The 71,710-nt window shown below is 39.2% G+C and overlaps 2 protein-coding genes across 3 annotated transcripts; both read right to left on the reverse strand.

The window, feature by feature from the left end:
* Positions 1-363: 363 nt before the first annotated feature.
* On the reverse strand, positions 364-13,319 carry tmem229b (transmembrane protein 229B). The gene is made up of 2 exons (XM_053510138.1): positions 13,044-13,319; positions 364-1,681 (listed from the first exon to the last, which is right to left on the reverse strand). The coding sequence occupies exon 2, from the start codon at positions 1,636-1,638 to the stop codon at positions 1,075-1,077; it is 564 nt and encodes a 187-aa protein (XP_053366113.1). The 5' UTR covers positions 1,639-1,681; positions 13,044-13,319; the 3' UTR covers positions 364-1,074.
* A 1,859-nt stretch (positions 13,320-15,178) lies between these two features.
* On the reverse strand, positions 15,179-59,084 carry mta1 (metastasis associated 1). 2 transcript variants are annotated; one of them, XM_053509690.1, is made up of 18 exons: positions 58,898-59,084; positions 43,305-43,372; positions 42,891-42,984; positions 32,216-32,342; positions 28,981-29,044; positions 28,531-28,648; positions 26,900-27,002; positions 26,529-26,628; positions 22,384-22,572; positions 21,290-21,364; positions 21,133-21,191; positions 20,859-20,998; positions 20,559-20,710; positions 18,567-18,756; positions 18,254-18,343; positions 17,258-17,419; positions 16,208-16,354; positions 15,179-16,116 (listed from the first exon to the last, which is right to left on the reverse strand). In XM_053509690.1, the coding sequence occupies exons 1-17, from the start codon at positions 58,923-58,925 to the stop codon at positions 16,242-16,244; spliced, it is 1,872 nt and encodes a 623-aa protein (XP_053365665.1). In that variant the 5' UTR covers positions 58,926-59,084; the 3' UTR covers positions 15,179-16,116; positions 16,208-16,241. The 2 variants fall into 2 exon arrangements, with proteins under 2 accessions (XP_053365665.1, XP_053365666.1); XM_053509691.1 differs by having other exon boundaries at positions 17,267-17,419; positions 58,898-59,079.
* Between the last annotated feature and the right edge of the window lie 12,626 nt (positions 59,085-71,710).

A 71,710-nucleotide genomic window follows, 5' to 3' on the forward strand; every position in this document is an offset into this window, starting at 1 on the left:
TCGTTTGTTTGCTTTTTTGTTTTTATCATGTTTAGAATTTTAATTCATTAGCCTAGAATTTTTTTTAATTGTCTTCAGGGGCTGCAGTGCACAAGGCCTGGTCACTTTTAATTAATACAGTAATTTTGGACAACGAGGCAACATAGCAGCAGATCAGGTACCCCCCCAACACACACACACACAGTTTTCTCAACAGTCTTTTCAGTATGTTCCCACAATATTTGAAGACATCCCATATATAAATCCTAACTATAATCAGTACAAGGCATTACAGTACAGTACTCATTTCTGTCTCAATTCATATGGTTAAAAATATTCACAGTTCTTTTTACGGAATACATTTCAGATTTGCCCTTTTGTTAAAAAAAATCTGGAAGACACTATTCTCATGCATGTTCAAGCATTCTTTTTTCAGTATAAAAACACTAGATTCAAGTTCAATGCATTACTTTCGGGCACAATATACAACATAGTGTAAGCCTACAATAAGTTACTTAACTACCTATAGATAAATATTAATAAATAACACAAACTTCAACAGTTAAATTTTTTTTATCCTAACAGTTATTTGCTTTTGCTACTACACACTTAACTTTAATATGCTAAAAATAGTGAGTTTTATAGCATTGGTTATTTTCTGGTCCATTGTTTTATACTTCAAGATGGTATCAATCAGTTCTCGGGTTCTTTTCCTGCTTCTTATCAGTCCTAGTGTTTCTCCACTGGATGGACTGGCCTTGGAGGTACAGTATGGTACAGATGGGCAAATGATACAAGCAACAGAATTAAATCCTCTGTATTTTCTCTGGGCTAATAGACGGCAGGGGAATGCCTGATGAGGCATATGAGAATTTGGGCATTAGTATAGAGACTGCAGTTCTCCTCTGAGTGGCACTAAAACCACAAACCTGATTCTCGCTGTGGTTTTCATGCTTGTTTTTTGTAGCTCTTTCTTTTTTTCCCCACTCAGCCACGCCAACTAAATCCTAACATCTCTCTCCCAGGAAAAAGCTGGAGAAGAATAGACTGGGCAAATACATATTTAAAGATGGAGGGGGACATGACACCTCTCACTCAGTCCACTTTGACATAGCCATTGGCATTGGTGACTACTCCTCTACCTCCTCTTCCTCTCCTTCCTCCTCCTCTTTCACCTCCACCACTTCCTCCAACCGGGCCAGGCTCGGCCAACTCATCAAAGCGTAGCCGCAATGTGTTGCGGATGACCAGACGCTCCACAATGAACGATGCGCAGAACCAGGGGACGGCGTATTCGGCTGTAATCAGGCCCATGAAGTTGTACTTGAACTGTGAATAGTCCCAAGGGCAGGCGTCGAACTGCCTCAGCAGCAGCCCTGTGCCGAACTCCCACATGTATGTCCATAGGGTGTAGATGAGGCAGCGAAGCAAGACATTACAGCGATCACGCAGACGCAGGTACATGCGCTCAACGATCAGGATGCAGGTTCCATAGATAAAAAGTGCCCACACACTCGTCACACCAGGGAACTTCCAGTTGCAGTTGACTACGAACTCCCATGCTGCTGTGAACATGACTTCGCAGAAGTAGCCATGGATGGCGTATAGGTACCACCGTGAAAGCGGCGTCAAGGGCTCAGGGGTCATTGTTGTTGCCATGGTAACAGGGCTGCTTGCTCCGTTTAGAAGTCTGGCTGTCGTACTAAAAGATGGAAAACGATAAAAACAAAACTGTAAGTATATACTATACATAAAAACTCGAATGCGTTAAACGATGTCAATTTTCAACTTTCACATCCTACTCTCAGAGTTAACTCCCAAACTGAATGCTCTTTAAAGTAGATATAATGCAATGGATATAAGATGATGAAAATGGAAAACTTTAAATATTTAATTGAGTACATAATATACAGAGTCATATAAATTATTCAGTGATAGAACACTAATTTTTTATTTGGCATTGCAGTCAAACAACACACACATACTGTATATGCACGCACACACACAGAGCTCCACCAGAGGGCCCTGTGGGCCCTTTTTAAATGATACCTGTTTTTTTTACAGTCAGTCCATGTAAATTTAATTTAAAACAACAATTAACTGTTGTTAACCATCATGACTGAACTGCACTTCACACCAGCAGGTTCACTTAGAAGTTGAACTTTGCTTTTCTTATGTTTTTACTCATTCACTCACTCATCTTCTATACCACTTTATCCTGTATTTAGGGTCACGGGGGCCTAGAGCCTATCCCAGGAGGCTTAGGGCATGAGGCAGGGTACACCCTGGACAGGTTGCCATTCCATCGGAAGGCACATACAAATAAACTCACTCCTTCTCTTCATGTTTTTAAGGACCACAAAAAAAAACTTCAATTTATTATGCAAGTCAATAAGGCAACCAGACCACTAAACTAAACTGAGCTCGCTTCTCCAAACAGACCGAACGTTTCCTGCAAATAACCACCGAATCGAGACTATGCGCCCTGATGCTCAGATCATAAATCCAACCTTAAATCCACCCACATACTCCCCCGGTTCAGCCTGACCCAGGCCTACAGTGGAGGTGTGTGAGTTGTGCAACATCCAAGGCTGAGAACCAGAGACTTGCTGCTGATGTAAGATGAGTACTTAAACTAACATGCAAAAAAGTATGAACATAGCTGTAGCTAGCTGTAAAATCATCCAGGCCTGGACCCTGGTCTTTAGTTATTTATTTTTACTGTCCATATAGTTTTTTTTTTTTTTTTTTAACTTCTTTTCATGTAGTTTCTTATTATAAATAAATAATTAATTAATTAACTCAGATATAATGAGTTAACAAATAACAAAAATATGATTACATTTCATTTATTCAGAATTACGTTTCTGTCACAGAATCTGTCTGTCTGTATGTCTGTATGTCTGTCAAAACGATTTTGTCACAGCATCACGCAAAACTGGTTCGAAAGAATTTAATGAACCTTGGCCATTCCTTCTGTATTCGCCTGACATTAAATCTGCAGCAAAAATTTAATCAAAATACTGAGTAGAAGAGATGCTATGAACAGTTTTGTTTCGTGCCAGATTACGTAGAGAGCCATATATCACTCAACAGAGCCAATCAACCAAATAGTTTACCGTAAATACACAGAGTATGCGGAACACACAGAAATGACCGTGATGCCCCTACAAAGTGCCAAATCCTCACCAAACACAATCAAATCCGCGACACAGCATGGCTTACTCTAAAAAATATACATAATTTTTTAAAAACTAATTCTTTAAAGATGTGTGAACTGATCAATGTACGTTTATTCTTCCTGCGGGAAGATTAAAAGCAGTTTGTTTAAAATTTTCCGAAACCATTGTGCTAATTAAAGCAGTAATGTGGAACGCCATTATGATATAAAACAAATGTTGAGTAAGTCACGTTATGAACAGTCATGTCCCGGATGTAATAATCTACTTTTAATAATCTACATTAAACGGTGTGTGTGTTCCCCTGATGACGAAAGAAGTACAACTTAGCATTAACAAGGCGCCAGATACTCAACCTTTCGAAATTTTATTTTTTTATATTAATAAGTTAGGCAGAGAGTTCTGACGTACAAAATATTATAAACAGTCAAAACATGTTATTAACGCCTTTTGATTCTGTAACACTGCTTTGTGACAATGATCATTCTTAAAACATACAAATCGAATTAAATTAAAGAATCACTGCATGATATAGCAGAGATTAGACGTAGTAACTGTTGAATACTGCACATGTGGCATTGTGGTGAAGTGATTATGAAGAATTTTATATTTCTCCATTGTGGACCTCACTAAATTTTTTATCCTGGTATAAGTGCAATACAGTACATTTACATTTAGGCTTTTGGCAGACGCTCTTATCCAGAGCGACTTACACAAAGTGCTTTAAAGTTTACATCATTGGATACATACTTACACTGGGTTAACTAGGTTAATAACTAAGTACATAGAGTAGTACTTAATAATCGCCTGTGAAAATGTAATCTGTATTTTATACACACTTACACTATTCTGTAGAGTTGTCATGTTTACGTCCATCACTGTTATGCTATACCCAGTATACATTATAAAAAAATACTACACATCTACCACAAGCACATAATCCAGCCTGCTAGCTAGGAACAGGTTTGACAAAAAAATGGCATACACGTCACATTGTTACTGGTATTGTAGATACAACTACTGTATATCTAAAAAAAAATGAATTCAATACAGCACAATTTTTTTTTTGCATACTGTAATGTGCAGGCAGAACCTCACACTTCGCAATTCTATGTAAATTCAATGCTAATTAGAGAAACAATCGGAATATCAGATTTCCTGATAAGATGTATGCCATATCTGCTCTACATAGTATTGATTGTATCTGCTCTATTAACATAACATTAGGATAGAAGATATACCTAGCTCTACATTTTTCACCCCAGAGTCGTTCGACATTTTATGGCATTTAAATATGCGTCATTAGGAGGTGGGCTCCCAGCAATCACACTAGAGGAATCATGCTTTAGAGACGACTGTGTCTCTGCTGCAAGTGGGAACATTTACAACAGACATGACCAGTGGTCATTTATGAGAGATAACAATGTGTGAAATGGTGTAGGAGTCATATCCATTTCAAAAGTATATGCCGATTAAATAATTCAGGATTAAATAAATAAGATAAAATTGCATAAATATAATCCTCATAGCCATTTGATTCTTTTTTTTTTTAATGTTTTAGGAAATGCGGAACATTTTGCTAGATTAAATGAGAGAACGAAATTAATTAAGCATTGTTAATATAATGGCCAGGTCAATGCCAGAATCAGAATCAAACTTCACGTCCCAGGACACCACACGGTTTACAAACATGGCCACCACGTTCCATCGAGCCCAAATTCATGGTTATTGACTTTTTTACAAATTGCCTTCCCAAATCCATGTTGTTTGTTCATCGCCTGACCGTTACCTGCATAACAAATCTGATTTTGATACTTCTATCTGCCAAGATGTTTTTTTCAACTGAACTGGACAGTAAAACTGCTCTTTCCTGGCAATTATTATTTTGGGAACTCTTTCAAAAGATATTTAGAATCTAGAATTTTTTTGAAGTTAGGATTTTAATAAAAAAAATTTTTAACAACATTAAATTAAGGTGGTACAATGGCTTAGGAGTGCATGTTCTCCACGTGCTTGGAGGCTTTCCTCCAGGTACTCAGCTTTCCTCCCACAGTCCAAAGACATGCAGATTAGTAGTGTGTATATGAATGTGTGTGTGTATGTGCGCCCTGTGAAAGAGTGGCACCCTGTCCAAGGTGTACCTCGCCTCAAACCGCAAATCTGCTTGGATAGGCTAAAGCCCCCTGGCGACCCTGTGTACAAGATAAAGCGGTACAGATGATAAGTAAGTAGGTGAATATAAAATTATGAAAGTGATGCAGTCACTTTTTGACATTTACACCAACTGTTTTGAATTCCTCAAGATTCAAATAATTAATTCTGCAGCATGCCACTGAGAAAATACAAATAAATTTAAAAAAGCAGTGATAAAATACTATCCTTGACATTTTTATTCTTTGTTTAAAACATTCTTTCTTGGTAATATTTGTAAAAGGTTTTAAATAGGAAAGTTGGTGCTCAAAAATGGTCTATCTAGTGATGAGACACAAAAGCTAGCATGGGTAACTTTCTTTTTCTACCTGATGTACAGTACATCTGCATGATGTTTGCCTTTTGTTAGTTGTTTTCCAATTCCATCCCCCAGCTGTTGACTTTTCTGTCAGCCCTGATACTGACTGTCACCCAGCGAAGCTTTTTATTGACACACCCAGGAACAGAGAAAAAAAATTCATGTTACAGTTTAAGATTTAAAAGATTTCTGCATGAATGCTTAATAATAATAATAATAATAATAATGCTATATAACATTATTTATTGATTTAATAAGGATGGAATTGCATACATTTGTTTGCTTGAAATAACTCGAAATCTAGCCGTTCGTGGGCATCTGTGAGCTCTTGTGTGCAAAAAGGAGTAGATAACGTTTTCCTCTGCCCTGTGATGGAGTCTGAGCGAAACGTAAAGTGCATTTGGATAGCATCACCATGTAAAGATTTTTACGAAAAAAAAAAAAAAAAAACAATGGAGAAATGAAATAACACTCACTTAAATCATTAAGCCCCACTTGGACATGAACACCCACATACTGTACATATATTTTAATATAGATTATAAATTAAAATTTTAGGTGAACCACCATGCTCTTTTATGACCTCTTAAATAATTTACAACATAACTCTGCTTTACTATTTAAAAGAGATTTTAAAAGAGCCCTGTTAAAACTGTTGAAACTCATAAGACTTGAAACTTAACCCAGTGTAAGTATGTATCCAATGATGTAAACATTAAAGCACGTTTTGTAAGTCGCTCTGGATAAGAGCATCTGCCAAATGCCTAAATGTTGAAAGAGTTACAGAAGGAATGCTTAAGACTTCTCAGCCCTCCGCCCTGACAATTACAAACAGAAGAAATTTATAAGCATGGCTCCTCTCCACTGGAGATGGCATGCTACAAAGTACAGTGCAAGAGCATCTATATACAGTATATTCATAAAATATAAAATAAATATTGAAAAAGAGGCCTAGCATCTAAATTTATTTGCATCTCTTGCAAAATATAATCGATAAAGATCTAGGTTTATGAGTGCATCATATCAGAAAAAAAAAACACTTTACCAGTATAAGGGTTCAAGGAGGTGACATGGAAAAACACCATTGTCCATAAAGACTCTCCTGTCTATCCCTAGTTTGTCCAAGAGCCCCTGCATGTTCCACAGCACTGTTAGAACAACATCCTGTGCTCTGATGAGAAGTTTATACCAAATGTATACAACGTCATGCTTGGGGAAACAAAAGCTTCCACAGCAAAGAGAAAGCACGCTGGAGGACTTAAAATGTTGCAGGAATGTTTTGTTCCCACGGGGCCCGGACAGCTTGACTTCATTGAAGATTAAGCCATGCAACATGCCTGATATTATGCCTCAAAAGTAAATATCCAAGTGGCTAAAACTAAAATCCATAGAGTATTTACTATATAATCTGACTTGCAAGCTATTTTTCCATTCGTGAACCTTGTTTTTTAACTGACGAGTTCTTTGGTCAACATAACCCACCTAAAAAACTTTATTTTTACATTTAAAAAGATTCCTTCATTAGATTAATCAGAAAATATTCTATTCTATTAATACATTTTAATAATACATTCAAATGACTAAAATAATACTTTTTTTCCCCTCGCAATAAAAGCAGCATCTGGAGTATCAATTTCAATACTATGATATTTGCAATAAAACAGTGGGTAAACAGCAGTACATTAATTGACCCTGTTGTCATGCTGTACATGGTAATAAAAGAGTATATGCATCCTTTGATAAATGCTGGCTTTCATGTTGTGTGTAAACAAACCTGTGCGCTCAGAGTTTCCGACTACAAGAATAGCTCCTTCCAACTTATTCAGAATGGGTGCATTAATACTGTATGACATAATAGTTGTGTATACATTTCAGCAACATGATCTCCAGGCAAGAAATACAATACTAAAGTGTTTTGTTGTGGAAAAAACAATTATTTAAGAATATTGTCATGAATATACATACACTGGTCGGCTAAAAAAAAAAAAAAAAGTCAACATTTCAGAAGGGTCAAATTATTGGGTCACATCAAGTAAATTTAAAATGACTGGAACTGGGTTAAGAAGCTACTAACACACTACTTTTGTTAAATTTTTTCACACATGAACGGCCCACCGCTTGTGTGCTGTAATCAACCAATAAGTTGACTGAATGAAATCTTAGAGTGTGTGACCTTTTTTTTGGCAGTGTATTTGAAAAGAGAGGATGAAATTAATTATGTTAGTTGAGATCAATCATTAGATTCCACAGTCCATATTAAGTTATTGGTATTTTAGCTGTCTATAACAGTATATTGTGGTGAAATTCAATAATTAATTAAAGCTTTAATTTGAAGGTATTTACATGCAAATCAAGTAAATAGTATAGAAAGACTATATAAGTGATATATATATATATATATATATATATATATATATATATATATATATATATATATGAATTATATAATTTAATTATCCAAATAAATTTTAATTATAATTTAAGTGTTACAATAAATAAACAACCAAAATTCAGTTCTTCTCATCACCAGCAAGGCTGTAGGGAAGGTTTCAGCTCACTAACTGCAGATTATTTTAATGTTATTTTAAATTAGCTGTAAATTTTTTTCCTTATTTCACCAGATTTCAGTGGATCGCGCTCAAATAACACCATTCATCATAAACAATTCAAAAGGACAAATTTCTATTTCTAAATGTGTCTATGAGCACATTTTACACGAACTATATAAATTAAATGTATTACTACAGTGGGCCTGTGGTTATGAAAACAGACATTTTGTACTTATGTAGTCACTGGAGAACTCAAGGTGATATCAAGATAAGGAAAGACCACCTTCAGGCTGGCGGACAGATGTTCTACACAAGATATCATCCAGATCACTTTGTCCTTTGCCACAAGAGAGCTACAGGCAAGACTTTAGAGAAGCGTTACCTGTTCTTTCACCTTGTGATAAACACTTTGAGTATGATTCCTGAAAGCTTTCCTCAGTATTTTTTCATGACAGGAAATGCTGAAGTGCCCTGTTTACTACTTTATGACATTGCAAGTATTGACTACAGTGCATTCTTACTCTCTCAATGTGTAGAGGTTGCTGATGGGGACTTTGGGTCATTGCCATGATTTCACTCCACTCTGCACAAAATAAATGGCAGTAGATCAATAGCAGAGGCAGCTCAGTTACTTCAGGGCAGCATGTCGGCTCCTGAGTGCAAAGAGCATTCATTCGTCTTATCAGATATAATTTTCACTGATAGGATTCTAAAGCACAGGGCCAGTATCTGATACTCGTATTTCAAATAAGAAAAGAAATTCTGTCTTTTCACACATAAACACCAGCATCGTGTGTGCACAGTTTTGCATTATAAGTGTGCCGAATTTCATTTAAATGGAAACGCCTTTGTTTTCCCAAAAATGTATCAGTTTACACAAGATGAAAGAGTTCTTTAAATTGTTTTGTAACGAAATGTTTACCACCTGCTTTCTTTTAAATCATTTCAAAGTTCGAAATAAAAACACTTTTTCAATGGCCAGGCATGCAGTATACAGGACTCAAAAGTGAAATTATTTTTAATGCCATCCTAATACCATATCGCATATAAAAGGACTTTTTATGAGATTTATGGTGCTGTTACGAAAAGTATAAAACAGTCCTGTGGAATTTCTCATGCAAAGTCGATTCATAAGATTAAGAACAGAAAGGATGTTCGTTCAAAAGGCAGGAAGGGATCAGCATGCATGAGACCACTACAACAATCCTGCAACCATTCTCCATTCAAAAGCTCTGCAATTGGTTCTGCCAAAGTTGTGGGGGTGGGATTTTCCATTAAAAGAGTCTCGCTCTCTCTCTTTTGTTCAGGAGAGCACAAATTTCACCTCATAACCTTAGGACAACAAAGCTTTCATAGAATAAAAAACGAATGCCATAAACTATGCCATAGTTTAGTCTTTCTTCAATATTTTCATTGTATTAATTGAAGTGCTGCCAGTTAAAACTTGTAAAATTCAATGGAAAACTCAAAGACGTCTAACAGCTGCTGTTTTTTGTCTAGGCCTGAATTAAAGACCCTGAGAATACCCTAAGCCCTCCAGACGGTATAATATTGGTCATAATGAGGGGATTAGGACCTTCTGAGGCTGGAAAAAAAGCAAGATTTAGCGACATGGAAGTGGAAACTGGCAAGCTACATAATTAACAAAGCAGCATGATGTAGCACGCTTTGCTCGGGTTCATAAGAATTCACGCAGAGTTGGAGATCAGTTGCCTTTCTGCTATAATGAACTACTCTAACTGCATGACTACTACAGCCCCAATCAAGATGGATTGGTTTCTTTCAGGGAGGTGCTTTAGTTTAAGAGATTTATGGCTGGGTAGCCATAAATTAATGTGGTAGTTTTTACTTACTTAGTAAATAAATAAATAAATAAATAAATAAATATTATGATAATGATTATTATTATTATTAAATAATAATAAAAAAATTATAGTATTTTTGAAAAAAAAAAACTTATCAGGAAAGAAAATATTATTTTTTTTATTCTTTTAAAATAAATAAGTACAAAATCATTCTTCTTATCAGATACAATTTCCACGGATAGGATTCTAGAGAAGAGGACCCGCATCTTATGCTCATAACTTGAAAATGAATTAGTTTCAAACGTAAAGACTAGCAAGTGTCTTTCATTGTTTGCTTGTAAAATAATATTTTTTGTTTCACTTTTTGTTCTGCTTCACAATTTTGAAATACAATCTTGCAAACTTGAACTTCTCAGTTTTTGATATGTCACCTCTTTTGCAAATCCATTCGAGTGGCGTCTGAACATGTGCTTCAATAGAAGGGAGAAAAATCAAGGGAAATCTGACTTTTTGCGCCAAAAAGCTAACATGGTCAGTATGAGCCAGTTCTGTAAACTTAGAGTAAGCTAGACATCTTCACTATTACAGATAATGAAAATAGTGAATATTTCTTCTATTGTTAATAATTTAAAAGTCTCTTTCCTTCTCGATTATTTCCTTAGAACCCTAAATTTTGAATGTGCTCCCAATTTGGACCCAACTGTCTAAGTCTTTGTAGTTTGATTGGTCTCTTGCTAAAATATGTTTTATGCGATTTATTTTCTGCTAACCGAGAACACATTTATTTTATATACACACATTCCTGTATACCAAGCACTTATGCTGCCAAAATAGAGAGGCTGTTCGCACTGACCTTAATTTATGTCACCGCAGCCAGACCTGCACCCAGCTCCAGCAGCTGAGGGGAAAAGTGAACTCAACACAAGTGGTACAGCTTGGGTGTAGCTCTTGGGTTGTTTGTTAAAAGTGATTAAGTGACTAATAAATTACATGACGTACATTCCACAACCTCAACAGGTAAAAAAAAAAAAAACTTAATTAGACTCAGGAAGATGGATGAAAAAGGATATAAAGCCAGTATGATTAGCAAAGACAAAGATTTAGATGTGGAGCGTTAAAACTGCCAGAGGAACTCATTTCACGCAAGCCAAATCCTCATTTAATCAGTTGTGCTCTGAGGATCACAGGACTTTGAATCAGACACTCAGGGTAGTGTATGTCACTTTAAGCTGAAGCGCAGGTTAAATGACTTATGCATCATATCTGCTTTACTACAGTATGGGTCTGATCTGGTTTGAGTGCAAATAAGGCATGGGGGTAATGTAACAGCGTAACTTCACCTATTTCATGACCATAACATGCTACAGTATGAGAACAACAAGCTTAGAGCAATTTTTTCTCCTGTTTCTTTAAAATGTGGTGTCTAATGGTAACCACAAAGCACTTGGGGGGGGGAACAAGCCTCTCATCAGTCTTTGGTAAGATATAGACTCTTAAAAAGTTTGCTTGCTCCTGTTCTTTTTAACTACTTAATTATGTCTTTCCCTTTAACACAAGGAAAATTTGCATAAATTTTCTAAAGAAAAAATACAGTTTATTTTGTACAAAAGCTAATCCAAATTACAGATAAACATGTTGAAATTTATACTGATAAAAAAATTTATTAATTGGAAAAATATATTATATATGCTCATAACTGCTAAAACTTTAGAACAAAATTCTTTGTTCATATGAATCCAGTTTACTATAATAATTGCAAGGAAAAGATTAGTAATATGTATTAAGTTTTGTTGCTACTGAAATATATATTTCGTTAAGTAATTTAACATATTGCGACAGATTCTTTAATACGAAATCAGTTCATTGTGTTGTCTTTAAGAAATATGAATGCACTCCTCAAAAAAAGTTTAGATATTGTAACATTTCCTATTTTCGATGGCCAACATCAGTTATAAAAGGTAACTATTAGCCTGTTCTGTCAAGCCAAAATAACTCACTAAATGAAGTAAAACATAATGTAAAAAGAAGGATAACATATCAAAGATTAACAAGTAACATGTGAATTAGTGCATATTTGTGATCACTGCAATTATCTTTTTATGGCCCTAACATATTTGTTTAAATATTTCACAACTTTTATTTATTTATAATTTTTTTTGTTGTCTGGTTTATGACATAAAAAGAACATAATGTGTGTAAAACTCGTATAAACATGAATGCCGGGTAGATCTAAAGCAGATGCACCACAGCAGATGTCCTTCTTCCTGTTCAGTGAAGAAAATGAGTCAAGCACATAAAGTTTCATGTTTAACCAGCTCCGAGTTCCTCATCAAGTCCAATTCGTAGCGGAACAGATCAGAGCACAAGGCTGCGAAACCTAGAAGCGTGAAAAGCTGCAGAGTGAAGACGTGCTCCTCTGTCAGGGGGTTTCCTTTTACAGTAATTCACCTGAACCTGGAGGGGCTTCGGTTTGAGACCAGACAGCATCGCCGTGACAACAAGCCTGCATGAAACCCTAACTGTATAATGTGTGAAAACTGTTTGCCACCATGTGTGTGTGTTTGTGTTAGAGGCTGGGAGAGAGAGAAAAGACAGAGAGACAGAGAGAGAGAGAGTGTGTGTGTGTGTGTGAGTGTGTGTGTGTAACCACCAGCATTTCTCCAAGCAACCTCTGAACAATGACTCTGATCAGAATGAGAGATGAGAACAGTTCAGCATCATGTATACAGCTGGGGTGTTCTTAAACACTTAGGGGGGAAACTAATGGTTTATTGCTGATGCAGCACACAGGTCACCTGGAGCAGGACGAGATCAGGTGCGTGACAATAAATAAATAAATAAATAATGGATGCCTGATTACTGATGCAACCTTAGGATCCCAGGACAAGCAAAAGCTCAGGGAATCCCTATAATAATAATAATAATAATAATAGAGACAGGCCTGTGAGTGAAGTAAAGTCTCCCCTGATGAGTAACAAGTCGAAGTCTGTGTGTGTGTGTGTGTGTGTGTGTGAAGTCTTACCGGGTTTTATTGTGAAGCCGCAGCGCGCGCGGGATCGCCCCTGTGCCAGATCATCGCACTCATGCAGAGGACAGGGGACAAAACGCGGACAGCGCCGCATCGGTTCCTTCTCGTCGTGTGTTTGCCCCGGCTAACCTCGCTCTCCCTCTCTCCTCCCTCATGCTCCTCTCCAATGCTAACTGACACATTTTCCTTCACTGCAGCAGGAACAGCACATGCTCAGAGCCGCGCTCCGGCCGCCGACTCCACAGCGCTGCGCTCGCCTCACAGGTTAACTGCTTCAGTGCTGGAGCTCTGCGCCGCTCTCTACTGCACTGCACTGCACGCGCGGCACATGCACGCGCAGGCGCGCGCACCATCAGGCTCAATGTTAAAGTGCTTTTTTTTTTTTTTTAAAGAACATGCTGATGTCCCACAGTTAACAATATGGTTACATTGTTTTAATTATTATTGCTTTTAATTGCTAAGACATCATAAATGTACCTTAATCCTGTCATAAGGAGACTTATTGATCTTCTACTGTATACCAGGTTTCCAGGTGAGACTTTGGACACAGGACAGGGTACCAATCCATCGCAGGACACACAAACACACTACAGGCAATTTGGGAACACAAAGTAACCTAATCTGGTGGTTGAGTGGTTAGCACTGTCGACCTTGCACCTCCAGGTCCTGGGTTCCGGTCGATTCCTAGGTCAGGTCTGTGTGCATTTTCTTCGTGCTTTGTAGGTTTTCTCCCTCCGGGTTCTCCGGTTTCATCCCACAGTCCAAAGACATGCAGTTCAGGCTACTTGGCTTTCCCAAATTGCCCATAGTGTGCGATTGTGCGTGTGCATGTTGACCGGATCTCCTACTATGGTTGTAGAAAAATGGGAATAAATACAATAGTCACCGTACAGAGGTTCAGTTAGGTTCTAGATCGATGGATGTAACCTAATCTGCATGTTTTTGCACCGTGGGAGAAAACCGGAGTACCCAGAACAGGCAACATAAACTCCACGCACAAAAACCCAAAATTGGAATTGAACAACCCGGAGGGTGCAATGCCACACTGCTAATGCCGTCTAAGGGCTAGGGTTAGGGTTATTTGGACTAAAGTGTCTTTAAAATCTTACATCCTAAATAAATAAAAGTCCCAAATGTTTTCTTGTGCACACCATAAAAGAAAGTTGCAGTCTATGATTCTCCCAATTAAAGTCTAATTAATAACAAGAAAAAATTATTCATTCTTGTTTTATCTTCAGTAACTAATCCATCCTGGTCAGGGATGTGTTGGCTCCAAAGATTAACAGATAAATAGTTTAGGGTTACCAATGCACCCACTCTCCTCATCTTTTTGAGAGGTGAGAGGAAATCTGAGGAGCAAAAGGAAATGACACAAGGACATGACACTCACACAGTGAGACTACGTATGTGAAACTTGTTTTGACCTCTTTCATTAATAATGTTAAATTAATGTAACCAATTTAATAAATCTTTCTATTTAAGGTCAATAAAGAACCGTTACCATCCAAGATTCAGTAATCCATCACTCAATTCCTTGTAGAATGTTTGCTGATTAATGACATTTTAAAGTGAATACTTTCTAAGTAATTCTTCTTAAAACCTTGTTGTAGGGTCCCTCACAAGCATCCAAGGTTCAAAATGAAGAATACTTCAGAATACTAAATGGAATTATTATTCCACGTTTATGTGATAAGGACAGCTTAAACTACAGTGCAACTACACCACATGCTTTTATGAAGGAGAAACCTTCTGTTAAAGGTTCTATATAAAGAGTATAATGGTTGCCTCCGAGGGACAAACTGAAGAGAAAACCAGCATTTAGTTTTAACTTTTTACTAAGACTGTTGCATGATGGACACCATCTGCCTCATGCTGTGGCAGTTATTCAAAACAATTTTTAGAGATTAGTGTTGAGCATGTTCACCAGTATACCGTAGTTTACTTTGTTGTCTGGCAATGTAAGTAGGTAAAATGTTGGTTCATTTTTTAATTTGATCCCCCCTTCTCATAAACAATCAGATGAACTGTCTTTGTGCAGCATCGGAGATTACAAGTAAATATAAAGAGAACCGTAAGGCCTTTAGCTCACATGTGATGAACACAAGGGGAAGAGTTCTACTGACACATGCTCTCTCGAAGTATCAATGTTTAATGAGCCAACTGTGGTGTAAACTTCAATGTATCACATATCACCAGGTGACAAGCAGCCTGGTTCAGAATGCTGTTCTTGGCAGGATATGTGCGAGAGTGGAAGAAAGAAGAAAAAAAAAAGAATCTGCACAACATGTACAACACATATATGGTATCATTCTTAAGAAGGTGCACTGTATTCATGGAGCAGTATCGTTTGACTTCCAAGAGAGGTTCCTTACAAAAAGAATATGCTGTACATGGCAAATTCCTTATAACAAGCCTTGATAAACACTGGAGGCGCAAAATGCACCACTGTACAATAATGCCTCCATACTGTTGTCATTTACATATTCACAAAAGAGAAACTTTTTTTTTAATTACACCATAGAAGCATAGATGCAATACTTGTGAAAAAGGTAGAAAAAGAACACATTCAGTCATCTTAATCAATAAGTTAATCGCCTGTGGCGTCAGGGCAGGGCGGACTGAAGAAACCGAATAATACGAGCATTGAAAAAAGACAAGCAGAAATGAAAATGGTAGTTTAAAAAAAAATGCCTGTCTCTTCTTTTTCTGACATGATCAGGAAATACAAATTTGCAAGAGTCCAATAAGACAGTCCAAGTTTCCCCCCGCAAATTGAACAAGCTGTTTCAAGAAACTATTTTTATCATTTAACTAAAAACAAAACGATTACATTTGGTTAAAAAAAGAACAATAACAAGACTTGTAATAATAATAATAATAATAATAATAAACAGAATTAGCAATATAATCATAAAGATAGAATGCAGTCCTATACAGTCAGGTCAGAGCCCGTTCTAGCTCGTACACCTGAACAAAAACACTGGCTCTAATATAGCGCAATGTTGACCACAGATCCTCTCGGAGATCCTTCCACCACTGAGAATTAGGAAAACGCCTCTCCATACGCCTGCAGATGAACAACAATGGAGAATCAATCATTTTCAACAGGCCCAGGACAGTGTTTACACAAATCCAAGAACATGACAACAAAAGCTTACCAGAAACCTGATGTCCGTGAGGTCACAGAAAGGGTCAGTCGAGTTCATGTACTTCATTGTCCTGCATGGAAGGGGGAGGGCGTCCCTGCTCGGACATTCGCTTGGACATGATGTCCCACTGGGGACCCAGCACTTTGGATTTGGACCCTATGTGGTGAGACAGATGTGCAATAAAGAAATGAATAAGGAGAAGCAAGTGATTAAGTCACACGTCCCCACAGACCACAAAGCACTTGATGTTCATTACGGAATAACCATCACCATAGTGACAGGCTCTATCAACTTCGAATCTGTATCTGACACAACATTATGTACATCATCACTTCCTAATAATGTTCCTTCTCATTTTCCAAGCTGCACACAAACAGCCAAGCGTGATCAACTGTGTAAAGGAAGTGCAGAAGAATATATGTAACCAACAAAAACAAGGTGATGAATAAAAGTAGATGAAGTAAGTGCGCTGTTCAAGGCAGAATAGTGACAAATCCATCAGGGAATTATATAACCACTGAACATTGGTTTCTTTCCAGACCCCTGGCTAGAGTATTAACACAAAATGACGGTGAGTAAACGCGAGGATTCCTCACAGAAGGGTGACACATTTGTGTATGATGAGGTCATAAATAATCAGCGTGTTGCATTTGCAATCATTCATGTGTGTCGCTCAGTGCCTCTGATCGTGCGGTTGATCAGTGTGCATGCTTTTTGCATCTGATCCTGCTGGAGATTCATGTGAGTCACTGCCGATCTGTTACCATGACAACACTGTCAGCCATTGTAGAGAGTTGAAATGAGAGAGAAAGAGAGAGAGAGAAGGGAAAAAGAAAAAAAAAAGAAAAAAGAGTGACCTAAAGTTAGACACACGGTAAGAGAGAGAACATTGGAAAACAATTACACAATAAATGATCTCAAGCTTCATTTACACGTGGCTTAAAGTGCAAGAAAGCTTTTATGCGGTTATGGAAAGTCGATCGAAAAATAAAGGAGACCTGCTTATTATGGTTCATGAGCAATGTGCACACACCACCGGATCTGACAACAGACACCTGCCTCGCTCACCGTCTAGTCCGTTGTGCTGCTCGTAGGTGCGTTTGCCGAGGATGGTGGGTGAACCGTTGTTCAGGATTGGGGAGGACTTAATGGGAGTCAAGCTGCCTGTGGATATGGAGGCTCCTCTTGGGGGCTCCGCTTTAGGTGGGCATGGGTGGGCCTCTACAGTGAGGCAACAGAGAAAAAAAAGATAGTAGTAAGTTTAAGTGACATTGATTGGTCAGAATATAACATTCCCTTCAAATCTAATTATAATGGATTTTTTTTTTTTTAATAAGAACCTTTAAATGTGCACTGGAACCCTTCCTCCTCCCCTAAAAGTGTCCATACAGTGTAGTCTCCAGAGAAACATTTTTAGTTCATTCTAAATTAGATGGTGTCAAATATATGGCCGGAGGATCCCACGGGTAACAAGTGGTAACCTGACCCTCCAAATTAATTAAGAATGCATCTTGGAAATTAAAATTGTGTTGTGGACTGATTTAAAATATTTTTTAAATGTTACTCCACTAGGGGGCAAAATAATCTAGGCTAGATAGGCAAAATGTGTTGACAAACGCATACATTTTAACCTTTTCCTTTACTAATTTAGGGGTTTTCCCAGCACCAGCAATATAAACTAATGGACACACAGCTTTACTTGTAGGCAATAAGCATCTCAATCCCAATTAAATACATTTAGATTACAGGACAGAACAATACCCTACAGCAGTTAAAGCAAAAGTATGCTTGTCCGGTTATGTTAATGAAGTCCAGATTGGTTCTGTATTTAATGATAAATACCCATACCAAGTTAACAAGGTATAATTTTCTACCAAATAAGATTTTTTATTATTATTTCACTTGACACTGGATGTGCATATGTGGCCTGTTACCTAAAAAGATACTGCTGCACTAAATTTTCCTTAAACCTCCTCCACTGTGTCTTGGCACTTGTATATGTTAAATGAGAGAGAAAGAAAACAGAACAAGAGTGCAGATGTCATATCCACCCACCCAGATATCTAACCACAGACTCCAGAGGCTTCCGGGCGGCATGCCTTGAAGACATGGGCTTTTTGGTCATGTCTGGCAACCGTACTGCACCTACACACAAATAAATATAGTATATATTTGCCTGCATTTAAACTTAACAGTGCAAAGATGTGAGGTGTGCATGGTAATATACATACTGTATTATTGTATAAGTGTTAGAATTCTACTTGAAAGTTTTAAGTCCTTGTATAAAATGTACATGTAAAAGGTGGCATACAGTTTTTGAATCTGTCCCTAGGTAGGCAAGTAATAAAGCAGCAGGGACTTCACTCACACTCGGCTTTGATGGCTGCTGTGTTGACAGGTGTGTAGGGGTGACGGGCCAGAAAGCGGGACTTAAACAGATCCTGGCAGATACGCCTTGCTGTCCGCGTTAGCTGAGTGGTCTGCAGGTAGAACGCTTGTCTGGTCTTCACTGCAAACTTCGGACTCCCGCCGTGTCTCACTGGTCCACCGTGAGGACTCTACCAACCAAAAAGACATTAGAGTGAGTGTTTCAGCATCTGTGATAACACACCCCTCAACCACAGGGTGCTTAGCTCAGAAATAAACGAAGCCTGTACTCCTGTACTGTGGAGGCAAAACTTTCAGGTCCCATGACACAAAGCTGTCCTGTTCTAGAAAGGAACGTGTTCTGCTGTCTAAAACAAGATGATTTACAAATAAAATGTTGCAGGTAATCAGTTACTACTTTTAGTCTGTAAGGTAGAGCACGGAAATCGAAACAGTCCCAGAGTTTCTAAGCGCAGTGTGAAAACAGAGGAATGAGAACAGAAGACAGGAGGAAGGTAATCTTAAACAGGTACTGCATCATCAAAGTGCACAAAATGCTGTTTGGGTTTCATGGGGGGGGATTTCTGAAACCACATTAGAACTAAAGATGGTTTTAGGCAAAAATGATACTTTTCGCATGTTTTGGAGACTAATTTCGAAACAGAGAAAGCCAGAGTCTTATTTATATTGCTGTGCACAGAGAGAATAGAACTTTACAACCCTCGATTATTTCAGGTTGAAATATGATGCTTGACGTTTCCTAATTTGCATGTGCGCACACAGACACACTCACACACCATATATTTATTCCCTTTAAATGACTAAATATGTAAAGGCTATGACATTGATAAAAAAAAAATTTAAAAAGTGTAAAAAGCCATTGGTTCTTTGGTCTTAATGATATGATCTGGAGTTCAACACTTGAGTTGTTTATAATGTGTGAATTTAAACATGAATAAGTAAAAGAAATGCTTGTGAAAATAACTTAACTTTTATAGCATCTTAATTTAGGCTGCACGTTCTTATTTTTAAAATAATACAGGTAAAATGCATACGGATGAGCATTAACAATATGACAACCCACCCAATATTGAGCAGGTCCCCCATTTTTCCACCAAAATAGTGATAAACTGTCTGCATCTTTCTATGAGATAGATTAGCTCTTCTATTGGATCGGACCAAACAGGCCAGCCCTCGCTCCCCACACGTATCAGTAAGCCTTGACAGCCCATGACCCTGTCGCCAGTCCAATTCAATTCCATTTGTATAGCGTTTTAAACAATTAACATTGTCGCAAAAAAGCTTTACACAATCAAAAAAATTATTTAAGTTTGTTTGTTTGAAATGTGAATGCGTATGAATCAAAATGATCAGATTGTCTCTGATAAGCAAGCCGAGGACGACGGCGACAGTGGCAAGGAAAAACTCCGAGATAGCAGTAGGAAGAAACCTTGAGAGGAACCGGATAAGAGAAGCCATGTCACTAATTTTACTTTCTTGGGCTACTTTTGGTATGTCCTGACCACTTCAGGCCAGAAACATCCCATCCCACAAGAGCTGCAGTTTTTGAGTTGCTCTGACCCAGTCTTCCAGCCATCATGACCTACCAAAAAGTAGTCCAAGAAAGGAAAAGCAGTTAACCAGTGACAAGGTCATGGGCGACCAATGCCCTCTTGTTTTCATAGGGAGCAAAGGCTGAACCGTGTAGTCCGATCCAATAGGAGAGCCACTGTAGAGGTCAGATGGATAAAATGGTTAGTGCTGGTTCCCATCCCAAACAGGAGGAACTACTCAACATCAGGCAGGTGGTCATTACATAATGGCTGATCGGCGTATGTTACATTACATTTATTACCTCGGGAACTAGTAATCTATTCTGAATTTCTGAAAATCTATTCTGTGTTGTCTGTTTTTTGGTTTCGTGCTCTTCCTGATTTCCTACAGTTTCCTACAATGTATGGTAAGAGGTCCTCCTGCTGAAAGTCATGCCCACCATGTTGTTACGATTGGGTCCAGGCCGTTCTCCATCCAGTCTCGTGGGCATCTTCAGGCCACCGTACTTCTTCCAGTAGGTCCAGCAGGAGGCGCACAGTCTGCACTGCATGTTCGCAGGTCCCCAGGAGTACCACTGATATGAGGTGGTGGCTACACACACACACAGACGCATACAAAGTGAGAGAATGAAAGCTAAGCAAGGGTTTTTTCCCCCCTTTACATATTGTGTATGTATTAACATAATTTACAGGCAGTTTTGGAGAACTTATCAAATGCAAGGTACGAGTGCGAGACTTACTATAGCAACTCTCGCATGCACGGCCCAGTCCTGCTGGCTGACTTACTGCCCCAGGTATTGCCCCAGGTATTGCCCCAGCTCCATTCACCAGCCCTGGCTTCACGCTGTTCACACTCAGCTGGTTTGGATTGGGCTTGTTGCTGCAGAGTCAAAGCATCCAGTCACACACACACACACAAATTAAGGTTTCACATAATAAAGGAGAAAATTTACTTAGAAGTAAGTATTTGCATATCCGCGGTCTACCCTCTGACCTCTCGGCTAAAGTACTCACTAGTTAGGGATATAGACCTGCTTGAGCTTGCTCTCTGCTTCTGCTGCTTTTAACCTTTTCTGTAGAAAGCAGAGTTTGAAGAAAAAAAGGAATAACTTGCATGTGTTTTTTTTATCCCCAGAAACATAAATATTTTGTCAACCACCTTCTGTCGTACCTGCTGAACGTATCTGTCTGTGGTTTTCCACATGTAGTAATACTCAATTATGCTGGTCAGAGATTTCCAAGGGAGCTGAAAGAAACGGAAGATTTATTTAGTTGTGTTCAATAAGAATTTTACCATCTCCCATCACCTTAAAAAACAAGGATGACATTTAATGCAAATCTGATTTTTACAACTCTCATATATAACAAAAATTGGTGAAGACGTGTTAAAATATTTACAGTCAAAACAACATTTTTGAACATAGCCTTTTTCCTTTTGTCCCTAAAGACATTTTCATGTCTCCTGCTCTTTATTTTGAATTTTTTAAAATCTCTTTGGCATTTTTCCCCCAGTAACTCCTTCACTTCTTATTCACATCTTTGTCTCTTTGTCTGTCTTTCATTTCTGAATTATGAATTTTAGTTTTGCCCACAGAATCCCTAAACACCTCTGATGTTTCTTCATACCCTTCACCAGCTATGTAAAAGGTTAAGATTTCTGTTTCAGGTTTTAGATGAAAGCAGCTGTTGTGATCCTACTGCAAAACTTTACAGCAACCTGACAGCAAGTTTCTTGGGAATTCATTCTTTAAAGAGAACTTAAAAAGCAGAAGGTGTTAGCTGTTTTATGTCCTGAAATAGTTTATTGAGCACCTTCAAATACAGAAACGAGACAATGCTCTAATGTTCTGTTGGCATGTTTTCAGATTTTTAAACACAGAAAAAAGTGGGATGCAACTTTTTTGCACTCATTTGTATCTACACTGTTGAGCGGAGACCTAAATGCAGGAACACAAGGAAAAATCCAAAACCAAAAAAACGCATCTCGTCTTCCTTTGTCTGCTTATATGGTTTGAGTTTTCGTGAAAAAAATAAAAAGAAATGGGTGGGTACATTTCCCCCAAAAGTGGCTCCTCCTTGTCACAAGAGTTCAGTCCCTAAACTAAAGAGTCACAACAGACACTAAATCACCAGCAGGTGGCAGAGTTGGAAGACACTCTACCACAAAACACACGGACCATGGAGCTGATGCTCTGTATTTTATGCATAAACCCTGTATCTCTTTTACTGGTTCTCTATGTAAATGCTTTATTCCTGTAAACCTACAAAATCCTGCTGGATATCAGTAAAGTCTTTGCCATATTTCTCCAGAGCCTCCTCGAACAAGTTGGCCTCCGAGGCGCTCCATTCTTCCATCTCATCTCGACAGAGTACAGGGCCACCCTGAGGCACCAGAGCAGCGATCGCTCGCGTCATGTCATAGCCGTTATTATGCAGAGTGTCCATCGCGTGGAACTGAGGAGCAAAAGAAGACGTGAATAAAGTGAGGGAAACATAATGGAAATTAATTATGAGCAGAACATCTGCATCTGAAATTTGACATCTCATCCCAGGAAGTGTTACCTTTCACAGGTAGATAAATTCCACATGCTCTGTGCTATTTTTAAATCAGTCCAAAAATGTGTCAGACCAGACTTTTCAGAACAGTTCAGACCAGTTAAAAGGAGACGTTCTACATATTAATGACGAGCCACGCAATTAAATAATCTGTAAACAAACAAATATCGCCTGTGCTTGATTGATTCTGGGAATTTTCAGAAGACTCGTGTGGGACCAGAAGCTGAACACAAAGAGAGAAGCGCAGGAGTTGGCAGGAGGTTTAGAGGACTCATCACCAAGCGGTTTCGCAGTCAGAGGAAAGCTGTGTTTTTTTCCCTTCTGATTAGCCACGTTTTAAAATATTCATTATTTACATGTGGGGAAAGCCAAGACTCTACGATTTTGTTGTCCTCATGTTATAAACAAGAGCATGAACCGGAAATGACAATGACGCTTACTGGCAAAGCTTCCAAACACAGATATTTAAAAAAATAAAACCAACAACATAAAACCTAGAGTCATAAAAGAGTAAATGCTTTCAGTCAGAATGTCAGAATGAGTAAACCTGCAGCGGGGCCCAAGAACACAGTGCAAGCAGAGAAAAATTTAAGGTGATAAACTCTAAAACTATTCCTTTTATCATAATTATCATAATACTAATAATAATAATAATACACTTGTAGAAAAAAAATTTATATTCCAGTATGGGTTCATGAGAAAGAGAAAGTACTAATTCTCTTTTAAAATGCACTGCAGGAAACGGCTCCTTAAGATTATGTTTGGTTCATTATAAATCTGTTTATCCTCATATCAGTTTTTGTTAACATACCACATTGATACTGCTTTGTTAGTATATGCTAAAATGTCTTGTTCATTACTTATGAAGTTGCTTCTTTCTAAAAATCTGGATGGGTTCAGGTCACTCTTTCAACACCAGCTTCATTACTCTTAGTGTACTGTTAGTGTCTTAACGATGCGCTGATAATGACTCGATTTGCAAAAGATGCTATTTTTAACATTATGGGGAGAAAAAAAACTTAAATATAAATATATATAAATATACACATATATATATATATATATATATATATAAAAATATACACACACACATATATAAATATACACATATACATATATAAATATTGCTTTAAGCAACACCAAAACATCTAGATGTCTCTTGTAGCAAGCAAAGAAAAAACTAAATCACTATTTGTTTCCCATTTGCACAAATAGCACAATGAGTCACAGTCAAATTGCAGGAAACTATTTGCGAATAGTCTTTTCAGAAAGAAAAAAGTTATTTAATCGTATATACATGTGCATATATACACATTTAAACATTGAGTGTGTTTCTCATGTTCAGAGTGCTCAGATGTTTTTGCTTGTATTTATACCTACAGGCTATTGCATTGCAATAATAAATGAGTGGCATCTAGTGGTAGCTGAGTGTGGATATGTATCCAAAGAGCTGGAACATAACCCATGGGTGGCTTTGTTTCAATCCAGAACACAATCCAAGTTAGCTCAGTTGTCTGTCTGAATCAAAATTGAAGTGTCTTCTTTTTTTCTTTTTTTTTTTCTTTGAAGTGGCTTTGAAACCAAAATAAAACCATGTTTTTTTTATCACCAGCCAAGGTACGAACCTCCATAATAACATTAAACGATTATTTAACATAACAAGATTACTATTAAAAGGAAAGTAAAAAAAACAACAAAAAAAACAGCTCTTCTTTTAAATATCCACTGATGTTATTACCTGTAGTTGATGGGGGAAAAGTTTTTAGTAACTAGTAAAAGGTGAAAGCTTCGTCGGCATTTTAGGGCACAACACTGCGCACTCAGTTCGTGTATTTTACACGCCATGCCATCGGACAGCTGCGGATATGTTTGCTTCAAAAATTTGTGTTTTATCTTATAGTGGCGTTCCACATTACTGCTTTTTATCAGCCTGACAGTTTCGGATTGTATGATACAACGGGTTTGGACTTTCCCGCAGGAATTCATTGATCTGTGTAATCATCTTGAAAGTTGGGCTGGGCGATAAAACGATAACGATATGTATCGCAATAGATACGTGATCGATATGAATAAAAAATGTGTTCGATAAAAAGTTCTATAATTTTTATTGTTTGTCGGAAGAAAACAGAGGTCGCGAAGCTAGTTTGGTTGCTGTCATGCACACTCGCTCAGCGACCGGCACTAGGACCCTGAAGTAGTACAGTGGTCACGATTCAGGAAGTATAAAAGGAGACAAGATGGCGCTTCACATCGCTCAGTTATTAAGTCTGCCTATGTCGTTTCCGACGCTTCGTCGGATCTTGTGTGATTTTGGGTCCAATTCCTTATTGAGAACGCGGTGTTAGCTTCTCCGCTTTATTTTGTTGTTTCTTGCGGCAGCGCAACAGCCTGTTAATTCATGCCCATGCAGTGATGAGAAAGACAAACGAGTCGATGCATGTCCATTCTTTTATTTTCTGCGTTGTCAGGCGATATTACGAACTTGCGGGTGGATTCCGTACCTAAATCAAACCAAAAACTACTAAAAGAAAACAGGTTCAGGCTCTATATTCCAGCTCATCTCACATTTCCGCGTTCACGCACATTGGACTGCATTACCCACAAAGCATTGCCCGCACTGGACTACACTTTCGTAAACAGCTGCTTTAAAATCAACCTCTCTCCCGCAACAGCGGGTATAAATGTGTAAACTCTTGCTCTCGGCGTGAGAGAGTTCTTACAATGACTCGTGTGGTTATCCTGCCTGTTCGCGCTATTTCCGCATTCGGATTTACCGTCCATGCTACAAGGGCTAACTGCTAGTCTTCTGGTCCGCTTCCGGTTGCCCCTGACAGTTTCATTAGCAAAGGCACTCGCTCTCCGGTAACCTAGCAACGTAGGGAGTGATACACTAACGTCAATCATGTAACAGTATCACGTTTGGTTGCGCCATGTCGTTGTCTCGTGCTGGTCTGCTGGATTCCTTTTCAAAAGCAGAAAATGCACTTTGCACTATTTTATTACACTTTATTAAGCATTTCTTACATTTTCTTTCATTTTGCACCTTAAATGTTAAGAGATAATTGTTAAGTGTTCATTGTGACTTTAGACTTATGTTCACATTTTAATTATTTGAGTTTTCCATGGTTATTCACATTTCTGTAACTGAGAGGACTATGATCCGAAGAAGGTTAAGTTTAAAATAAAAATGTTTAAATGTAATATATTTTTCTCCTGGTCCTTATTTTAAATGGGTCATAAAAATATCAATAATTATAAATATCGACCGATATAAAACACTGATATCGTGATACAGTTTTCAGCCATATCACCCAGCCCTACTTGAAAGGTTCTGTTTTCATAGTCTACTTTCCTTGTTTTCTTCCCTGTTTCTTAAGGATCGGTCATTTCTGTTTTCCGCATACTGGTAAACTATCTATGTGCGCTATGTAATCTGGCTCATAACTTCTTGTCAACATTCGATTTCATTTATGAGGCAAAAAAAGTACTATCAAAGTTACATTAAAATCTAAATTTGGCTGGACAGACATACATATAAAAAGAAAATTTTCTTACACCAGCTTCTGGTCCAATGTCTGAGACGTAAATACGTACATCATTGAAAGAGCAACTTCTGACCAATACACAGACAGGACCTGTCTTTTATTTATATAGATACTGCTTTATACTGAACTGATTAAATCTGCGCGTGTAATCATGATGCTCTACTCCATTCTGAGTAATTCTGCACGGACAATTGGCAAAGCACAGATGACATAAGAACGCATTTCATGTGCCAGACCAAAGTGTGAAGTACTGCGGAAGCAGGATGTAGCGTGCAGTGAGTGAGCGAGCGAGTGTAGGTGGTGGCGTACCAGTGTGATGTCTCTGGAGGCAGCTGCAGCGCTCATGTGTAGACTGGGCTGCCGAACTGAACTGCTGCAGTCCAAAGCCCGCGCAAACGTACCCACAGACCTGTGGGAGGCAAGGAGAAAGAAAGAAGAAGAAAAAAAAAACAAGGCCAGAAGAGCGATAGCAAGAGATGGAAAGAGATTGAGCAGAGCAGAGATAAGAATGAATGAGCACGGCAAGTGTCTTCCTGTAAAACGGCATCTCACTGTTCAGATAGAAATCAATAATTCCACAGGAAATGTAGCTCTTTTCAAAGCCCCTGTCACTCTGGTGCTGATTCCAGACAAATATCAATAAAGAAAAAAAAAAATCCAACAGCATTTCAGGTACTTACCGAGCCACTACGAGAAACTGGTCGATCTGTTTCTCTGTAAGAGGACTGTTGGGATCCCAGACTTTCTCCTCCAGTTTGGCCAGCTCCCTGCCATCCTCCTCTCCTAATGAACCAAGAAGCACAAATACAGCAGTCATCTAAAAAAACAGCTGGATATCAAGATTAGACTGCCACTCTGTTACAGCTCTGCATGGTTTTCCATTCTGCAAGCTCTTCACCCGTGTCTATTGGAGTGTTCGGTGAGACGCCGTCGACAATAGAGTTAGCTGCAGAAATATTTAGGTTCATGAACAGACAGGTCCTGGTAGCACGTTCACATCACAGGGTTTGTAGAGTGTTCCTAAAATTATATTGCAATACTTACGAAATTATTTGACCTTGGGACTTAAGTAGTAGTCAAGGTCAGCAGTTCTCTAACTGGATGCTGTGGGTGGAGTAAATTCCACAGAAGTTGTATTTCTACGTATTAATCAATCATATTAATTAAAAGTCAATATGTTAACAGTATTATCCTTATTAACTCTTATTAATAAACCTGGTATGGTAGTGTAATTTGTCACTACTGCGTTTGGGTTACCATGAGGAGGTCTGTAGGTTCTACTGTAGGGCTGAACTATTTTATATTATTAAATAAAAGAAAAAAAAAAAAGAAAAAGGGGGGTAATTATTACACCACATATTGCCATTTAAACTGTGATATTTAGGTATTAAATACAATATTTTGTTTTTAAACCTATTTATCTTTGGGCTAACCACAAATAATCTCATTAAGAGGATGTTTGCCAATATTTATCACCTTTTATTATTTACAAAAAACACAAACTTCTATTTATTCAGTCAGTCAACATCTTTGCTGTATAGGTTGTCCTGTATAGGGACACGGGGCCTGGAGCCTATCCTACGAGACTTTGGGCAGGAGGCAGGGTACAGTAGTAAATTACTTGTAATAAATTGCAGCCTTTTGCGATTAAATAATTCCACATGTCCATATTGTGCTTTTGATTTTCATGCCATTTCTGCATGACTATTCTACTGTATCTCTGAAAAACATCTCATTGGCAACTCTAAATTGCCCCAACGTGTAAATGTGTGTGTGCCTTGTTGCGTCTTTACTCCCGCCTTGCTCAGGGTCCCCATAAAAGGCTCTGGATCCACCACAAGCGTAACCAGGATGGAGTAAAGATCATTAAATAAATGCTGTGCGATCGGGCACCAGAAAAGTATATATATTAGATTTTTGCATTAACCAGAACAGAACAACATGATGTCTTTTGTTTTATCTGGTAAAAGTACTGTCTTTTCTCCAGCAAATTCTGGTTGAATTTATATCTCATCTAATCAATTAATCACCTGATCAACTTAAATTCTATGACCACATAAATAAATCAAATGTACTTGTATATAAAACACTTGAGGCTCTTATTTCACAAAGTAGAAATTCAGAGACTATTGTGAGAGACCTGCAGTCACCCTGTGATCAAAGAGTGTTACAGTGAGATACAGCAAGGGATATGAATCATAGACAGGAAGTGCAAGACACGTAGCATGTGTTTAAGCCTTCGAGTGTTCAGAGTCTACACCAGGTATAAAAATCTGAAGTTTCCCAGGGTTGCGCCCAAAAGCAGACGTACCCTCGTTCAGGAGGTCGGTGATTTCTGCCTGGTACTTATTCCCCACTCTGATCTCTCCTTTATCAGCCAGGAGTGTTTTCTGCTGAGGGTCGTACACTAGAGAGTAGAAGAACGCATCCTGCAGACAAAACACAAAGTAGACAAAGACGGAGTCAGAGACCCAGACGCAAACAAAGCCGGCCTCTTGTACTGATAGAGGGGCTTTGTGGTGTTTGTGTGTATTTGGCCTGACAGTGAGTAGAGTCTCCAGTCTCCTCATTACTAAATGCGAGGAGAACATTTTGGGTCAACACGCTGAATTATTCATTAGGAAGCATGCTCTAAAACTAGAGCTCATATATACACACACACACACACACACCCAATAAGAGGATGCATATCTCTCTCCCTCTCTGTACTATGGGTTAAATTCACACTCTAAGCACCTCAGTACCAACGTACTGTACTCACCTCTCGGTCTAGGTAGGACTTCAGGGTTTCCGTTTCATTGAGAAGAGTCACGCAGCATTTTCCTCTGAACACAGTTACACACACGTTAAAATGGCTTGAGGCACATAACCACAAACAAGTCAGGTCAAAGGTTAAGGAGAAATACAAATTTTGTTTTGACAGTCAAATCATAGCAAAATGGACAAGAAAGACCTGGGACCTTGAGGGTATACTCTAAACAGATTTAGCATGCGACTTGTGTCTGAAACAGATGCTCAGGCTGCAGGAGATTATCAGTCCTAAAAGTATCAAAGCTCCTAATTACTGCAAATTAGGAAAGGACTGATCCTATTTTTGATATGATAATATCATTACAGCATTCTTCTACAGGCTGTTCTGTAAGCAATACCAGAGCTCTGAGTAACCACAGATACCTGATACTGCAAATTGAGCTGCCTCGCAACATACTCTAAATAAGGTGAAGCGTGTCGCTCAAACACTAAAAAAGGTTTCTGAATGCATAAGGTGTCCTTCCATTAAAATCACAGAGTATTGTAAGTGCAGAAATTCTTCATTCTTCATACATATTCAAGCAGTCAAGAAATTATCTGCTCGGAGGACAAACTCGAGTTTCTGTGTGGTTATGTCAACAGTCGTGTTGCCAGTTAATTCAAAAAGAGTGCAGCATTCCTCAGCAGGTATTACCGGAATCATGTTACCATGTTATCGGATTAACATCAGTTAGTAATGGATCGCAGTTGATCCGTGATCTGTACGGATTGCTCCCTTTAGCACATACTGTACGTGAACCAATAACTAACTGCAAAGTTTAATCATGATAAAAGTTTTACAGGCACTGCGTGGTGTTATATCTTGGCACATTCTTAAGCAAAAAAAAACCAAACCTTAAACACGTGATCTTTTTGTTTACTCATTCTCTCATGGACACTAATAAATTTGTATTATTTGTAGGTTCTCTTATTCAGGACAGAGTTGCCAGATTGCATCCGCAATATCCCCCCATGCAGTACTGAAAACCCATCCATTCAGATTTAAAAAACAAATAAAAAAACAAGTCAACAAATACATCTGCACTAGAACTTGTATTGTAGCCATGCACATAATTTGCTCCTAAAATAAACCAAATTTTCAACATCATGATACTAAAAAGTAGGGATGCACCGAAATGAAATTTCTGGGCCGAAAACGAAACCGAAATTTTTGGATGCACTTGGCCGAAAACCGATACCGAAACCGAAAATGGCTTCATTAAAAAACATGTTTAAAATATTTTCTTTTTGTTTGTATTAAAAGAACTACAAATTAATTAAAATTATTGCAACTTTGCTGTCCTCATCTGAAACTTTGAAGTGCTTCCAAACCGCCGACATACTCCGTGTTTGATGCGTAATGACAGCGCGAACGAGACGGGAGGATGGGAGAGGCGTCGCGACAATTTCGGCTTTTATTTTCGGCGCTTTCTTACGTTTCGGCCTAAACCAATAATGCTATTTCGGCCGAAAATTTTCGGCGGCCGAAATTTCGGTGCATCCCTACTAAAAAGTATGTTGAATTGTTACATAAATTGATAATTTTTTCATTTACTATTGCTCAAATGAAGGTGACCCTTCACATCCAGATTTTATTTAAATGTTGTTTTTATTTAGATTTCTGTGCTTTACTTTTTTAGTCTGCAAAATAAATTAATTAATTAAAAAAATTAATAAACAAACCAACGTATGGACCAAATGGATACGATTTTATTTTATTTAGTCGTAGCCAATTCCTCCCCGTCACTAGGGGGCTCCCACTTTAAGGCTACTACTACCATTCAGCCAGGAGGGCCGAAGACCATCACGTGTTTCCTCTGAACCGCGTGACGCCAGCCGACCGCATCTTTTTGAACTGCTTGCTCACGCATTGTTAGGGGCTGAGTTACACACTCGGAGGAAGGCGCTAGCTGCTCCCTCCGCGTGCGCGATCTCACAGACGCCCCGGATTGGCTGTAGAGCCGTGATTAATGTGGGAGCACAAAGTACCTCTCATCCCTCCCCCCCTGAGAGAGCTCGGCCAATCAGCTCTCTCTAGGCCTCCGGCTGTGAGAGGTAACAGCATCACCAGGGGATCGAACCAGCGATCCCCGGATGATAGGGCGAGCACTTTCGCGCAGTGCAGTTGACAAAAGGATTATATATAATACTACACACAGCATCATGTAGCAAAAGCAACTAGGTTTTTTTTTTATTATTTATTTATTTATTTGTTATTGTGTCATGGAAAACCTAAAATTTGGAAGTGTCATAGTGTCATATCATTAAAAAAAAACGGTGTCAGATCATTAAAATTATTTTATAAAATGTATTAAATTTGTGGGCTGAAAAGAAGCGTAGTGACTTCAAACAAGATGATACTAGATGAGTAACACTTTTGGTAATTTTGTCAATTCCAGAAAACACATACACAGCAGTCAAGCCTACTCATATTCATCCTTCTGGTGATTCCTTCGGTGAGATTACATAAAGTAATTAATAACACAAAACACTACCACAATTTCTACATATTCATATTATTCCATTATTTTTATTATTTCTTTTACCAATATAATGTTCATTCATGCTCTTCCCATGGAAGCTGTGTTTTATTGTTAGCTAATCCTGTAAAACAGACGTCCAGATGCTGTGCATGTTTCAATTACTTTTTCCTCTCATTACACACAGCAAGTTATACTCGAGTACCTTCACTGCAGTACTTAAAATAGGACTGGTATTGATAAACAGCCAGGAGCGAATCCAAGGCCTGGAGACTTTCCAGTTAGCGCACATTCCTCAGCTGTAGAGAAGTGAGAGGGATTCAAATCATGCCTACCAGGTCTACAGCGTGAAGACACACATTTATAAGATCCTGAGAACATCTTTATGCATTCAGCGTTTCAGCACTTTAATTCCAGGATCGTACTACCAGGCCGAGTTTTCTCCAGAGCCCTGATTCAATCAGCGCCGGTAATGTCATCTCCACTCAAACACTGTTTACACTCGAGGATTCCTCATACAGCTTTTGACGGGTCACAAAATAATGATGCGTCTCAGACACACAATGTCGGCCAAACGGCCATCCTTAGAGTATTCCACTTACATCACAGTTCAAGCCAAGAGATGCGACAGTGGTCAAATTGTTTCACCCTATACTTATGGAAAAGTTGTCCGAGATGGTGCACAGAAACACACACACAAACAAAAACCAGGGTTTTTTTTTTTACCTGATGTGTGTAGCAGGCAGAGACTCCAGTTGTCTGGAGAGGAAGAGCTCTCTGTGTCTCAGCTGGTGCTTCTGTTTCTCTGGCAGGTCCAGCATCTCAGAATTCTCCATTTCTTCCTCCAGCTCTCCTGTGGGTCAAAGGTCAAAATACGTTCCATCAGCCATCAGAAAAAGTGAATAAATTGTGGCTGAATTGTGACTACAGGTTTGTGAAATAAAGTAGGCTGAATATTTTGCAAGGTGTGAAACATGTCGTCCATTTCTAAATGAAGCGTCCTGGAAATCAGATTGCTAAAGCGTACTTGTACATCTCACAGCCACATCAACAAGTCAGAGTTGAAATGCTGACCCACTCTGGTATACATTTCTGCATAGCACAAGAGATCCTAACTAAAATACGTTGGGATTTATTTATCGGATTTATTTTAAATATTTATAAACCAACATAGCCCTGAGCAAACTCTACATTCTTAAGAAATTCACAGACTTGCCGGACTCACAAATCCAACTGCATACGATACGCTTCACCTGTACTACCAAACCTTGTGTGTGTACGAATTAAGGAGTAGCTCACCAGTACTTTAGTTTATACGGACAATCATTCTTAGAGATTCCAAGCTAATTGTTTCCTTGGACGTCAATCTGATAAGATGTGTGTTTACATCCACGTGGCCTTTAATCAGAATATAACTGACGTGTAAAGAGCTTCTGCCCTGCAAAAAGCGTTTGAGCTGAACAGAAATAATAGAAGTAGAAGTTCTGCGTTCTGATTGGCTTAAAGCTCCCTGCAAAGTATACTTCAAAGGGGATTCAGCCATGTTAAGTGTGAGTCCAAACGACAGGGAGTTGGGCCGGGAATCAACAGGGGCCACCCGAATCCATATTATTACCTTATCTAGGTCCAGATTTGATTTGCAATATGGTTGTACAAGTATCACGGTTTTAAAAACATCCAACTCAATGTTAAATTTTTCCCCCTCCAATTTCGTTAAGATCCTAAAGAAAGCAAATAATTTGCTCCAATCACACAAAAGAATCTTAATACATTACTGAATCGAGTTTCTCTATTCTCTAGTAGGGAGCAAAAGGGAACTGTAAACGGTGTAGAAAACAAGTAAACAATGGGGCATCACTTCGCTAGAAATCCCATCAGAGCAACAGGCAGGCCCTCCGAGTGGCGCAGTGGTAATCATCCGCAGATCGCTGGTTCGAACCCCGGAGGCACAGAGAGAGCAGATTGGCTGAGCTCTCTCAGGGGGGAGGGATGAGAGGTACTCGCGCTCCCACATTAATTACGGCTCTACAACCAATCAGGAGCGTCTGTGAGCTCAAGCACGCGGAAGGAGCAGCTAGGGCTGAGTGTGTTACTCCGCCCCCCTGATGGTGCATGAGCAAGCAGTTCGAAAAAGTGTGGTCGGCTGACGTCACGTGGTTTGGAGGAAACATATGATAGTTTTCGGCTCTACCGGCTGAGTGGTAGTGGTAGCAGCCTTAATGTGGGAGCCCCCTAGTGAAGGGGAGGAATTGGCTACAACTAAATTAGGGGAGAAAATTGAAAGAAAAAAAAAAAAAAAAAAAAAAAAGAGCAACAGGCAGGCGAGGTGCGTATGTTACCAGGGTAACTCATGGGGGAAGTGACATCTACGCTTGTGACGTTGCACTGTTTTTCGAATGGTGGTATTCTGTCGAGAGAAATTCCCTTAACCGAGATTCCCTGCACAGCGAGCACCCTTTAAAGTACACTGTGGAATAGAACACAGCCTCCTTTTCAACTTTAAGCTTCTCGTTTTGCCTTTCTGATCAATCCTGTGTTCTGCGTTAACTGGTTACAAGAATTCAGTCTCTTCAATGATTGGAGAGATGTTTTACTAGGTATGAGATGGTGAACCAATCAGTGCTTTAGGATTGCCGCTGCTTCTTGTTTTGAGTTGTAACTTTGCCCCCTGCGGAATTCCCCGCTCAGAGTTGGCTGAGGATAAGCGGTTGAAGATGGATGGATGGATAGATGAATGGATGGTCTGAGAGGACCTCAGACAGTCAATATTAGCTTCACTGAATAGAAATAAACCATGCAATGCCCAAGAAAAGAAATTCTACTTAAACTCAATATGATTTAAATCTCTAGCCGTCATCATACCAAAAATGATAATTTTCCCTTAACAGCACATCCCTAAATGTTTCATTCCCCTTATTTCATAGTTATTTGAGAGTGAACAATTTTACACTCAGTCCCAAAGTTAGTTTTAGTTATCCCATACATTAGAGCAGTTATAAACATGTGCTTCCTCTCCAGTCTGTCTTTACAGCTCTCTTGAAGTTAAGAGTCATCTCACTGACATATTGAAAATCCCTCAGTGCTTAAGACTTTCCCATGGAAGATGAGGTAAAGGTACAGCCTTTACCAATCTCCGACACTGTTTACCAGAACCATAGACAGTCTGACTGACGTGTTTTGTTCAGACCAATGAGGCATCTAGGTTGCTTAGATCTATGCTTGCGAAAAGAAAATACCTTAAATCAAATCAGTTCAACATAAAAAAGGATGGGGAATAAGAAAGTAAAAAATTGTAGCATGAAAAAGGAAACGAAATGAAATCAGAGTGTGTTAATAAAGTCCCGCCCCCTCACATAATTCACATCGGGGTACTTAATCTCTGTTCCCCAGTAATCCATTTTTAGAGGAGCAGAAAGGAAATTCTCTCTCTCAAAAAAAATTCTACATGTATGTGGTAAATGGACTGATGGGGCTGAGTGGAAAGGAGGGGAGGCAGAGTGAGAATGAGGAGGAGGAGGAGGAAGAGGAGCCAGTGAGTGTGCTCCAATTCATCTAAAGTTTCATTAGAGAGACAGACAGAGAGCAAGAGAAAGACAGAAAGACAGACGGGATGAATGAGCTAGGAGAGAAGAACAAAAGCAATCAAGGGATTTTCAAGAAGACGACGAAGGGGGGAAAAAGCGCCGAAATCAATACACATTCCCTCCTCTTCCTCAGCCACACTAGTATTCCGAGCACACACACTCACCATGCTGTTTGTATCTCACACCTTCAGTTTCATCTTCATTTGCACAACACACAAAATGCATACACTCGACACAGAAATAGACGGGTTGCTGTTCTGGTTCTAATGTTGTTATAATAGAGACTGGAGTTCTGATGTGAACTATAGAGAAGCAGGGGTTAAAAAAAGAGAAAAAGGAAAACCATGAGAGCCACATGGCTATGAACAGCCCTCTGCATTCTCGAGAGAGCCAGCATGATGAGAGGAACTCACTACAGCCTCGATCCTAAGAGAGGGGGAGAAAGAGAGAGAGGCATATAGCAAGAGAAAACCGAGAGCAAAATACCCCAAAAAGAAAAAAGAGAGAGAGAGAGAGAGAGAGAGAAAACGAGAGATACAGAGAACGAGGAACCTGAAAAGGCAGCAAGAATGAAAGCAAGATAGAGAGAAAGAAGCAGCATGAGGAGGGCATATAGCAAGAGAGACAGACAGCAAGAGAAAAAGAGAGATGTACAAAAAAAAGGAGAGACTGAAAAAAGCACAATTGAGAGGAAGATAGAGAGAAAGACAGGTTTGGAGTGAGAGCAAGAGAGACAGTGTGTGTATGTGTGGAGTGTGAGAGAGAGAGAGAGAGAGAGAGAATATGAGAGAGAGAGAACAGAACACCGCAACCAATCTACTGGCACTGCACCCAGCCTATACTCTCCACAAATTGCCTCTCCATCTCACCTGTCCCAAGCAATTATCAATTATTGATGAATGAGTTGCTTTACCAAGCAGCGTGAGGAGGAAGAGGATGGGAGAGGAAGAGGCGTCTACACCCCCACTCAGAAAGGAGGAATGAAAGCTCTGGAGACACTGTGTAAAAGAACGGACTCGAGTTTCCGTTGCACTTGCCAGACAGCTATACGCTAGTGTACTATGAACCAGATCATCTGTATAGGACCTCCATAATTGGACATCCTCCCTGACAGAGAGAGAGAGAGGATGTGGTCGTGTCTCTCTCGCTCTCTCTGTCTCATTCAAGCACTGTAGTTCATGATTATTGAACCCACGTTTGTCAAAAAGGCGGAGTGTGCCTGAGGAACTGGAACCTGGCAGGAGTTTTAACTCTACTCACTACCAAACTTACGTCTTAAACTGTGTACCATAACCTCACACGCCTTTTCCTATCTAGAGCATGCAAAAGATATGTATATATCTTTCAGTGGATTGGTACAAGAGGTGTTACAGCATTAATTCCTTACTATGTAATCTCATATATAGGGTCAATGAAGCATAATTGCTACTGTAGATCTGTGATTTTTAATTTTATTTTATTTAAATCACAACTCTTCGTCTTAAACCTGTTGTATTGATAATTGAGTTCCTGTAATTATTAACTGGTTTAATTGGCCTCATTAATGAAATGGGTTTAATCCAAATCTCAAAAACAAGTTAAAAAAAAAAAAAAAAAAGATCTAAAATCTAAACAAGATCTAAACAAAATCTAAATAATCCTAACTTTTATAATTTTTAGCTTCAGGGATAAAAAGGACACCCTGGATCTATCGCGGGGCACACACATACATACATACACGCACTTACACACTCATTTACACACCACGGGAAATCTGGGAACACCAATTAGCCTAATCTGCATGTCTTTGAACTGTGGGAGGAAACGGGAGTACCTGGCAGAAACCCACCAAGCACGGGAAGAACATGCAAACTCCATGCACACAGACACAAGGCGGGAATCGACCCTAAAGGTGGAAGACTACAGTACTAATCACTACACCACCCACAAGAGAGATAACAGGAAAAAATACGTAGAGGGGAAAAACCTTTTGGGGAGATGGTGCGAGTATGTCCGGATCAATGCAAGTCATTGCAACAAGTATTTTTCTCTTCCAGTTTTTCTTTTTTTTGTAAATTAAATTACAAAACTATTCCCAAGACATTGTGTGAGGTAAAGAAATCCCGCCTTCTTTATGATTGGTTAAAAATAATGCAGTCTCATCTGCGAATGGTAAGAAACCTAGAGCATGAGGCTAGGATTCATATTGTGTTTCTAGCAAAGTTTGGCACAATATTTGTAAATAAATAAATAAAGTAACTATTGCAAAAGCAAAAATTTTTAAGCACGGTTTAAAAGCCCCTCAAGTCGCTCGGGGTTTTGCGAGATCTTGCAATAAAAATCTCTCCTTATATAAATATAAATGTCCCCTCATACGCATACGCAAGCAGTTATGTATAATAAGATTATTATTAATAATAATAATATAGAAAATATAATGTGCTGAGGGGGATCATGACTGCAAAGAGTCTAAAAACCAGACCTTGAACAGAAGGCTATAAAAATGTGATTTATCACACATGTCTTCTCTCTTGTTTGGTTTAAATCGAGTAGCCATAAAAGAAGTAACCCACTTTATCGACCATGTAACAGTGATAAACGTAACACGGTTTCCTTTTTCTAAACAGGGTTTTGTTTTAGTTTTTTTTACTAATGAAGACTTAAATCTGTAAATAAAGGAAACATTCTAGTGTTTCCACTTTAACAGTTTAACTAAACTTTCCTGCAATGTGGCTGGAGTGACTTATTTATGGCAATTTCATATTAAATATGAATGTTTAACTGTAACAAACCTCATGTACCAACACAACTAAAAATTATGTACTGATCTTTTTAATCCCAAAAGGCCTGGTCCATCAAAGTTACTTCAAAAACTTAATGGAGCTTAAATCTTGATGTACAAAGCATTTCTATATGTCCCTCTGGGTAACAATGTTTGCCAAATGCTGGAGATGTAAACGTAATACAGGGCAAGTTGGTTCATGTGTCTGCCTTATCGCAGTCTTTAATTATACCACATCCCACTGCTTCTCCATTTGGGTGTTTTCTCTTTAATCTTCCTCAGATGAGACAGCAGAGAGAATCTCAGTTCAAGCTTACAGTACCAATGTTTTATCCAAACCAAAATAAAATATCTACCTTCACCTACTCCGTGATGTTTACTTTATGCCTCGTGTTTTAGTTGGCTCTTAAAATTAAACTGAGTTTGTTAACAAGCTGAGAAATGAAATCTCATCATCATCATTTGTGATAAGTCCACGGTAAGCCACCACTAGAGAGAGCTGTATACATTACACTCATATATGCATCGCTATTGCCGCTTAGACAATGCTCAAGTGTTATTGAAGGATGGCAGAAAGAGCGGAAACCACCCTTTTATATGCAACTAATAGGGTCTATAGTATGTCAAAATATAAGAAGTGTTCAAGTCAAAGTGGGACTGGATGACATTTCTCATGACTGAAGGCATAAAATCAGTAGACATGCACAAAAGACAATAAGAACAGTACGGCGATGAGACTTTTAGATGAAAATCTTCAAGTATTTGAATAGTGGAAGCATTTTAAAGGAGGCTGTATGTCCGTGAATGATGATCCCAGCGGATGTGGCTTGGCGTTCACTTCAGTCACTCAGCAATCAGCGAACCCCTGATCCTTGGAAATCCATGGGACACTTGTCACATAACTTGTGGAAGACACACATCTGTCTGTGGGAACACAGTCATTCACAAACACCACTTACACATTACAGGAACTCAACAGGAATCTCTCTTTCTGCCTCCACACACACACTCGTGTGCAAACACTCTGCTAGAAGTTATTGCCAAATCCCCCCCTTAAAGTGCTGACCCCACTCCAAGCTATGTCTACCTGTTTGGGTCATTAAAGGAGTTCCTGGGAGGCCAGCGTTTCAGATGTGAAGCAGGCAGTCCGATTGTGGCTTTTGGGTACTGAGGAAATTTTATTTAGATAATATTTGTTCTGTTTTTCTGCACAATCAAAAGTTCTGGTTTGTCTTGAACGCCTCTCGTAGTAAGCAAATAGAAGATATATTAGTACTGATATTAGTACTCTAATAATTGAGTAGCATAGTTGACTAATATCTTGACCAGTCATTACTGTGGAGAGGCAATGATGAGGAGGCCATGACTGTAGTCAGCATTTTAATTTATCCCAATCGTGTTCAAAGGGGTGGAGGTCAGGGCTCTGTGCAGGACACTCAAACTCTTCCACTGGCAACCCATGTCTTCAGGTGTAGAGAAACTATAATGCAGCAGCATACAAAAACTTCATAAACGACTGTGAGCTACAACGTTGTAGCAGTACCATTTGTCTTTTCACTGCAGTGCTGAGCTTTTTTTTTTAAATTATGAATTAAAGGAGGATTTCATAGTGATTTCATTTCATGCAGGTCCATGTTCTATGTACGTCAGCTATCAGCTGTAATCTCTGCGGTAATGTAAACGTGATGCAAAAGAGTGGCTCCACAGTTGGCCCTTGCTGGCATTAGTCCTTCAGTGTGGCTGCGATTTGCCAGGGTCATGTGAAGGAGAAATCCTGCAGCTGAGGTCGTCCTGACCTGGAGAGTCCAACACCCTTGAGACGTAATATATTCACCTGTTCCGAAGAGGTGTGTCAGACAAACACAAAGAGACACAGGTACACACTCTCATTCTGCCCTGACTTTATTCCCTATTCTTTCTTGAAAGCAGGTTAATCGCAAGTCTGCCTCCTTCACGAGCAAAACGCACGAGCTGGAGTTTAGACACAGTGGGCGAGGAGATTACAGGGAGTGGTCAGTTCAGTTCAGGGTCAAGTCCCTCTCTCTTTGTGCCTCTACACACACTCGTGTGCAAACACGGCCACTGCACAGCTCCCTAGCTTCAGGCTTTGGCGAGGAGGAGCCAGCATCACAGAGAACAAAATATTTAATCTGTGAGTCATCCAAGAGTGTGTGCACGTACACTGAGTCAGACTGCTGAAAATATAGAGCCAATAGTTCCAGCTCTCACATGTAGAGGAATTCAAACTCCCTTAGTGCCCATTCACACCGGAGGAACTCCATCACTCTGCTTCTCACGCCCTTAGCCTCTTATCTTCACCATCTTTTCTCCAAACCTGTTCTCTTGTTCCTACTCTGTGACTCACCTCAGGTCCCTTTTCAGTTCTTTACTCCCCTTTTTCTCTTTGCCTTTCTTCAGAGCAGAGTCAGGATGTAGCCCACACCCATGTGGTCCACACTCGCTCCTGCCATGCATTTTTCACATATTGCAAATGTCTGAACGTCCACGGAGAGACTGCTGGCTCTGCAGAGAGGCCCACAATCCACGAACCCACACACACACACAGCTTACACCCCACCCCCACCAAGTTCCTAACTGTGTCTGTGTGGTCTGTGTGAACAAACAGTCCCACTGCTCATGATTAAACCTTTGTGCATTGTGGGCTACTTTCATACGTGCATACTCGCTCACTCGTACTCTGTACTAGATATAGTACTTTATATATATATATATATATATATATATATATATATATATATATATATATATATATATATATATATATATATATATATACACACACACACACACTTTTTACATTTAACCACCAATACCCTACTTTCACACCAGCAGTGCTGACAGCAGCTTACACCACACCTTAGCCGCTCCACATGTATGAAGCACCCGAACATGCTTGTTGATTCAATCGTACGGCAGTCATTTTGGAGGCCGACTCCGCTTACAGCAGGAAAGACTGGATATCCTTAATCACAGCTCCAATTATTCCATTTCGGAACGACAGCTTACACCATTCAAGTCTTCACAACAGAAACAAGGCTACGCAGCCGTGTAAGAAGTAAACACACGTTTTAGAGGAAAAGAGATAGGAATCTTGAACACCCCCTTTTCACATGTCTTTAACAGGATTACGTGGGGTGTTCAAGGCCACTCAAGTAATTTTTGATTGGGAGAAATGAAACACAGTTATGAAAATAAAAACCTCCCTTTATTTTACACTCATCTCAGCATTTCACCAGTGCTTCAATACGATCAAGGTAGAAAGTTTTTCCCAGTACGCCACAATTGAACTGCCCGCTTTACGTCTGAAATGCTGGCCTCCCAGGAACTCGACTAATGGCCCAAACATGTGGAAATCACTTGGAGCAAGGTCAGGACTGTATAGGGGATGTTGGAGCAACTGCCAGCCGAGTTCCTGTAATATGCAAGTGATGTTTGTGAATAATTGTCTAATTTCCATAGACAGATGTGTCTCTTCTGCAAGAGTGACATCTATTCATTTTTACGGATCAGGCGTTCCACTTGTGGAACAACTACAGTGGGGTTCGAACCACCACGACCGGGATGGTCATTCACGGACAAATGACCTTTTTTTAAAACGTTTGCACCGTTTAGATGTTTTACTGCAGATAATAGTCTCATCTCCGAACTGGTCTTGGATCTTCTGTAAACGTCAAACAGTTTTACACCTTAATTCATGGGGAAATCATCACAAGTCTCGGTTTGACTTAAACTCCCCTTGTATAGGCTAATTTAAAGAAACGTGTAAAACACCAACTGAGTGATGACCCAGGGCTTCAGAAAAACATCTGTGTTGTCAGAAAAAAACCTTTAAGCTGCTAAAGGAAAGTTATCAAAGTATTAATAATGAATTAATAGGTAAACCTACATGCCCAAAAACTTAAGAAATGTACATGTATATACATTTTATTATTAAAAAGAAGAAATGAGCAAAAATTAAATGTTTCGACCAAAAACTAAAATAGTGCTTTACTCAACAGTTCTGTGCTGAAAACAGTGCTGGGTGTTTTGCCATAAAAAGAAAAAAAAAAAAAAAATTCAGACTACATTCTCAACTTCCAAATGATACAAATGTGAACTGTGTAGTCAGCAGTTTGGAAGTGATGCAATGACGAGCCTTGGCAGTGAAGCATCGCTTCCTGAAGATGATCTCCACAATCAATTCTATCTACACACACACAAAGACAATACATAATGATCCTTATGGAAAAAATATTTAAAAAGAAGCTTATACGTCAACGTTGTTGAATTTTTATTTATTTATTTTTTAACTGGGACTAGTCAGAAGGTGTGGATTTAATTTGTATAACAGTAGCATGGACAGCAGCTGCAAACAGCTGCCCTACATAATCTAACAACGATTAAGATGTACAGTATGTAAGGTGTCTCCATCAGGTGTGTTTTCCACCAAAGAAGGATTTCTTGGGAACATAAAAGCTGTGTTTATTTCTCTAATTACCTTAACAGCTTTAATACTGTAAGTAATAACCTGTCTTATCTTGCCATGTAGATCTTCCGCAGCATTAAATGTTAATAAAATGTAATTAGAAACCGCATTCTCTGGCAAATCGCTGTGGTACAAGTGGAACAAAACACTTTGCAACATGATATGATTAAAGAAATCCTAAACAAAATCCACTTTCCATTATGAATAATTTTCCTAGAATAGCATGCCTCATTCCGTTTTAAAAACTGCTAGTTTTACTGCTAGGTTTTAAAAACTTACTAACTAAACTCTGATTTTCCCCCTTATCGTGGTTTATTTAAGCATGTCTGAACATGGCAACCAAACGAGACTTTTTCTGGATGTGGGCTTGGTCGGGTCCCAAACAAGTTTGGAGCAGTTAGTTGTAGCGGGAATGTGATCCGACCTCGATCCAGACAAACTACAAGCAGCGCTCTGCACATCTGAGCCAGGTGCAAACTCTGTGTTTGCATGTGTACCGGACACATCTGTACATACACGGTAGGCTGCAATGTGAAACGATGTTGCATTATATGCCTGTTCGTTACTTACGCGCATGTTTGTCTGCTAGGGCAACAAGTGTAGCGGAGATGTCTCTGCGTCTGTAGAAGCACACCACTTTGGCCTCCACGTTTCCATTCGCCGTCTGCAAATTAGCATGAAAAGCTTCATAATTCAGAAAAAGGCCGAACATGCAGGTGAGGATTGAAACAGAATGACAGATTTAGACCTCTCCTATTCCCTGTACGCTGAAAAAAGGAATGCAGCTACACTAAACAAAGAAAGAGAAGATGTGTCAAGAAAAAAGGGAGTACAAGAATGAAAGCTGTGAGAACGGATAGTTGCGAACATTGAGGTTGGCAGTTGAGACAGACAGTCAGACAGCGCATAAAACATTCAGCAAATATCTTGCGGAAGAATTGGCAACATCAGCTCTGAAGGACACAATGATGGACTTTCACTCACCTTGTTGAGCTCCTCTATTCTCCTGATGAGCAGTGGGTTACTGGAGGAGTTCTCAAAGTAAACATAATCTGCGAATGGGGAAAAAAAAAGAGAGAAAAAGTGAGAACAGTCGTCAGTGTTGGCATGGGCAAGACGTCAGCACCAGGCGTCCTCTCCTCCTAAGGGCTTTGGGCCATTTGTTGCACCAGTGAACTACATTTGTTCGTATGCTCATACAACAAATATGAACTTTAACACAATGTTTAGATTTATTGGATATTTCTATTAATTTCACATTTCAGGAGATCCAATCTACTGACCATCTCCTCCATCTACCCATATGTGAAGTGTAAAAAGTTAAAAAAATAAAATAAAAAGTTGGGCCTCTGAGAGGCGCAGTGGTAATGTGCTCGCCCTATCATCCAGAAATCGCTGGTTCGATCCCCGGGTGATGCTGTTACTTCTCACAGCCGGAGGCCTAGAGAGAGTTGATTGGCCGAGCTCTCTCAGAGGGGAGGGATGGGAGGTACTACATTAATCACGGCTCCACTACTACTAACTAATCAGGGGCGTCTGGGAGCTCACGCTAGCGGAAGGAGCGGCTAGCGCTTGTCTCCGAGTGTGTTACTCCGCCCCCAACGGTGCGCAAGCAAGCAGTTCGAAAAGATGCGGTTGGCTGGCGTCACGCGGTTCAGAGGAAACACGCGATAGTCTTCGGCCCTCCCGGCTGAATGGTAGTAGTAGCCTTAATGTGGAAGCCCCCTCCGATTGTACACGGAGTTTGCGAAGTACACGCTTTGCGAGTGGTCCGCAAGACAAGCAAAGACTTTTAATAAATTTTGACGTGGAAAACAAACAAGTCTTGGTTTACGAGTACCAAGTATCACGTGTCACGCATGCGATTCTTGTTTTGATGCTAAGCGTCACGCGATCACAACTGAGCAGACGGTTTTTCTCTCTTCTGCTGCAAAATTGTGCAATCGTCTCCCCTGCTGGGTCTTAGTGCGCATCTCTTACTGTTATAATTAATATCCATGCACACGTGTACTGTTTACTGTAACACTGTGACCATGTGTGTGTGTACAACATTTTATTTTGTATTTGTATGTATGTGTATATAGCGGGTGTGTTAAAGCAAAAGAAAGTCTCATTAGAGACGTTAAAAAAAAAAATTCTCTCTGGTCAAGGCTCAGCCTGCTCTTTGTGTCTGACTCCTCCTACTTTCGCCCTCACAGACACACACACACTCTTTCTCTCTGCTCTACACAAAAACACTGCTCGGTCACAATTCAAAGGTAAAGTGCAGGTTAATTTGTTTTATTTTTACTTTAGAGAAGTGACTCCCTTAGTGTGTCACTCAATCAAGTGTCAGAGATTTCTTGTTCATTTATTTTTAAAACAGTGTTTCCATTGTGTGCGCCCGCGTGTGTGAAAAGAGTGGAGGAATGGTAACTGAAAGATGAGAAGAGGGAGAGGGGAGCTTACTTTAGATTCACACGCACACACACACAAACACAGCACCTGCGTGCACAAATGGAAACTTTTCGGTCGGGATTTATTTTTACTTTTTTTTTTTTTTTTTTTTTTTTTTAAAGGTAAAGTGCAGGTTCATTTGTTTTTATTTTTTAGGCTGTGGAACAAATATTTGTTTCCACTATTTTTTATGGGGAAATTCCTTTTGGTTTACGAGTGTTTTGGAATACGAGCCTGCTTACGGAATAAATTAGGCTCATAATCCAAGTCCCACTGTAATAACAATAAAAAAAAATACTAGTTAAATCTGTAAATCAAGTAAATCAGCACCTGTGAGGATTAACTTTGTTTTTTTTTAAGACAAGCCCATTCACTGAGAGAAACTATTTCTCTCCAGAGCATGTGCGACCATCAGTATGCCCTTCTTATCCTTTCTAGGTCAGCTGGCATCCGGTGCATTTACTGCCTCTCAGTACACCGCGAGACGGAACTGTCCGCTACTACTAAAGCTAATCGATCATAGAGGTCATCATTCTTCCAAACATTTGTCATAAGTTTTTGCATGATGGCAGTCTAGTCCTTTATTTAACTTGGTACTGGAATTATGTTTACTCAAAAACTTACTGTATGCAGCCAAGGACACCTGTCTAATCACTTTCTAATGAACCACCTACTTGTCATGAATAATATAATATAAATATATTACATCTATTGTAAAATATGTGTTTGACTATAGAACCTCCTATATCATGTTAATAGTATATTGCAAACTGACTACAACTACATAGTATAACACATAATAAATGAACCGAACACATTTAATCTGTAATATCTGTGCAACAATGGTCAGATTCTAGCCAGTTTTAATTCACGTCCCCATTCCTCTTTCAGTTTCTCCCTCAATCCTTATCCTTATTATTGCCTTTGGCTTGACTCCAGGCCAGTGGGTTGGTGTGCAGGCTTATGGCTCAGTGGGACGCCCCTGTAGCCTCAGACTCTGTGCGAGTTCTGGGTGTAAACTTGCTAATGTCGGGGCCTCTGGCACACTACACCCCACACACACTGTTATAAACACTCCTGAGTTGTAACTCTTACTACACCAAAAGAAAAAGTAAGGAAGCCAAGGACTAAACACAGTCTGGATGATTGACCTTTTTGTTCTTTCACAGAGTAAACCCCCAACACAATAAACCAGACCTATAGCTAAATTTGCATCATGCAAAAGCAGACAAATCAGTAACCAGCGCGCCGAGGACACGCTGACTGTGTCTGAGTTTTCAGCTTTTCAATTCGAAGCTTCTCAGCAGGCTAATAGGTTAAAGTAGGCTGCAAATGTACAGTAGATGCAGCAGAGTAGTCTTTCCATTTACTCAAAAAAAAGAAGAAAGGCAAAAAAATAAAATCCTGCAAATTTACATTTAGGCATTTGGCAGACGCTTTTATCCAAAGCAACTTACATTTTTTTTTAATTCATTACACATCTGAGCAGTTGAGGGTTAAGGGCCTTGCTCAAGGGCCCAACAGTGGTAAGTTGGTGGTTGTGGGGTTTGAACCTGGGATCTTCCGAACCGTAGTCCAATGCCTTAACCACTGAGCTACCCCTGGCCCCTAGTCAAATTTCTATTTGACTTTTTTGTTTGACGTTCAAACAAAAGCTACTCGAGTTACCTTATATATTTTATGGTACTGCAATGTACATTTATCCTGCAATCTCATCATATTACTGCTATTAAATTGCCTTAGCCAATAGTTTTTAGACTAATCAAATAGGTTTCTAAAACGTGTACCCGTGCATGCGTGTTGCCGTTTCACTGAGCTTGTGGGCTGCTAAAGAATCTCTGATTTTCTCACCCATGTAAGGTGAAACCTTGGCATAATGCCGTCACTGGTGTACCTCACAAACTTGTGACTTTACTGCAGTAATGTGGACTGATGACCCAAACTAAACAAAACTAAATTTTACCCTCACTAGTAAAATGGGGAATTGTGTGTGTGGTTGGTTCAGTGCTGGGTTTCTCGCCTGGCATGAGGAAGTTCACATCTCAACCACTGCACTATACCCAATGCCTTGAGCGGCAGGGCAGCCTCAGCGATGGTCACAATAATCCCTGAATAAAGTGAGAGGGGCGAGTCTGGAAAGGCATCTGGTGTAAAAATATGTCAAAATCAAACTTTGCGACCGAACCAACATAGCGACCCCTAAGGAGAGCAGCTAAAAAAAAAAAGAAACATACAGACACGTTCATACTCGGCTGCGTCCCAAACCAATTATGTGCCTAAACAACAGAGTCTAGCACCGTTCACTTAATTCATACGTATATTACTACAGTGACTCCAAAGTTTCATTTATAACAGTTTAAAGCAGATTATTTGGCAAGTTTGATTAAAATTCTAACAAATTGTGACAAAAAGTTCTACTTTAATTGGGATGTTTATAAAAAATCATGATGCGTATTACAATCAATCGCAATACAAATCTAATTAGAACCTAGGTATCCTGATAACAGGATTGTTGATTCCCATCCCGACATGTGGTATGCCATCCAAAGATAACGAACATGTTGATCCATTACTGTTATTGAGGACCAGGTGAAGGAGTAAAACATTTGGCTGCTCCACTAATCTCACAGAACATCGCTGTGTTGGTTTGCGTCTCTCAGCATCGGCGATGGGTCTGTGCACTAGTGATGGGTCGTTCATGAACGATTCGTTCTTTTTGAACATGACTCAGATGAACAAGTCGTCTCGGAAAGTGATTTGTTCAAAGCATCGCACAACCGCCATATGTTATATACAGGAAACAGTATTGAACGATTTTCAGCAATAAGTCTTCAAATCTCGAGTCGTTTGTTCTTTTAACACATGTCTCCCATAGCTGCTATGCAGTGCAGTACACAGGAAACAGTATTGAACGATTGTGCTAGTGGGTCTTCGAGTCCCCAGTCATTTGTTCTTCTGACACGTGACTCCCATAGACGCTATGCAGAGTACACAGGAAACAAAATTGAACGATTCTCAGCAATGAGTCTTCAAGTATCGAGTCGTTCGTTCTTTTGACACGTGACTCCCATAGACGCTATGCGGTGCAATAGATTCAAAAGAACAAACGACTCTGTGTCTGTGAATGCGTGTGTGTATTTGGAAGACGGCCTGAGTGAATCAATTTCCTGAGCCAAATAAATAAGACTTTACCCATTTTAGATAATAAAATAATAGGAAATTAGGTTGTATGTGCTGGCCATTAATGATTAGGGATGGGAAACACCAGGGACCGCCTGACGCAATATAACGATACCGAGATGTCAGTTCACTTTGCATTGCTATTCTGCTAGCATCATGCTTTTAGAAATATTCCAATTGCATTCGATTTGTAAAGTGCTCTCCCTATTATTTGGAGATCGCGAGTTCGAATCCCGGGTAATGCTGTAGCCTCCTGCAGCCGGGGGCCTAGAGAGAGTTCAGAGTGAAGGTATGGGCAGCACTTAGCGCTCTCACATCAGTTGCGGCTCTAGAGCCAATCATGGCGTCTTTGAACTCATGCAAGCGGAAGGAATGGACAGCACTGTCCTCCTAATGTGTTGCGCTGCCCCCAACGGTGTGCGGGCAGTTTAAAAAAAAAATTGGTGGCAGATAAACATTAAACCGATTTTTTCAAACCAACATAATATGTTATAATGTAAGGGATTTAAAGGGTAGTGGAAAAAAATAAAATTAAAATAATTATAATAAAATAAATAAAATCACATTATAACATGGTCTTGGCCAGAAGAACAAGGTTCCTTAGGTGCACTTTTGCTAAAAATTGTAAAGGTTTTTCTTGTTTCGTCTTGCAGATAATTTTTTTTTTTTATTTTGCTCTGGCGGAAATTGTAACCCTGACTGGCAGTAGTAGCCTTAATGTGGGAGTGTCCTGATTATGGTTGGGAATTGGACTATATATATATATATATATATATATATATATATATATATATATATATATATAAATTTTTTTTTTTTTCAATCTATAGTTCATGGTTTTGATGTGCTCAAGCACTTAACTGCAAAATTTAAATTTACAGAATCTGGCAGACGACCTTATCCAGTGAGACTTACATTTTTCTCTCATTATACATCAGAGACATGTTTATGGGCAACTCGGTGGTGCTGGAGATTAAATCTGTTACCTTCTGATCCATACTCCAATACATTAACCACTGAGCTACCCCTGCTCTACCCCAAGATGATTAACTGGTCTCTCTCTAGGAATCTGTGTCCATTTAAGAGTCGCAAATGAATGTTGCGTTTTACTGTCTTTTTTGGTTGAAGATAAAGACTCATGGCACACACCTTCAACAAGCACCGTATTCACCTTAATACTACGTAATTGACAGGAAACCAAAAATTCAATGTTGTTTAAAAAACAGAGACGGAAACCTGTGCAATAGCCAGCACTAAATAAAGTACACCAGCACTGACAAGAACCTACATGATTTATTATATATATATTTGTTTTGTTTTTTCATCATGCCATAGTGGAGGAACAAGCTACATATTTAAGACAGCTTGAAACGTTGTTGCTTTTTGCTGTAACACCCTGCGCTATACACGCATCATCATCTAAATCCTTGAAAGACCTCAGAGACCTGCCGAAAAGGGCACACCGTCCTCTAACCACAATAACGCTGTTTACATGACTTGTACCATCTTACCATAGTACAGTTCCCTAACTATGACACAGACATCATCTGTTCAGAAGTACCATATGTTCAAGGTGTGAATTCTGCTTAGGAAAGCATTATCAATACAGCATATAAAAGCAGCCTTCTACTAAACAACAACAACAACAACAACCGAGAACGCAACAGAGATACTTGAAAACACACAAAATCATCTGTTTTGTCTCAGATTGCAGTTCAATGCGTGTCAGAGACAAGGAGATGGTGCAGACCGCACCGCTTTCCTGCATTTTTTTTTTTTAAATAAGCTCAACTTCTTCCAGAGGTTTTGAGGCCCGGAGCAAAACCCGGCATGGACTCAGAAGGGCGAGAGCCTCGTGAGTGGCCTGTGCGTCAAAACTTGAGGAGCTGTAAAAAAAAACCTAGAGGCTATGTCTCTCACGGCTCATCGTGCCAGGATTTCTACCATTCTGCCCTGCATGTCTGCGCCCACGACGTCGGTTAAGCCCTCACCCACATACACAAACACACACACACCACCAATCAGCATGCTGCACAGTTGGTGACATCACAGTGCAGTCAAATTTCCTGGGATCCAATACGGGCATGTTGCTGAGCCTTAACGAGAGAGAAAGAGAGAGAGACAAGTTGAATCTAACCAGGTCAGGACTGTGGAGAAGTGAGGCAGACAGATAGAGATAGAGAGAGAGAAAATGAAAAAGACTGATTCAGACAGCGAAAGACAGAAAGATGCAGAGAGAGACAGACAGAGAGAGAAAGGATGGTTCCTGACCTGACCACATCTTGTATAGGTTTAAGTGCAAGGAACACACTCAATCCACACCTCAGGACATTTCAACTGGGCTCCAAGGGACATCGGTTACTATGGCAATGTCTGTTCATTTAAGCTTATGTTCAGACACACACACACACACACAGATTTCTAGTGCTTCACTCACTTTCTTTCTTTTTTTTTGCCCATTTTGGATTTCCATCAAGCAGGTTTGCTACAGCTGTTTCAAACCAAAAATGCCCATCTCTATATCCTTTGCATTCAGTCAATTGCTTTCTATGTATACAAACACGTTAGAAGGTAAGGGCAACAACAAACGTGGGAACAGGAGACGTGAAATCTTTCATGGACTAAAAAACAGGCTCAAGAGTCTCTGCCACAGTGGAAAAAAAAAAAAACTATTGAAACGAGAAACTATTGAACGAGTGATAAAGCTGCTGTCTCAACTGACAATCACCCAAGTGCAGTAGTGAGATAACTGGTGTTAAGGAGGAGCTGAGCGGAGCGCTGCGGCAACTAGGCGAAGCATCATGGCCCGATGAGGCAACTTCTCACACAGCACGTCAGTCAGCCTGTAAAGAAAGATTATATCTACTGAACATTAAGAGAACATGGGTTGGGTGATGTGATGATATAAGGGCAATATTGTAGTAACCAGTCACAATACAATATGCTTTTCTGAGAGGCCATTGATATTTTATAAAATACTAGTCTTTAAATTGGAAAATGGTGACATTTTTCAGTTTTGTAGGGTTAAATATTTTACATTTGTTTTCTAAGTAGTGATGGAAAACCTGATACGATAATCAATACCTTGGTGCCTATTCAAGCTATATGGCGATTTTATAAATATCCCGATTCAACATCACGTTTCTTTTTTTACACTTCTAAACGAACTTAGCAAATACTTCACTCCTACTACACAGAACGCTGTGCCGCCTACCAGTGCGTGAATAGTTTTTCCTCTATAGCCAGTAGGGTTATAGGGAAACTGTGACATCAAATGTGATTTTAGTCAGTGTCAGTGTGGCACTACATGAATTGCTACACCAATGAATCGCGAGATAAATCAATCCACTCCCCCTTCATCTCTAGCTTCAACGCATTAACGCTTGCAATTAACTTAAAATCCTTATACAAATGAATAAAAAGTTCTCAAGCTTCCTCATTGTGCATCTGATTAAAAAAAAAAAAAAAAAACTAAAACTGGATGGATACAACTTTATTGCTTTAGGTTCTAGGAACGTACTGTAAAATAGGCTCAGATTCTAGAACCGTTCTCTGAGCTGTTTTTGTTTGCACATCTGAGACTTTCGGTTTTAGAATTTGTCCAACCAGATGCACACTGAGAAAATGCAGACCCACTAGCAACTCATGTGGGCTACAATCATCAGTAAGTACCTGGATACAAATGTGCAGATTATTGAGGAAGATGGTATATGCGTTCACTGATGAATATGAAAGAAATAATAACAGAACCATGTTTACGTCTGAAAATGTTTTTGTACACATTGAATAAAGTTGCTGCATGGAGGCGTAATTTTTAGTCCAGTCACCTTCAGGGTCGTGGGTTCAAATCTAACCTCCAGTCTGTGTACAGAAAGTTTGCATGGGCTCAGCATTTTCTCTGTGTTTGGTAGGATTGCTCCAGGGACTCTGGTTTTCCCAACAGTCCAAAGACATGTGTAGACTGACTGGGTTTCTAAATTTCCTGTGGTGTGTGTGCGCGCATGCCTGTCCGCAGCCAGAAGTTTGGGCTCTCTTACTATGCGATATGCCATAATGTCAAATCCTGATGCGCACTGATGATGGTAGAAATGTCTTTGTGCAGCGCTACAATATTTTAGTCGTATCTACCCATCCTTATCTATAGTCAACCACAGCTGGGACTTCGAGAGACTGGTCAACTGATCATGTACTCTCCTTCCTGTCAATTACAGAGCCGTCAGGAACCGATGTCCAACAACAGCCTGTCTCAGAGACTCACGTTATTCCTCACCTTCTCGACCTGGAAGCTGTTGTGCTACATGAGAACTGTGGGTTGTTATCTTAATCCTGCCTGAACACCCTCAAGCAAATATCTGTTAAAGTTGGCCAGTAAAAATTTTTTATATGCAATAGGGGTGTAATGGATTATAAAACTCTCAGTTTGGGGCGTTTACAGTTTCCAGGAAGATGAATCTATAGACACATGGAATTATGTAGTGTTTAAAAAAAAATTTTATTATTATATTTAAAGCAGTGTTTCCCATAAATCAGAAATATACTTAGCCGGCAAATATACTTAGCCAGCATTTTATAGGGCTTTATAGCAATAGGCTTGCAAAGTATAAGGTTAACATGTCCTTTTTTTTTTTAAGCACAATCTGGGTGTATGTAAAAAACTAAATTTTATTTCTTTTTAACCACTGATAGAACCATTACTAAATAAAATAAATAAAACAATCATAAAAAGGGTCACATGAGCATAAAATGGCAAATGTTTTTATGGTTGCTTCTGTGATAATAATAATAATATCATTATTATTACACACATTTTAGACCAACATTTTTGTTTCTTCATTTCCATATTCCGGGAGCAGTACAATTTACACATTTGAAAAGTAATTATAACTTTTGTTCTGCATGACATGTCAGAAAATCCAAATCCACAGCATGATGTCTGAAGCCTCCTCATTTACACACACACACCATCCTCAAAAGTTTTTTTTTTTTTCTTTTTCTTTCTTTTAATTGGTCCAGTGCTGTGTTGCCGCTCGGATCTGCGCTGCATTAGTTTTAAGGGTTAATCCTCCTCTATATATATTTTTTTTTTAAAGAAGAACCCACTCATTGTGTGAAACTGTGTTTCTCTGCAGAGCATGTGCATTAGTCAGTACACCTTTCTTTTTATTTTTACAGCAGCTGGCATCCGCTGCATTTACTGCCTCTCAGTACACCGTACTGGCTCTACCGCTCATGAACCTGTTTATTCTACTAGAGAGAACGGTCTGCTACTACTTAATCAGGCCCGCCCAAGTTTACTCTGTGTGTGGGGAACACTGTTTAGATTGTCCAAAGTAGCTACATTTAGCTTTGATGGCGGTGTGGCACACTCATTATTTATGATTAATTACCTGGAATGGTTTTTAATTCACAGGTGTGCCTTGTCAGTTCACTTGTGTCATCACGCTGCATTCACGTGTTGGCTTATTTACTTGACTACGATCACAGATTGCGATATCAGTCATGCTTATTAATACACCAACCAGGCCAGAGATTAACAAATGACTCATAACGCAATTGCTCCTCTTATGTCTCTTCCTCATTTACGGCTCTCCACTATCACTCACTTGACGTGTAACTCGGAGGCAACCCTGAACGAACTAGTCGGGTTACCATACTCTCATGCTCTATTTATCAACGCCGTAATATTCCAGCCTTATATAAGCTGTATTATTTTGTTATTAGAGTGTCAGCAAAAACCGTTTCTGGTAACTGCCTCATGAGGTTGAATGAGAGAATGCCAAAAGTGGGCAAAGCTGTCATCAAAACAAAAGGTGACTTCAAAAATATAAAACATGTTCTTGTTTATTTATTACATTATCTATATTTCTTCATAATCTATCACTCTTCACTATTAATAGACAATGTTAATATGATAAAAAATAAAGAAAAAAAATTGAGTAAGATGGTGTGCCCAAAACTTTGAATGTTAGTGTATACCAAGGGCAAAGTGTAAATTCACAAGTGGGAACAGAGAAACACATCAATGGATGTTTTCTAAAGCAACAATATTTGAAAGAAAGCAAAAACAAAAGCCTTTGTCAAATATCTATTCATTTCTCCCTCCCTCTCTCTCTCTAACTGTTCTCATATTGAAGTGGCAGAAAAGTATTTTCTTCACATACCCCAACTTGTATGGACCAGGGTCAGTCATGATGCAGCACGCTGGACCAGAGAAGGTTACAGGCCCAACAGTGGAGGTGCTGGATCTTGAACCACTGACCCTCCATCATCATCAAAGTGTAAACCACTGTTACCCTGCCAGGGAACAATACTGAGGGGCTGAACCCTGTATATATCCAGGGGGCTCCCAATACTATATTATCATGATACTTAGGTGCTGATTCAATATGGATTGCGATTCTTTTAGTCTAACAATTTTATAAATATGCAGATTTTAAATTCATTTAAATTCTAAACAAACTTCACAAATAATTTACCCCTACCACACAGGATGCTGTGGTGTGTGAGTGAATAATTTAGAGTAGGATCATAGAGGAACTGCAACATGTTAGCCACTCAAATTTGGGAAAAAAAAAGAAAATTAATTTGCTGCAAGGATTGCCACTCAAAATCACAATATGTAACTGAATTGACTTTTCCCCCCTCCTATATTACACAGCAAACTACAAACGCCAACATGTACCACAGCCGAAATGTTCTAGAAAACCAAGCCGCTGCTGTGTCACTGATGGGAGACTGCAAATGGAATTTGCCCCAGAAAAGTAAATTCAGGTCTTTGCCACAGAGCTCCTTGGATTTTTTTAATGTTTTTTTTTTATGGAAGTTAAAGTACGTCTGTGCAGTATTAAACAATAGACTTTGGGCCTAAGCAATGGCGTGTGTGTATTGTAGCTGGCAGAGAGCCTTGGAGCTGTGGGGAGTCCAGTGAAGCATCTCAGGTCCACTGGCTTTAAGGCATTAAAGTACTTCTGTTTAGTCAGGACAAATTAAGGCAACTAGAGGAACCCATACTACCCATAATTTCTTATTGTCTGTCAGCTTTACATGGCCTTGTTCTCTGCCACCACAGAACTGTGACATGTAATTCTGCATATTTCCATCATTTCCATGGTTGATAGCTGTGGTCAGCTTTGGGCTTCTTTTTTAAAGATTTCTTTGGGCACTTTCTGGTCAGCACTGGAGTTCGGGTGAGCCCTAACTCAAAGAAGAAACAAACAAAGCCAAATCAGAACAATAAGCTCCGCAAGAGGAAATTCCGCAAGGCTACCTTTTGCCATCATGTGCGGTGAAGACAAAGAAGAAAAGGCAGCACTGAGACAAGCTTTGTCTTCGCTCTCCAAGGCATTGTTTTTCAATGATGGCTCGGCATTCAGATGCAAAGCTTGACTGTTCAGGAAAGAGGAAATTGCCTTTGTGCTGTTGATGGCACAGATTTACCTTGGGCATCTCCACTAATTCAGCATTAAGGAATGAGTCAACAGCGCTGCTGCGCCTGTGCACTTCAGCTTGGACGATTAGTTGCATATTAATCATTATTAGCAATTTTGGGCTTGACGATTTGCTAAATCACAAAAGACTTCAACTAATGCATCCATTTAGTAGTATGCCTCCTGCATTAAAATTCAAGCGTTACTAGTTGTAAACAACATTACCCACAAACTGAGAGCTTCAAGGAATTAAGCACGGATGCCCAATCTACGCCGAGCGCACTGACTGCAGTCTGACGAACAGCAGGCATCCCCGCAGAGAGAGCAGATACTTTGTATTAAAATGTGCCGTGTGTCTCTGCCAATGTGTCAAAGTGAACAAAGCACCAACATCAAACCATGTTTTAGGATTGCACAAAACTGTATAAGGAATCTGTTTGTATGCTGCGTTTAGGACAGGACAGACTCAGGTCTTGGGTAGACCAAGAAAGCTGCTTCTGATTGAAAAGCAAAACCAGTGACCGTATTTTGGAATATCTACTAAATAGGAAACAAACTGTTTTTATTTTTTATATGTAAATGATTTCCACCTAAATTTTCTTAATTGAAAAAAATTCTACTTGGCCAGATTCTGCTACTGAATTCCATGCGCTCATTCGGCAGAGCATGGGAGAACATCGGGCCCGCGGGGGAGAGCAGTCATCAATATGTATCAGGTGTTGCAGAGGCTGGAGGTACAGTGGCCCATTGAGGTTCTTTAATGGTCAAAGAGCCTGAGGCCATTTACAGCCTTAGCAACACAAAATGTTGCAAACACTGAGAAAAGAATGTAAAGACATCCCAATCCACACTACAATCTTTCCCAACACGCTGATAAAGGAGTAATCTGCGACATCCACAACGAAAGAGCCGTTCCTGATAGAGAGAGCTTGATGTCAGCAAGATGATTTGAACTGCACTCATTATTTCTCCTTCTTCTATATAACCCTGATATAAATCCTCTGAGCGACACGCAGTCCCTGATACCGCCCGATACCGACAATAATTTAGCACCCGAGTCGGTCCTCTGCACACCTTGTTTGTCAAATTACACAAAACATCAGTGGCGTGATAGAAACATTTATCACATGCTAACTTCAGACTTACAAGAAGACCAGATCTCTTCCTCTACCATGAATGTGATTGTAAGGATTGCTATTAGGGTCTATATTCACTTCGACATTACTCCTGAAACACTGGATAGGAATTGCACCATGAAAGTGAGATGCATGTCTCCACTGTGCCTGTTTTGCATAAACTTGCAACAGAAACTTCCGAACAGTCGGCTTAGTTACTAAAAGTACCTCAGGTATCAGGTCAAGGCTGATACGTAAAAAGCTTGGATACTGGGAAAATAAAATAAAATAATAAAATAAAATAAAGTAAAATAGGAATTGGAGCAAAAAACACAATTAGATCAGGTGTGATATTTATTATAATAATAATATATCATAAGAACAACAAGAATAATATAAATGTAATAGATATCAATGACAAAAAAATATTATGTTTAAAAAAAGCATTGTGTGAAAGTACATACAGTGTACAGACTACATCCACAGATTAGAATACTTTCACATTTTAACACTTCCTTGACTCACATTTGTCCTGTGCTTGAGCTCCATCACACCTATCTAGTCATCACAAAAATCCAATTTCACCAGGCACGCTTTGTATCCTAATCTGTATCTCATTTAGCACCATCAATGTTATAATCTACACATTTCCTCACCCGTCCACTGATGTATTACTCAAATCCTGTGACATTAACTGACAAAACAAAGGACATTAAATGTGTTAAATCACACCCCTATTGTTACAGGCTTGTATAACATTCACCTAGTGATAGAAACTTGTACAGTGTGGACTACTGACTACTTGGAGGACGTTGATTCTGGGTCTGTCCGAGCTGATACGCAAAGCTCTGCTATTAAGATCATTATATATATTATAAATAAATAAAAGGTACACATGTAGTACATATGTGCCCGAATATATGTACTAAAAGCGACAGGAGATATTATGCCTTGATATTAAGCCAAATATACAATTGAATTTTATATTGTACTGCATAAAGCCTTTTATGAACAGTAAAGTAATTCTTACTTAGTGTCTGTGACTTCAGCTGTCACTCAGGGTTGTAAAAATGCCCATTAAAGTATGCCAAGGCACACAAACCCATCCTAAAATATGATTCAATTTTAACATGTAAAGGAGTCCTGCGTTGCCCCAGCAGAAGCACATCTGATTTAACACCACATCTATCTGATCATCGAAAAACCCTTCATCATCATCATCATCATCACACAGCAGCAGACAAAGAGCCAGCGTACGGCCTTCCAAGAGGCAAAGCAGCAAAGCGCTGAAGCTACTCTCATAATACTTTGCATTTACTCATTTGCCAACGTGCCAGACGCTGTTATCCAAGTTGAGCTAAGAGCATGAAGGTGACTCGAAGGACCTAACAGGGGCAGCTTAGTTATACTGGGATTCAAACCAATAACCTTCCATGTTAGATCCCTCGGCTCGGGGTCACCGTCCCTCACGTTAAAGATGAAAATCAAGAAATCATACAGAAACTAAATAACCCGCCTCCTCCTAGGATTTGGAGACGTTTACGAATCAGAACTCAGGTTTGATTAATTAAAAAGAAAAAAAAAAGATTTATTAATAGTAATAATAATAATAAGGAAAAAGAAACAATTAACCTTTTAAAAGGTGTTTCTATGCCATGTAAAGGATCGTAGAATAGTCTCTGATCAGGTTTTATAGTTTGCTAACTTAGCTGGGACAAAATGCGGTTTCTCGAATTTCAATTTAACAAAGCTATCTGAGGGATAGATTATCCATCATGCCTGCATTCTGCACTCTTATGCAGACTGTGTGTGTGTGTGTGTGTGTGTGTGTGTGTGTGTGTGTGTATACTATCTGACTTCTCAAAGCACTTCAGCTGATTGAAAAGTATCACTTCACAAGTCATCTTAAGGAATAATGTGTCTCACAGTGCTTTGAAGTCAGTCAGTCAGTCTTCAGCTAGCTAATCAAAGTCAAGGCAGAGCGGCAGTGTTTCCGCCAGCAGTCTGGAAGCCGCTCCATGCTGCTCAAAAACAGAACCTCAACTTCAACATAAAGCCTTCAACCGTGGTCTAAGCACAAACTTATAAACTTAAGGTAATGCTAAAACACCAGAGTAGTGTTAGAGTCGATTAAAGTTTATTTTGTTTGTTTGTTTGTTTGTTTGTTTGTTTATTTTTCCTTCTTAGGCAGTTCTCGAAACTGGACTCCTTCCTCTTCCTCCTCACACAGTCACCACCACCATCATCATCATCATCCACCACCACCACCATCATCATCATCCTCATCCTCTAGTCACACGCACAGCACACGCCACTTAAGCTTTTTAGAAAATAAAGAGGAAGGACAGAGCAAAGCTACTAGTTTCGGTCGTAGAAAAAAAAGTAAACGATTTAAACGATACAAAAACGTGCTCTCTACCTCCAACCCGGTACATATTGGCTGCCATGGCTGCCCCACGCTCCTGGTGTCTCCAGGTAAGGGCTGTGTGCTGCCGCCGTCGCTGCCACTGCCGCCGCTGAGCGCGCTGGAAAATGGTGGCTGGATCAATACGAAACGGAGCAGTACGCGTTCTTAAAGAGACAGTACACCTTTTCTTTCTGTAATCTGCTCTCCCGTGACCGGGCTAATTAAGGGCGTCCTAAGAACGGCGCGCACAATTGGGACTCACCCGCCGAACCGGAAGTGAATCTCGAGACGTTCTAACAGTCAGTATGTGGCGGGATGACGTTTTTAACTGAAGTAAGATATTGTTGTTTTTATTACGTAATTATTAAGAGGCACTGCTGGGCTTCTTCATATCTTTTAGAATACACCGACTCATATGCAAAAGTACTACACTACACTATGTTGGTAGACACAAATCCTGTTTCATTTTTTCAAAGCATAGCCCCCAATCCAGGGCAACTGGATCACTCACTCAGTGTCTATACCACTTTACCCCTGTGTACAGAGTCTAGGAGAGCCAAGGGGCAATTCCTGGAGACTTAGGGCACTAGTCGGGAGTACACCCTGGATAGGGTGCAAATCCATCTCACACACGCTACAAGCAATTTGGGAACACCCACCAAGCACAGGGAGAACATGTAACTTTATGCACAATGACTTGAGGTGGGAATCGAACCCAAACCCTAGAGGTGCAGGGTGACAATGCTAACCACTACACCACCATGTCACCCTCCCGTCCTTTTCAGTAACAACTTAATTCTGGCCGGGATTAAAGTGGATCCGGAGCCTATTCTTTAAAGGGATAGTTCAGATTTTTTTCAATTCTGTTTTAAATCTAAATTGAGGGGCATATCTGCAATGAATTGGCACCCTGTACAGGGTGTACCCCGCCTCATGCCCTAAGCTTTATGTGGATTGGATGGTCCGCTTTGGCAACCCCTTCCACAACCCTTGTTCCATGCAAAAATGCATTCTAAAGTTCAGCTGAGACTGATATAAAGCTTCTGAATTCCCACTGAGCTAAACTGAGTTATTATCCGGTTCTGGATAACCATACAGCTAGTACACCATAACTTACACCGACTCAGACTGGAGAAGCTTTATATGAGTCTCAGCTAAACGCTGGAATGCATTTTTACATGGAACAAGGGCTATAGAATTTGGCTTTAATTACTTTTATTGTACTTAAACTCCAGGTGACAAACTTAACAGTTAGTTAGTGTGCAGAGCAGAAAAATGTATAACAACCAAAACCTTTTTTTACTGTATGTACTTATATGCACCTCAATTTTGATTTCAGATGCATTTAACAAAAATTCAAGCTAACTCTTAGAAGGAGAAGTCACTTATTCCAATTAATCACATTTTTTTTCTCTAATTTAATGATCATTTCCATGTGGTGCACTAGCGTTCACTATGTGTGAGTCCCAAAATAAAATTGGTGTTCATACAGAGCACTGGCTCTGTAAATAGGAATCGAACAAAGTGGTACAGACTGTGCCACATTACACAGTTCCAGCCAGCATGGACAACATAGGCAACATGGAGCGTTTATGCAGGCTCAGTAATGTTTTGTATTAATATTGGTCAGCTTCCTCAGTTAGTTTTGCTGTCTTGGAAATCCGTGTCCTTAAATTTGAAGGGTAAAGCTTTTGGAGGAGCACTAAAGTAAGATGGGATTTGTCGGTAGTCGAGTTCAAATATCAACAACGTCAAATATCCAAATTGATCGGATGGCACCATGTGCACACACATTCATACATACTTTTGCACACAGAAAGACACGTTTAAAGCCATCTGTCCACTCCTTTGATTGTGAACCCAAAAAAAAAATCCATGCAGAAGAAAATATACAAACCTCCATAAAAGCTTAGGATCAACCCTGGAGCTCTGAGGCACCCACCAAACCGTATTGCCACTCCGGATGAATCTTTCGCCTTGACACAGTTTGTCAGAAACAACAAAGCATCACATGATAAAGTGGACTAAGAACTATTGTAACCATTACAACCAAACAGTCAACACCGAACATATTGCACTGGTAAGGGCTGTGTGTCTTTCTGTCTGTTAATTATATTAATTGTTTAACCATCATATAGTTTTCACTGTGGTCTAGTCTGTGTTGGTAAAAAATAAAAAAAAATAAAAAAGATTGCAAACTCTGACTTGCTGTAGCCTTTTACCCACAGGACATGACATCTCTGACTGAAATCTCAGACGGAGCACAACTCTGATATCTAACTTCACATTCACTTTGATTCGTTTTCAATTCTTTTTTTTCTAAACCACTGCATTTGATTACTATTGTGAAATAGTGGGTGTGCCTACCTGGGACTATAAAATTGTGTACTTTCACAAAAAAGGACCAAGGAGCCTGTATTTGCACAAAACCCAGAAACCTGTGGAAAGTCGCTGCTTCCCTACATTAGCACCAAGCCTTGCCTTTCTTTGATGGAAGGAAAACTTGAATCACTGCATTTAAAAAATTGCCGTTGTGGGTGGCATAAGTTCCAGAGCATTTTTGAAGAGAATGAGTCAGCATGTAAATAAGCGGAGCCAAGCGGCGATTGGGGTGACAGCAGGAAACACTTAGCTGTGTATTACCATGAGAGTAACAGCTCTCAGTACAACTGACAGAAAAAAAAACATTTGTGCTGAAGGTACAGAGCAAACCGTGTCTGCATTCGGTGCAAGGATGAATGTTACCAAAGAGTTTTGGGGAGTTCAGTGAACTTCCTGTAGATGGGACACAACTCGTAGTCATTATTTATGCAGCTGGTGAACGCTGTCTTGTAAGACTTTTGGAGCTTAGTGATGCTTAGCGATGCTACTATTGCTATTTCTTTTCCGTCAGTATGTGAAAGTTCAGGAAACACCAACAAGGTACACTAAAGGATATTTATTCTGGAAAAACATTCATAAATACTTTAACTGTGTGCATATAGTCATAATTAATGTGAGATTAATATGGCCAGAATAGATGACTTGCACATGAACCTTCAAAATTAACATATGATCTTCATTGGCTTTTAATATTTATGATATATTTTATACAGAAATTTTTAGTAAAACTTTTTAGTTTATACTTGTTTCATTCACATAATTATCTTTAGCTCACCTCATCTGTATACCACTATGCTTGTCTTCTCTTAAATCGTTGTCTTAGCCGCATTTTATTTGGTAGCTCCATGTTGGAAATCTATGTAATATTATATATTTAACAATGTTGAAAAATGGGAAGTAAGAGAAGAAGGTCTTGTTTTGTTTTAAGGAGTGAACACAATTACCTAACCACTACTCGTTGTGACCAGTGTTGGAGGATGTTACTTTTTAAACTAACTAATTACATTACAAAATTACTGTCTTCAAAAAGTTATCTGTTACATTTCAGCGTTACTTTTTAATAAAACTAACTAGTTAGAGTACTTTTCTTTTGCAGAAAATGTAGAATGATGTATAAGAGGATTGAGATATGAAAGATGCAGAAAATGAAAACTCCTTTGTGATTCCTCACGCATGTTGTTTTAGTCAAGACCTTATAATTATTCTACCATCATCACTCCCATAATCCGTTAACCACTAATACCGATATCTCACTTATGCGGTTTCGCGCAATGGCGTAAGTACGGTTCATCATGATTCACCGTGAGTTTTGGCGTTGTGATTCGGTTTCCATCTTTCCACGCATCAGTCCTCGCATAGTCAAACCGCATAGGTAAGATAGGGGTATAACAGCAGAAATAACAGAGGGCAGGGCGGGACTTGTAGGACGACTTTCACACACACACACACACACACACGCACAATAACGGATTGGGAATGACTGCTGTCTGGCTCAGGGATTGCATAAATTGTTGAAATAACGGATTACATTTTTGAAAAAGTAACTAAATAACTGAGTACTTAAATAGCGGACCTAACGCGTTAGATTACTCGTTACATAAAAAAAAAGTAATCCAAGTACTTTAACGCGTTACACCCAGCACTGCTTGTGACTGAGATTGTTGAAATCCTTTCTCCTATTAAAAACCATTGTAGCCAAGCAAGGAATTTTCCCTGTGAGGTCAGCATGATGGACAACTGCTCATGGGAAAATGTAAAAATACAGCACAAATCAGTATATTCAGACATCAACAAACTCCTTCCATCAAAAAAAATCACAAAGCACATCTCAATTATTTCACTTGAAGCATTTGTGTATATTTTGTGGGGACTTTTTCTTTATGGTGGTAGGAATGTGACTGAGTGAGGTAGTTCCTTTAAGGGTGCTGGTTTTGGAAGAGAACTGCTTGTTTGGTGGTTATCGTTAGCATAGACTGAGAGGAATGCTGTGGTGTGCGAGTCTGATTTACACCATATGAAACCCCAACAAATGCAGCACTGCCTCCAGCAGTAATCTGCTGTCATGTGACATGCCTCAACCAATGGCAGACTTTGACCTACCAAGCAACCAACCGTCCATACTGCTGATCTTTGTGTGCATGTCTGTAGCTGCGTCTGTGTGCATTCAGACAGCTATATCTTTATAATGATTGTGGTTAATATATCCAAATCTGGGCCTTGCTGTCAAAATATGTGTCAATTAGGAGAACATAGTCTATTTCAAGTTTTGTGTTTGCACCATTTTTTAGACTTGGGGAAACTTTCGTTGGCAAAATACCCAAGTTCTACTTTAAAAAGGCATTATATGGAGGTGTCATTACACTCACTGATGCTAATCATTATGATCAGTGTGTATTTACACATGATCATAATCTCTCTAATTATTAGAGTCCGATGTGTCTTAACCTAGTATGCCAGATACACTGATATGATGCAGCCCTCGTTCCACCCTTCTTGGAACACACACACACACACACACACACACACACACACACAGAAATTTATAGCTGGAGTATAACAAATTGTTGTATCATTGATTTTCAATAAGGCATGCTGTTGAAAGCGGAATGTCCTAATTGTAAAATCTGTTCAGAAAACAACATTCATCTGGCTGATCACAATGAACCTTATGATCAAACACTAACATCTGCAATTAATCATAATAAAGCCTAAAAAGAAAGACATGTCCAGAAAGTCTAATTCAGGCCCACCCAAAAAGTGATCTGAAAATCTTAGATATAGCAGTATACATGATATGAATTAATTATTTTATGTAATTGTTCTCTAAGTCTAATTATGGGCAGTCCTTTAAATTATAATAAAAAAGATCAGTGCTGGAATGAATGTTTTTTTTTCTCGTTTAAACCCTTTCCTGGCCATTTTTGATTGATTATGAATGATTACAATTTGCAACACTCAACCTAGATTCTAGATCTCTAGGTAGAATAAATTGTAAACAGTTAAAAGAAAGTTAACGGTAAGCCCAGCCTAACGTGTTTACCATGCTTTCTATTCAGAAGCTACAAAGCAAGATTACAGACTAAATACACCCATGAAACAGTCAGCACAAATTATGCTGCTTATTTGTCTGCATGGAGTGTGTTCCTTTGTGTTCGCATGATGTGTACAATAGGGCCATAGCTATAGGGGTTCAACAATGATGATTACATAATAATAGTAACCAGCTGTCCCAAAAAAATAAGGATGACAATATACACCTTTTCCAGTGACACACAACACAAAACACCCACTCACACACCCAATTTTACAATCTGGGCAATTTGGAACTTGCAGAAGGTAGAAGGTAGGTAGAAACCAGAGTACCTGAAAAAAACTGATAAAGCAAACCCATGCACACTCTTGACTTAGGAGGCCCATACACGGAGGTGCGAGGTAGCCATCATGCTCTGCATATTGAATTGATCCCCACAAGAGTATCTAAAAGATAATTAAGCCTACTAGGATATGGCTAATCAGAAATACTTTTCCTGTGAGTAAAATAAGCTTATATTGATAAAATATTTTAATATTTTGAACACAGACATAGAAACATTAAATGGGGGCGGGGAGGATGGTTCAAATTTGCAAAAGCATGTGTGTGAAATATCAATTACTCAATCATCCTGTATGCAGGGTCAGAGGGCCCTGGAGCCGATCCCAGGAGACTTAAGGCTGGGTACACCCTGGACGGGGTGCCAATCCATTGCAGGGCACACCCATTTGGGACAGCCAATTAGCCTAGTAACCAAAGGACACCCACGAAGCACAGAGAGAATCGAACAGGGAACCGAACCCGGACCCTGGAGGTGTAAGGTAATGTTGTCACCAGATGGCAGCATTGACTAAAAAAGCAGACAATCAAAGCACAGTCTTGTTAAAACAACCTAAAACCTCTGTTTAAAGAATACTGCCAATTTATATATTTTTAGCCTGTTCACATAGCTGTAGCTTTATTAGAAGTTATTAGAGGGATTTATTACACTGTTAGATGTAATGTGTATCAATTACCAGCAGAGTGCGCTGTTAATCAATTTATAGTTATTATGTCTGGCCTTTGCTCTCAGATGCTTTTCACTGTGGGGTTTCTCTGATCTAATCCCGGGGACTCTTTGCCCTGCAGAATTTAGAGACTTTCCTACCACTGGTACACCTGAGACCATTAATGAGCTGATTTTTAAGCACTTCATGTGGTGAATCAAGTGTAAATGAGAGCAGGGAGAATGTCAAACCAGTCCTTGGACTGTAAACTGTGGTTCTTTACCTCTCACTCTTTGAGGCATATTGACAGACTAGCTCCAGTCACACTGACCGCTAAACACTGACCAAACATAGATAAGAACTAGTTCACAAACATGAACCCGTCACAGCATAATGACAAAACCGCTTAAACTGGCAACACAAATCTACACTCCTCTGCCTCTTGAAAGAAGAAAACAGCTAAGAAATAATTGGTTCACTGTGCGTATTTCACAATGTACTTCAAGTAATTAGGTTTGAGACAAAGATTTAGCCACTGGGACTTAGACTCCGACATATTTTCCCCATCACGACTGCTTTCCTTTTCCTGTTTTGCACCCACTGCTATTACATTAGAGAGAGACAATGATCTCAGAATGACTGTGTAGGTGTAGCTGTATGTTAGTCTGCATGTGTTTGTGTTTATGGTAAGAGTTTAACTTTACTTTTAAGGACTAAATTTAACCTGGAATCTTTATGTATAGTATTTACGATGATTTGCTCTGAAGATGACGGTCCAAGTCGGATTTTGGCATAGGGACAGCAGCCTTCACAAGGTTCCATGATTGGTTTTATAGCTGTCTGTAAATGAAGACCAGATGAATAATTGATTGGAGTAACAACCAAAGTATGAATTCAGCTTTAACTTACTTACTCACCCACTTACTCACACATCATCTATACCACTTTATCGTGTATATAGGGTCGCGAGACTTAGGGCATGAGGTGGGGTACACCCTGTATGGTTTGCCAATCCATCGCAGGGTGCACACACTCACATGCTCATTCACATACTACAGTCAATTTGTGAATGCTAATAAGGCTAATCTGAATGTCTTTGGACTGTGGAAGGAAACCAGAGTACCCAGAAGAAAACCACCAATCACAGGGAGAACATGCACAAAGATGCAACACCATGCACACAGACCCGAGGCGGGAATCAAACATGAACCCTGGAGGTGCAAGGTGACAGTGCTTCCCGAATTTAAAAAAACTTGTTCTTTTTTTTACAATTATCGTTAAAGCTAACATCAGTTAACTTGAAGATGACCCTGATAGGTATTAATTTGGGATGACAAAGAAGTGAAAACTCTTTCTAAGCAGACCAAAGATGGCGATAATCCTGGTATTTCAGTTGTAAACCAGTGACAGGAAAACCTACCAGAAATAATTTCAACCTGCTTTTATGTACATCTGGGTTGTGTGTAAAGGGCCCATCATTTATCAACTACTAAATACTAACTCCATTCCTTTTCTAATGACTTGTAAACAAGACGCAAATCACAAGCAAATTATCATGGATGATTGCTAAATTTGCTAGCATTTTGTTGATGATCACCATGTGGCCCATTATTATTTTCAGAAGTATTGGTGTACTTGGAAGTTCAGAAGTCTCAGCTGCCCTGACCAAGCGCAAGCTTAGGCTCCATCTGCCCCCCAAAGCCCTGCTGGGAAATTCCACGCTTCTTGTCCTCCAGCATAAGGTAGGGTGCCAGGAATCCAAGAAGGGAGCATGGCTGTAAAAAAAAAAAAAAAGGACAGCTGCCCCCTTATGCCCTGTGTTGTCCATTCCGCTGTTGGCAGAGGAACAGTGAACTCATGAAATGGGAAGTAGGATGGCGAGTACTGTAGTTGAACAGATGGAGGCATAGCCAGGATTAGCGGCTCCAGAATTACAGAGGGTCCATATTCTTTTCTCCTTAAGTCACACCGAAATGCATAAAACAACAGTGTGTATGTGTTTAATTTTATCCAGGATATATGGATAAATATAAGCAGCAAAAAAGAATTTGCCTTGTCCAGCTGCGTTGACAGTCAGTACCTTTCAAGTGGTGTTCGGATCCTGGGCCGGTCCTTTTGTTGTGGGATCTGGCTTGAAGACGTGGCTTGTGTGTTATGTGTGCATATAAATAATCTATAGAATCAAACAGAACCTACACCCACCAGTAGCATATTACCGTATCATCAAGTCAAGCCATATCGACTTGCACAGTGAGCACATGGCAAATTCAAATATACACCAAAAGTAAGAACAGATGTCTGTCTATTATGTGGCTTAAATAGTAAATGAAGATGAGGTATGTGCTATTGATTTGGGGAAAAAATCTGCAACTCCAAACCTTTCCGTTTGACTGTTTGGTCTCAGAAATTCAATTGCATTGCATTATTGGGTATGAGCATAAAGGTGAATAGGTTACATGGCTAGATTATGGCCGAGGATCCTGGTTATTTTTCCCAATACTATTTCCACCAATATTTACATTGCCTTAACATCCTATGACCAAAAAGACTAAATGAATAAACAGAAATAAAAGATTCTTAGCATACAGGAGCCAGTATGTGAGGATTTGTGATTTCTATATTTGCTGGTTTCTGCTCATCATAGCTTCTATGCTAAAATATACTCGATGACATAATGTTACTAGTTGATCTACAATGACTACTAAAATAGTAATATATATATATATAGATGAGTTCTTACCCTCAACTTTTTCCTGGTCCCTTTGAGATGGGTCTGAGTGCAACCACTGCTAAAAGGGTGCCAGGAGGAATTTGGGGGCCTGTTTACAGGTTAATCCACTGGGCTCCCTGCCCTGGACATTTTTCTTGCCCTCGGGATTGTTTCCGTTTCCTAGGTCCCCTGTTTTGTGTTGTAGAATCAGTGCTATCACCTTTACAGCCCCTAATACATACTCTTTGTCCTCAGCTGACCAGAACTGCCCTGATCATGACTGTTTAACAAAAGTACTATACTGGTTTGTCACTTTGGTTTGGAAGTTAAAACAAGTGACTAACTGTCCACAATGGAATCAATACTTACAGTAGATATTAATGTTTAGTCAATAATGTAACCTATACACTGTTATATCTTGCAAACTGACAGCCAAATTGTATTACCGTAAAAGCCAATAGAAGTAAATGAGAAGATCTGATCTAAGAAATAATGAATGGACTACAGGTCATACATACAGGTTTGCTTTTGATTTACCCATTAAAGAAAGTTATTTCACCTTATTAATTTCATGTCTTATCACCTACTAGTTCCGTTCCTGTTTACTCACTGGTGGCAAATCAACATGGCTGTGTCCCTCTTTTTCTTTTAAATGAGTTTATAGCATTATGGTCTTTACATCAGTTAATATACAGACACCACATTTCATTAAATCTATATCTCTGATTATACTAATTGCTCTCTTGCAATGGTAATCATCAACATTATCACTAGCATTAGTAGACACAATTTAATTTAATAGGAATTTAAGACAGACCTACAATTAGCATGGCTGAGAAGAGATCTTAAATAGAAATGTAAGTTTGATTCTCTGATAAATCAGTTCCAGCTAATCAAAGAAAGCAGCAATTTGACATTCAGTCAGGTGATATTCCATAAAGACATCATGTGTTTAGTGTTACAAAATGTACAGCCGTACAAAATTTTTGGCACCCTTTAAAAAGAACATAACACATATGTTTCTTTAATGAAACATCTGGAGAGTCTACTTTTTTTTCCTACATAAATTTAAAAAAATGTTTTAGATGTACAGGTATACTATAGGACAAAAATACAAACAAGCAGTTGTTGGAGATACAGTTGCAGCAGGTCGGTAATCAAAAAACCTTTCAGAAATTATACTAGGATGATATTTTACTACAGAATATAGTAACCTCTGCTAGGAGGTTATGATAGTTTGTTTAAACTGATGAGAGCAGTCCACATGTAGAAACTCAAACAAACAAACAAAAAAATTTATAATTCTATGAAGAAACTTTAATATTGGTTAATTTTTGTATTTTTTTTTGTATTTTTTCTTATTTATATATATATATATATATATATATATATATATATATATCAGTATAAATTTAATCAAAAAAGTATAGTAGCCTAGAGTATAGTATAGGCTACTGTTCAACTTAATTAATCAATTTGCATTGCACTACTTATTTGTTGTTGTTGTTGTTTTTTTTTAATATAATGGTATGGACTATACAAACCAAGCCATGAGAGCTGTATCCTTCTATGTGTGAATATTTAGTAATAACTTGAATTTTTGAACCACGGGTATTTTTATCTAGTTGAACAGACTCCCCATGACTATCAGACCACATAACTGCCCCACCTTCTTGAGAAGCCTTTGGAAAAGCATTAGTTTCTCCTTGTGCACTTACACAAACATTAACTTGACAATGAAATGACAGATTTGTAAATATAAGGCTAAATATAGTGGCCCAGATTAGCCAAGCGAGAACATGAGGTTCTGGAGGAGAGGGCAGTTCCCTGAGGGAGGATGTATGCCTGGGAGACTGGACATTTCTACTGAGTCGAAGCTATGACAGAGCTATGTGTTTGGACTGGGGGAGGAGGAGAGCAATTTCCTCCCTGGGAGTGCTTTGATATCTCAAGCATAGAGTCGGAAAACCATGAAAACCTTTATGTAAAAGAAGATATTTTTTTTATGTTGAATTTTGTCTCTTTGAATAATAAAAGGCTGCATATTAGAATAGAATGTATTATTTTGTTGATTTAAAAGTCAACACATGACACCACCTCCCTAATAATGAAATTTGGAAAGTAAAGCTGTTAATCTGAACTGTGTAAGCTTCTATCAGCTACCACAGACACTTCTTCTCTACTCCCAGTTAGTTTTTATCTAACGCTTTCTTAAAGGTCTGATAAGAGCTCCTCTACTTTTGGCCTCTCCATAGTCAACAGTGCTCTTAAAATAAACACCAATATCATCTTTTCTAACATCTCTCTCTCTCTCTCTCTCTTTCTCACTCTCTTTCATTTAATGGCTACGGGACACATGCAAACAACCCCAACCTTTAAAATTCCCTTGCTATTTTGGGCATCATTGTCAAAACTTGCACATTGTCATTAAGGATGTACTGTAGATGTTCCAAATGCCACATGAATCGTAATGTGGCTCTCTTGTTGAGTGATGCTATGTAGTGTGGATTTAGGTGGAACAGCACTGAAAACCCCTAACTAGCATAAAGGTTCACTTGCCGTGGGCTGTTGTGCCGGGAACACAGAAGCATGTAATCAGTTAGGACAGGAAGCCTCCAGCACCTTTTTGCTTTTATGTTTGTGGATAAGAACATAAAGGAAAATAGGTATCAGTGAAGCATGCTATATGCAATTTTAAAAACATTATTGTACATTGTACATTATTTAACTAGCCTGAATACATATGTTGCAGCATAACGTGCAGTCGATCTAAATGTTATGTCCAGGGTCAATGCTTCTTCATATAATTCTTTATTTATTCATGTGCCAAATTAGTATTTAATGCCTGCCTAGGGGGGAATTTCTGTCCTGTAATGCTTCAGCACTAAATGTCTGGGTCACTAAGTCACACAAAGCTGCAATCACAGCAAGCTTAGTGACTTGGAAACCACGAGTGCTGCAAGCTCTAAACACCACAGAATCTTACACTATAGGGACAAAAGTCATTTGCCAAACCTGCAATGACATTGTATCCAAATTCATACATTTTGGATTTTGTCGCCTTTTGCCTCTATAACAGCCTCCACTTTTATTTGGAAGGCTGTCCACAAGATTTTAAGGTGTTTCTGAGGGGTGTTTTAAGGGAATTTGTGCCCATTCATTCCGTAGAGCATTCACAGTATGATGTCAGTCATTGATGTTGGACCAGAAGGCCTGACTCGTAATTTCCATTCCAGTTCATCCCAAAGGTGCTCGATGGGGTTGAGGTCAGGGCTTTGTGTGGGCCAGTCAAGTTCTTTCACACCGAACTCTTTCCTTAGTAAGTAGTACTTGCTTTGTGCATTGGGGCACAGTCATGTTGGAATAGAAAAACGCCTTCCCAAAGTTGGAAGTATAGCATTGTCCAAGATTTCTTGGTATGCTGAAGCATTAAAATTGCCCTTCGTAGGGAATAAGATGCCTGATTGAAACACCTGAATTCAATAATTAACAGGTTTGGCCAAATACTTTGGTCGATATCGCGTACTACAGTCAGCCAAATAGTCAAAGCAGATGTTGAGACTTTTCCTTCCTTCTTTTTTTTCTAAATAGTGATGTAATAGTTTAAGCAGTCATATGACTTGAGATAGTTGAGAAACAGAAGATGTTGAATTTATCTGCAGGATGATGCTGGGATCTGCTCAGTGTCATCAGACAGCATGTTGGTGTAAGACTAG

This window comes from Clarias gariepinus, chromosome 13 (genome assembly GCF_024256425.1).
Source record: "Clarias gariepinus isolate MV-2021 ecotype Netherlands chromosome 13, CGAR_prim_01v2, whole genome shotgun sequence".
In the NCBI taxonomy this organism is placed as follows: Eukaryota; Metazoa; Chordata; class Actinopteri; order Siluriformes; family Clariidae; genus Clarias; species Clarias gariepinus.

Coding starts and splice junctions, on each gene's coding strand:
- mta1 (XM_053509690.1), bottom strand. CDS start 58,925: ATGGCAGCCAATATGTACCGGGTTGGAG. Junction 32,343..42,890: donor CCTAGCAGACAAACATGCGC/GTAAGTAACGAA, acceptor TTTGACCCACAG/GAGAGCTGGAGGAAGAAATG. Junction 26,629..26,899: donor CAGTTTCTCGTAGTGGCTCG/GTAAGTACCTGA, acceptor TGCCTCCCACAG/GTCTGTGGGTACGTTTGCGC.
- tmem229b (XM_053510138.1), bottom strand. CDS start 1,638: ATGGCAACAACAATGACCCCTGAGCCCTTGACGCCGCTTTCACGGTGG.